General features: G+C 41.2%; 2 protein-coding genes across 7 annotated transcripts; both read right to left on the bottom strand.

Annotated features, from left to right (window-relative positions):
- Positions 1–1,276: 1,276 nt before the first annotated feature.
- LOC113019238 (uncharacterized) lies at positions 1,277–41,924 on the bottom strand. 5 transcript variants are annotated; one of them, XM_026162800.2, is made up of 3 exons: positions 41,635–41,920; positions 40,966–41,043; positions 1,277–3,392 (listed from the first exon to the last, which is right to left on the bottom strand). In XM_026162800.2, exon 3 carries the CDS (start codon positions 3,271–3,273, stop codon positions 1,630–1,632), a length of 1,644 nt encoding a protein of 547 aa, XP_026018585.1. In that variant the 5' UTR covers positions 3,274–3,392; positions 40,966–41,043; positions 41,635–41,920; the 3' UTR covers positions 1,277–1,629. The 5 variants fall into 5 exon arrangements, with proteins under 5 accessions (XP_026018585.1, XP_080148381.1, XP_026018586.1 ...); XM_080292255.1 differs by lacking the exon at positions 40,966–41,043 and adding an exon at positions 4,182–4,259; XM_026162801.2 differs by lacking the exons at positions 40,966–41,043; positions 41,635–41,920 and adding exons at positions 4,182–4,259; positions 4,833–5,232.
- A 6,913-nt stretch (positions 41,925–48,837) lies between these two features.
- Positions 48,838–55,966, bottom strand: LOC113014276 (uncharacterized). Of its 2 annotated transcripts, XM_080292277.1 has the most exons (4): positions 55,579–55,966; positions 55,277–55,388; positions 53,903–53,976; positions 48,838–50,244 (listed from the first exon to the last, which is right to left on the bottom strand). In XM_080292277.1, the coding sequence occupies exon 4, from the start codon at positions 50,123–50,125 to the stop codon at positions 48,986–48,988; it is 1,140 nt and encodes a 379-aa protein (XP_080148403.1). In that variant the 5' UTR covers positions 50,126–50,244; positions 53,903–53,976; positions 55,277–55,388; positions 55,579–55,966; the 3' UTR covers positions 48,838–48,985. The 2 variants fall into 2 exon arrangements, with proteins under 2 accessions (XP_080148403.1, XP_080148404.1); XM_080292278.1 differs by lacking the exon at positions 55,277–55,388.
- Positions 55,967–58,122: the final 2,156 nt, after the last annotated feature.

Genomic DNA, 58,122 nt, shown 5'->3' with positions numbered 1-58,122 from the left:
CGGCTCCCCTCAGGGCTGTGTTCTTTCTCCTCTGCTCTTCTCCCTGTACACCAACTGCTGCACCTCCACCCACCAGTCTGTCAAGCTAATCAAGTTTGCAGATGACACCACCGTTATTGGACTCATCTCGGACGGGGATGAGTCTGCCTACAGGAGGGAGGTTGAACGTCTGGTGTCCTGGTGCAGCCACAACAACCTGGTGCTGAATGCCCAGAAGACAGTGGAGATTATTGTGGACTTCAGGAAGCACACAGCCCCACTCCCCACCATCATCCTGACTGACACCCCCATCACCTCTGTGGACTCATTCCGCTTCCTGGGTACCACCATCACCCAGGACCTGAAGTGGGAGCCCACCATCACCTCCGTCATTAAGAAAGCCCAGCAGAGGATGTACTTCCTGAGGCAGCTGAAGAAATTCAACCTGCCAACACGGACGATGATGCAATTCTACACTGCAATCATCGAGTCCATCCTCACCTCCTCCATCACTGTGTGGTACGCTGGAGCCACTATCAGGGACAAACAGAGACTGCAGCGTGTTGTGCGCTCTGCTGAGAAGGTGATTGGCTGCAGACTCCCATCTCTGCAGGACCTGTACACCTCCAGGACACTGCGGCGTGCAGCTCGGATCTCAGCTGACCCTTCTCACCCTGGACACAGTCTGTTTGACCTGCTCCCCTCAGGCAGGAGGCTCCGGTCCATTCGCACCAGAACCTCTCGCCATAAGAACAGTTTCTTCCCCTCTGCTGTTGGACACATGAACAATAACCGTATGACTGTTCCCACCACTAACACATGACCCTACGCTGTGTTCACTGCATCATTCCATGTTTGGCACTGATCACCACCTGCACTCATGTATATATCATGTATATATCTATCTACTTAGCACTTTTAATTCTTATTTTTATTTTCATGTCTATTTAAGCGTAATTTATGACAGTATGTTTGCACTGAAGCACCGCAGCAATTTCCTAATGTTGCAAACCTGCTCAACATTTGGCAATAAAACCCTTTCTGATTCTGATTCAGAAATTAACCCTAGACAAAGTGAATCTGTGAACTAAGGTGTAGGTCTATTAAGTTATGTTGTGGTGATCCTCGAGGATGGGTGTTCATATTGGAGTACAAAAGTAAAACCAATGGAAGATGGACAAGAAAAGTTCAAAGCCATCAGGTCCTAAGTTTAGGAAAAAAGATTAAAGAAGAGGAGGAGAAACGAGCAAAAGAGACAAGTAAGCAGACTTGTCATTGGAAAATAGCAGGTCATGAATCCTGAAACAATCAGAATACTTTATTAATCCTTAAGGAAATTATATGGATTACAGTTATTCCAAGAGAAATTCTAATAATAGCAACAGTGACAGACTAAACTCCAAACAACACATTCTGTTACAGATTTTACACATTTAGGAAATAGCACTAATATATAAAGATCAATCAATTATAAATATCAAGGATTAAAAGAGTGGATAATAAATAAATATCAAGAAAATTGACAAGAATATTACAGAGTAGAAAAGAGCTTATGTAAAAAGGATGTAACTATTGCATATATATACACACACATATATATATATACACACATATACATATATGTATATGTATATATATATATAATTAATATTAATTAACTCCAGTGTGGATTAGTTGATGATTTTTGAATGCATCCATGCAACCAAAACCCTTTCCACACTGACAACAGACAAATGGTTTAATGCCAGTGTGGATGGCCTGATGTTCTTTCAAGGAACTCATGCAGCTAAAAGATTTTCCACACTGATCACAGGTGAATGGTTTAACTCCAATGTGGAGGAGCTGATGTTTTCTTAAGTTTCTACGCCGATTAAAAGATTTTCCACACTGATCACAGCTGAATGGTTTAATTCCAGTGTGGATGAGCTGATGTTCTTTTAAAGTTTTACTCTGAGTAAAAGCCTTTCCACAATGACCACAGACAAATGATTTAATTCCAGTGTGGATGAGAAGATGATCTTTTAAGCTTTTGCTGTGAGTAAAAGACTTTCCACACAGATCACAGGTGAATGGTTTATCTGTAGTATGGATGAGCTGATGTTCTTTTAACCAGTTACCATGAGCAAAAAACTTTCCACACAGATCACAGCTAAATGGTTTTAATCCAGTGTGGATGAGTTGATGTTTTTTTAAGTTGCCATTTTCAGTAAAAGACTTTCCACACTGATCACAGCTAAATGGTTTTAATCCAGTGTGTATGAGTTGATGTTTTTTTAAGCTGCTATTCTGTGTGAAAGTCCTTCCACACTGATCGCAGCTGAATGGTTTAATGCCAGTGTGGATGAGCTGATGTTGTTTTAACTTGCCATTCTCAGTGAAACACTTTCCACACTGAGCACAGAGGAATGGTTTATCTGCAGCATGGACGAGGTGATGTTCTTTTAAGCCATTACTCGGAGAAAAAGACTTTCCACACTGATCACAGCTAAATGCTTTTAATCCAGTGTGGATGAGCTGATGTTGTTTTAAGTTGCCATTTTCAGTAAAAGTCTTTCCACACTGATCACAGCTAAATGCTTTTAATCCAGTGTGGATGAGCTTATGTCTTTTTAAATGTCCATTTTCAGTAAAAGCCTTTCCACACTGATCACAGCTAAATGCTTTTAATCCAGTGTGGATGAGCTGATGTTTTTTTAAGCTGCCACTCTGAGTGAAAGTCTTTCCACACTGATCACAGCTGAATGGTTTAAATCCAGTGTGAGCGAGCTGATGTTTTTTTAAGCTGCCATTCTGAGTAAAAGCCATTCCACACTGATCACAGCTAAATGCTTTTAATCCAGTGTGAATGAGCAGATGTTTTTTTAAGCTGCCACTCTGAGTGAAAGTCTTTCCACACTGATCACAGCTGAATGGTTTAATGCCAGTGTGGACGAGCTGATGTCTTTTTAAGTTGCTATTCACAGTGAAAGTCTTTCCACACTGATCACAGCTGAATGGTTTTAATCCAGTGTGGAGAAGCTGGTGTTTTTTTAACTTGCTATTTTGGTTGAAAGCCTGTCCACACTGATCACAGCTGAATGGTTTAATACCAGTGTGGACGAGCTGATGTCTTTTTAAGTTGCTATTGTCAGAAAAAGACATTCCACACTGATCACAGCTGAATGGTTTAATGCCAGTGTGGAGAAGCTGGTGTTGTTTTAAGCTGCTATTATGAGTAAAAGCCTTTCCACACTGATTGCACGTGAAGCTTCTGTCTCCACTGTCAATGCGCTGGCGTCTTCTGGCCTTCTTCATAGTGATGAAAGTCTTCTCCACAGGGATCACAAGTCGTTCATCTGTACTTGCTGGTATTGGTTGGTTTTTGTTGAGGTCATAAATTTGGAGAGGTTTCAGCACACTTCCCCTTCTTTTGCCTATGATGACAAAGAACTAAAACAGTGACATGCACTTCACAAAACCTATTTAGTGTACATATACATACATATATCTATACATACATACATACATACATACATACATACATACAAAAACACACACACACCTAGTGTGAAAATTAGTAATTAATACAAGGGATGGCTATTTTAAAGAATCTATGCCCGACAATATTTTCACGGACCGGCCTTTAAGGTGTCGCGGATAAACGAGGGAGGGGCTAATAATCGGCTCAGTCATTTTTAATGATCGTTGCCCAGATCGTAATCGTGATTAAAATTCGATTAATTGAGCAGCCCTAGGTGTACTTATAAGTTCTTCCAGGGAGTCAAACTTCTCTGGTTTGTTGCCTTCATTTTCAGAGCAGCCAAAGTGTGCAGAGGATGTAATACTATTTACAAAATACGCTATCAGAGGGAATAAAGCACAACTGTGTATCAGCTGTGAAAAATGTATCATGTGCAACACTAGAACATATTAATAGATACTTTATTATACAACATGTAGAGTGTGTAAAGGTTACAAAAAATCCAGGACCAAAAACTGATCCTTGAGAAGCTTATTTTCGGGAGGGTTAAAAACGGCTAATTTCATCCATCCATTGATTTAATGTAAGCAGGTTGAGAACATTATTTTTCTTCAGCAGTGATTTGTCTCTCATTTGGGATAAACAGGCAAAATGTCACTGTGTACAGAATTAGATGTTATTATTATTAAAATAACAACCAATTAATGTCTGTAGAATAATGTTGGCGATTTTTCTTTGTCACCTTCAGTGAAGAACCAATGTTTCTGACTACAGGTGCTGAGATGCTCCTCCAGCAGACTCTTCGCCTGCTGCCAGTCACCTGTGACAGCAAAAAGATTTTTATATTTAAGCCAGTTAAATTTATTGTATTATTGTAGGGCACTACTGCAGACCATTGTATTGTGTAGCATTATTTTGCCTCGTAGGTTCAGCACCAATATCAGAATCAGAAAAACCTTATTAATCCCAGAGGAAAACTAAGTTGTCATAGCAGGAAATATACAACAAACAACATGCACTCGCAGGAACAAAAAGAAATTTGGGGGGGGGGGGGGGTGTTTACGAAGACAGCTGCTACGACAGCCTGCCGCTAGATCAGCGCCATCTTAAAAGACACATTACTGGTTGGTGATTCTTTTATTAAATGTTTTGTCTGTTGTATTCTATCCACCTCATCAAATCATAATACTCAGTACAACATCTTCATTTGAAGGAAAACAAATAGCTGAACACAAATGATTAAAAATATAAGGTCCTAAACTGCTGGAAGCTCCAAGCAGACAAAATGACAGGGGCTGAACAGAACGTACAGCCGTAAACAAAATTAGCTAAGAGAGAGAAACCCTGTAGACAGTTATTGATTTAGTAAGCTATATAATTATAATGTACTCACTCTGGATCTCCTCTCAGAATAACCCGAACTAAAGATCCCCCAGCGGAGGAGGCCGGTTTTGTAGTTGGACTAGGAGAGAGACCAAGCTGTCCGAGCTACGAGAGCCTATATCTTTCCAATCACGCATGAGAAACATAAACGTGATCTGCCGGAGACCAGAAGGGCAGCAGTAAGAAAGCTCAGCACAGTCACACTATATTTGTCACACCACAAAAGTCTCCGTCGTAGATAACAAGTATGATGACTGTGGCTATAATCATTACTCGGTAAGTCTACTTTCCGCTGTGTGCACGCGCAGTACTTCGTCTTCTTCTTTGTGGTTTGTCGGCGGTTGGCAATAACGACTCATTACCGCCACCAACTGGTAGTGATGTGTCCTGTGTGTCAAAGCTTCGAAGCGTGTGTCGGCTAATCTTGGGGGAGTTTTTGTAAAGCGCGTATCGAGGCTTTCTTTGATTACGTATGCAGTGACGTTCAAGGCCTCGCGGGCAGCCCGTACCATGTGACTGATTCAGGAACTGGCTCGCCAGTTCGCGCCAGATTCGAAATAAAATTGGCATCAAAACACAGCTGATTTCCCCCATCACATTGTGTTGTGGAATTAGATTACGTACGTGCTACATAGATACTTGAGCATTTCATCGTTGATAAAACCAGCAAGGTAGAGATTTTTTTAATCTCCTCTCTCCTTATCTCATCTGTTCTTATAAAGTATGCACACAGTAATACATATCCCAAATGATAAGTACCATAATATGAATAAACAACACTACAGATCCTATAATCTCATTTCTGTCTTTTAGTTTATTAAAAAGTGAAGCGCCACACGCTAGTTTGTCTCATTATCCAGAAGTACATAAGCATAATTATGCAGTTACACAATCATACCAAAACTCTGTCCTGATAGTTTCAATCAATCAATCAATCAATCAATCAATCAATCAATCAATCAATCAATCAATCAATCAATCAATCAATCAATCAATCAATCAATCTTTATTTATAAAGCACTTTTCATACAGAAAAAATGTAGCACAAAGTGCTTTACATAGTTAAAAGCAGCCCACCCCACCCTCCAACTCACTCCCCACACTCTCAATACACATATATCCCCCCACCCCCACCCACACACACATACACACACGCGCACACTTAAAGAGTAAAAATTGGGCTGGGCTCGCATGAGCCAAGTGAGGAAACATTATAACAGGGAGCCGTCTGCACCGGGAGCCGGTCACAGACCGTAGCCTCCAGGCTGGGCACACAGCCGGAGGGAGGCCAAGGAGCCCCCAACCAGGCTGAGAGGACCCCAGAGACCCAGCAGCCACGGTCAATAACAGCCCCGGTGCAGAGAGCGCCCTCCGAGGAAACACTGGAGATATGACGCAATACGATATATACAGGGTAAAATGATAAAATAAATAAGAACAGGATACAATATAAATATAAATATAAATAGAGTAAGAAGATTAAAAAATGAATAAGAATAAAATCAAAAAATATTAGGTAAATCCTAAATTAATAATAGAATAACAGGATAGAATAAATAAGCATAAAAAATAAATAAATGCTAAGTAAAAGCTAAATTAAAAAGGTGGGTCTTGAGCCTGTTCTTAAAAACATGTACGTTCTCTGCGGCCCTGAGCTCCTCCGGCAGGCTGTTCCACAGACGAGGACCATACCACTGAAAAGCTGCCTCTCCGTGAGTATGTGTCCTGACTTTAGGGACAATCAAAAGGCCAGTACCAGAGGACCTCAGGGTCCGCGAGGGTTCGTATGGTAAAAGCAGATCTGAGAGATAAGAAGGCCCAAGACCATTAAGACATTTAAAAACCAATAAAAGAACTTTAAAATCGATCCTGAAACACACGGGGAGCCAGTGCAGCGATTCTAAAACCGGTGTAATGTGGGCCCGCCCTCTCGTCTTCGTCAGCACACGAGCTGCCGAGTTTTGCAAGAGTTGTAAATTTGAAATATTCTTCTTAGGAAGACCAGAGAGCAGGGCATTACAGTAATCAATGCGACTGGTAATAAAAGCATGCATCAGCATCTCCGTGTTGGCCCGAGAGAGAATAGGGCGGACTCTGGCTATATTTTTTAGATGATAAAATCCAATTTTGGTTACATGTTTAACATGTGGGATAAAACCAAGCTCAGAGTCAAAAATAACACCCAGGTTTTTCACTTGTAGCGAAGGACATAGTGAAAATGCCTCTAATTTAGACAAGAGTTTCTCTCTCTGAGCCTCAGGACCGACGATTAAAACTTCAGTCTTGTCCTGGTTAAGCTGTAAAAAGTTTTCTGCCATCCAAGATCTTATATCCAAGATACAGTTAAAAAGGGCATCCATTGGTCTGGTGTCATCAGGAGACACGGAGATGTACAGCTGCGTGTCATCAGCGTAACTGTGGAAGTTCACTTCATGCCTCCTGATGACACTGCCGAGAGGCAGCATATACAATATATATACAATATATATATATATATATATATATATATATATTAGGGGTGCAACGATACACAAAATTCACGGTTCGGTTCGATACTTTGGTGTCACGGTTCAATATTTTTTCGATACAAAAAAAAATGTTCATGCCTTTTTAATTTGTCATTTATTAAAATTATAAATATATATTTTAACTCAAAAGTACAGTTTTTAAATTTAACCCTAACCCTTGTGCGTGTTTTTTATTTTGACAGCGAATGCGCACCTGCGGACCACTTATGTGCAGCCCTGGTTATTTAGCTCGTCATATTGCAGCCACAGAAATTATTTTGTCCATGAAACCATAAAGCTGCACTTTCTTTTTGCCTTATACTCTGATTTGTCATAACTTCTCCGTTTTGTGGTAAGCTTTTCTTTGGCTGTCACTTCTTCACCCTGACCTGTCTTATTTGGCTCAGCAGAACTAAAATATAAATCCTGCTACTTTTACATGCGCACTCACATAACGGTCAGCGATTCTCTGCGGGATCAACCTCTCACATGTTTAAGCTTGCTGCGGGAGATTTCACTTGTCATGTTTGCATAGTAAGCTAACGATTAATAAGACGATGTCAGAGGAATTGGTGCACAAATTATCATTACTCACAGATCAGTGCTGTCGCTCTCTATACACAGTTCGCACGATTGCAAAGTGAAAGCAAAAAAACAAACGCGATTTCAATATGTCACATATTGACAGTGGCTCACCGATGCCAATGACATAATTACCCAGCTACATTTCTGAAAGAATGCAAAAGCATTGACATATATTTTTCCTTCCTACAATAGCCCGACGGGCAGGGAAGAGATAGATTTTGGTAGCCCGACTGAAAAAATCGCTAGCCCCAGGACGTCGGGCTAGCGATATTGCGAGCCCTGTATCTGATTGAGGAATCACTCATCTTTGGAAAAGAGAGTTTATTACAGAGAAATGTCTCTTTCCAAAATAAAAGCTATACTATCCGCTTCTTCTGGGCTATATTCTCAGCAGCATAAGGAGAATCATGTGCTAACAGCTGTCTAAATGACTCGGCTAAAGTTAGTAGCATGCTTGTTGTTTTTGTCTTTGCACTAGGATGATGTCGGCGTAAATGTGCAGTCATATTCGTTGTGTTCCCACTAGTGCTTTCAGGTTAATCTCATTGAAATGACCTTAACGCCACAACACGGCAAATCTCCGTTAACGATCTACCGCCGATCGCCCCGTGCATGGGGCTAGACGGCCAACACGTTAACGAGCTAACTGCGCTAACACACTAGTTCCCACCCATGTAATTGAGCATTGCATGGCACATCCAACATACTGTTTTACTTTAGTCCATGACTCGCTTACCTTCAGGGTCATACGTCACATGAAAACCAAAATAATTCCAAACGCCAGATCTGAATGAGGGTGGGGAGGTCCATGTTGCAAGGAGAGCTTAACTTCTGTCTTGCTAGCTTGCCCTGCGATCTTCCTTCTGACTATGCTGTCTATGTTGAGCGCTCAGTGGATCTGCGCTGGACAGTGCAGCCTAGGCGGAGTAGTCGAACACAGATTCGAACAATACAATTTTTTTCAATTTTTTTTTTTTTTTTTGTGTCCCGTTTGGATCTATAGCCATCAGAATTGTTGTCTTGAGGCCAAGAAAGATGCCAAGAGGATTTATTTTAAGTGGATCATCATATTGGTCCATTTGATTGACCTTTATTATAATTATGAATTTATTTTATTTTCAGTTGCAAACGGGACAGACATGACTGTGGGATAGGACAGGGGGAAAGAATGAAAGAAAGAGGGGGAGAGAAAGAAAGAAAACCAAAGGGGAGAAAAAAAAAGAATAATACAAAATTTATTTTATCAACTTTCCTTCTGACGATGCTGTCTGTGTTGAGTGCTCAGTGAATCTGCATTTGACTACTCCGCCTAGGCTCGAGAGTGCAGCCTAGGCGGAGTAGTCGAACGCAGATTCACTGAGCACTCAACACAGACAGCATGGTCAGAAGGAAGAGCGCAGGGCAAGCTAGCGAGACAGAAGTGGACCTCCCCACCCTCATTCAGATCTGGCGTTTGGAATTATTTTGGTTTTCATGTGAGGTATGACCCTGAAGGTAAGCGAGTCATGGACTAAAGTAAAACAGTATGTTGGATGTGCCATGCAATGCTCAATTACATGGGTGGGAGCTAGTGTGTTAGCGCAGTTAGCTCGTTAACGTGGCCGTCTAGCCCCTCTGTATAGGGTAGCTCGTTAACGGAGATTTGCCGTGTTGTGGCGTTAAGGTTATTTCAACGAGATTAACCTGAAAGCACTAGTGGGAACACAACGAATATGACTGCACATTTACACCGACATCATCCTAGTGCAAAGACAAAAACAACCAGCATGCATGCTACAAACTTTAGCCGAGTCATTTAGACAGCTGTTAGCACAGGATTCTCCTTATGGAGACCTGATATGTTTAATATGCTGCTGAGAATATAGCCCAGAAGAAGCGGATAGTATAGCTTTTATTTTGGAAAGAGACATTTCTCTGTAATAAACTCTCTTTTCCAAAGATGAGTGATTCCTCAATCAGATACAGGGCTCGCAATATCGCTAGCCCGATGTCCCGGGGCTATCTCTGCCCTGCCTGTCGGGCTATTGTAGGAAGGAAAAATATAGGTCAATGCTTTTGCATTCTTTCAGAAATGTAGCTGGGTAATTATGTCATTGGGTGAGCCACTGTCAATATGTGACATATTGAAATCGTGTTTGAATTTGCGCTTGTTTTTTTGCTTTCACTTTGCAATCGCGCGAACTGTGTATAGAGAGCGACAGCACTGATCTGTGAGTGATGATAATTTGTGCACCAATTCCTCTGACATCGTCTTATTAATTGTTAGCTTACTATGCAAACATGACAAGTGAAATCTCCCGCAGCTTAAACATGTGAGAGGTTGATCGCGCAGAGAATCGCTGAGCTTATGTGAGTGCGGCAGGATATATATTTCACTACGATGACCTGGATGACTGAGAACCTTCACAGACAGATATATATTTTAGTTCTGCTGAGCCAAATAAGACAGGTCAGGGTGAAGAAGTGACAGCCAAAGAAAAGCTTACCACAAAACGGAGAAGTTATGACAAATCAGACTATAAGGCAAAAAGAAAGTGCAGCTTTATGGTTTCATGGACAAAATAATTTCTGTGGCTGCAATATGACGAGCTAAAAAACAACACGCACAAGGGTTAGGGTTAAATTTAAAAACTGTACTTTTGTGTTAAAATATATATTTATAATTTTAATAAATGACAAATTAAAAAGGCATGAACATTTTTTTTGTATCGAAAAAATATCGAACCGTGACACCAAAGTATCGAACCGAACCGAACCGTGAATTTTGTGTATCGTTGCACCCCTAATATATATATATATATATATATATATATATATATACATACTAGAGATGGCATGATACCACTTTTTTGTGTCCGATACCGATACCGATATCATAAATTTGGATATCTGCCGATACCGATATGAATCCGATAGTGTTTTTTAATCAACAAAACTGTTTTTTTTTAATATCTTGCTGCATTTTGTATAAGTTCATACTCAAGTTTAAAACAACAACTACACTAAAGCTATTCTGTTATACCTGTATGCAAAAAAAAAAAAAAATTTCATAGTTCAGCAATACTGATCAATCTAATAAACTTAAACCTACACCATCCTCCCTATTCTGGTATTTTAAAGAGTACTTAGCGTAAATATTAAGCAACCTAACTAATAGGGTACCAACTCCCAGCAACAACAAAAATAAATAAATAAAAAATAGGGAACCACCCCTCACGCTCCACCTCATGATGCTTAATCGACGTAATCAACCTTAATTTGATGCAGTGTGAAAAAAAAATGCACAGAAATCAATTATTTTTCAAGAAATATTAAATAGATTCAACATCTTTCTTCAACAAAATTGCAGACTGCACAGATGGTACCTTCCCAAAGGAAAAAGTACTATAGCTTACTAGGGTATATATTAGACTTAATAGTCACTATATACAGTAATTGACTTCTATTCATTTTACATCAAATTAAAACTTTGGGTGTCAGATAATTATTTATTAAAAGCTAGACATTTTAAATGAGAATAAGAAAGAAAAGTATGTCTTTGTGCCCCCTTTTCCAGTTAATGCCCTATCGGCCCCCCTGGCTAAACTTTGCTAGATCCGCCCCTGCACAGTTACCAGCGTCAGCTGCGTAGAAAAAGATCCTCGAGTAGAAAGTAATATTAAATAAATTCTAACAACAGCTGATCAAGCTTAAACGTGCTGCTGTTGTTCAGCTGCTGGTTTCCTCTTTCTGGTGCAAAGTGGGCCAAAAACAAACCAGAGATGGACTCGCGACAGAAAAGCCGATCAGCTGATCATTAAGCAGTTTCATGATTGAAGTAGCAGCAAGAAGAGGCAGTCGCTTGTTAAGCTTAACGCAGGAATGCTTTACAAACATTCAGAGATGGACTTACACACTTGCTTTACTTCTCTTGGGGATAACTTTGTCGGAGATGAAATGCCGGGTTGCTAGCGAAGCTCCAAATGCTATCCAGACCACCGACAGGTCCCGCATGTGTGTGTATATATATATATATATATATATATATATATATACATATATATATATAAAACACCCAGCACGCCCCTGCGGGCGGTTTATCCTTCAAGCTCGGGTCCTCTACCAGAGGCCTGGGAGCTTGAGGGTCCTGCGCAGTATCTTAGCTGTTCCCAGGACTGCGCTCTTCTGGACAGAGATCTCCGATGTTGTTCCCGGGATCTGCTGGAGCCACTCGCCTATCTTGGGAGTCACCGCACCTAGTGCTCCGATTACCACGGGGACCACCGTTACCTTCACCCTCCACATCCTCTCGAGCTCTTCTCTGAGCCCTTGGTATTTCTCCAGCTTCTCGTGTTCCTTCTTCCTGATATTGCTGTCATTCGGAACCGCTACATCGATCACTACGGCCGTCTTCTTCTGTTTGTCTACCACCACTATGTCCGGTTGGTTAGCCACCACCATTTTGTCCGTCTGTATCTGGAAGTCCCACAGGATCTTAGCTCGGTCATTCTCCACCACCCTTGGGGGCATCTCCCATTTTGACCTCGGGACTTCCAGGTTATACTCGGCACAGATGTTCCTGTACACTATGCCGGCCACTTGGTTATGGCGTTCCATGTATGCCTTGCCTGCTAGCATCTTGCACCCTGCTGTTATGTGCTGGATTGTCTCTGGGGCATCTTTACACAGCCTGCACCTGGGGTCTTGCCTGGTGTGATAGACCCCAGCCTCTATGGATCTTGTGCTCAGAGCTTGTTCTTGTGCTGCCATGATTAGTGCCTCTGTGCTGTCTTTCAGTCCAGCTTTGTCCAGCCACTGGTAGGATTTCTGGATATCAGCCACCTCCTCTATCTGCCGGTGGTACATACCGTGCAGGGCTCTGTCCTTCCATGATGGTTCCTCGTCTCCCTCCTCTTTCTTGGGTTTCTGCTGCCTGAGGTATTCACTGAGCACTCGGTCAGTTGGGGCCATCTTCCCAATGTATTCTTGGATGTTCCTTGTCTCATCCTGGACTGTGGTGCTGACACTCACCAGTCCCCGGCCCCCTTCCTTCCGCTTAGCGTACAGCCTCAGGGTGCTGGACTTGGGGTGAAACCCTCCATGCATGGTAAGGAGCTTTCTTGTCTTTATGTCAGTGGCTTCTATCTCCTCCTTTGGCCAGCCTATTACCCCAGCAGGGTACCTGATCACGGGCAGGGCGTACGTGTTGATGGCCCGGATCTTGTTCTTACCATTCAGCTGACTCCTCAGGACTTGCCTGACCCTCTGCAGGTACTTGGTGGTTGCAGCTTTTCTAGCGGCCTCTTCATGGTTCCCATTCGCCTGCGGGATCCCCAAGTACTTGTAACTGTCCTCTATGTCTGCAATGTTGCCTTCTGGTAGTTCAATCCCCTCAGTTCTGACTACCTTCCCTCTCTTTGTTACCATCCGACTACACTTCTCCAGTCCGAACGACATTCCAATGTCATTGCTGTATAGCCTGGTAGTGTGGATCAGTGAATCGATGTCTCGTTCACTCTTGGCATACAGCTTGATGTCATCCATGTACAGGAGGTGGCTGACAACTGCTCCGTTCCGTAGTCGGTATCCGTAGCCAGTCTTGTTAATGATCTCACTGAGGGGGTTCAGGCCTATGCAGAACAGCAGTGGGGACAGAGCATTTCCTTGGTAGATCCCGCACTTGATGGTGACTTGTGCTATGGGCTTGGAGTTGGCCTCTAGTGTTGTACGCCACATCCCCATTGAGTTCCTGATGAAGGCTCTTAGGGTCCCATTGATCTTGTACAATTCTAGGCATTCCAGTATCCAGCTGTGGGGCATTGAGTCATAGGCCTTCTTGTAATCAATCCAGGCAGTGCACAGGTTGCTCAGTCTGGTCTTGCAGTCTCGGCTGATTGTTCTGTCTATCAGTAGCTGGTGTTTTGCGCCTCTGGTATTCTTGCCAATTCCTTTCTGTGTCCCGCTCATGTATTGACCCATGTGCCTGTTCATCTTAGCCGATATGATGCCTGACAGGAGCTTCCATGTAGTACTGAGGCAGGTTATTGGTCGGTAGTTGGAGGGGACCGGTCCCTTCTTGGGGTCCTTGGGGATCAGGACCGTCCGGCCTTCGGTTAGCCATTCCAGGTGTCTCTCGTTAACTAGCAGCTGGTTCATTTGTGCTGCCAGACGCTCGTGGAGTGCAGTCAGCTTCTTCAGCCAGTAGGCGTGAACCATGTCGGGCCCTGGTGCTGTCCAACTCTTCATACTGGAGACCCTTTCTTGGATATCTGCCACTGTGATGTTTACTTGACCCTGTTCAGGGAGGTCGCTGTGGTCTGCCCTCAGATCCTCTAGCCACTGAGCATTGCCGTTATGGGTTGCGTCCTTCTCCCATATGCTCTTCCAGTATTGCTCCATCTCCAGCCTTGGTGGTGCTGTTCTCTTATTATTATTATTGTTTCCTTGCCACTGAGAGTACACCTTTGCTGGTTCTGTGGAGAACAGCTGGTCTCCTGCCTTCTATCTCTCTGGTGTACCTCCTCAAGCGGCTGGCCAAGGCTGTGTGTCTTTGCTTGGCAGTTTACAAGGCCTCAGGTATGGACAGCTTGCTGTATTTCTTAGGCACCTTATTTGTCGCACCTTTCTGCAACTCCGTTAGTTGGCTAACCTCCCTCCGTGCTACTTTGATCTTGCCCTCTAGCCTCCTTCTCCATGGAGGGTACTGCCCCTTGTGGCTGTTCAACTTGTAGCCAAGCATCTCACTGATCACTGCTGCCGTATTGTAGATCAGCTTGTTAGTGTCGGTAATCGTGGTTGTAGGTATTGCCCGTAGTGCTGCATTAACATCATCTAGCAGACCTTCTGAGGGTACTTCACGTAATCTTGGTAACCGGCTACGGGGGACACCGTACGCAGACAGCATCAGATCTCAAAATGGTGGAGCATTGATAGGGATGGGTATCGAAAACCGGTTCTTGTTGAGAACCGGTTCCCACTGTTTCAATTCCTTGGAATCGTTTGCCACTTTTAAAAACGATTCCCTTATTGATTCCAGTCGCCCCGAATGACGTCATCACGTTGAGTAGCGTCTTTTACCCAGTAGGAAACACGGCGCCTGAGCGGCACAAACGCTCAAAAGTTTGGTTACACTTTATGAGAAAGGATGACAACAGGGCAACGTGCAATACTTGCAAAGTAGAGATTTCATCAGAGGGAGGAAACACTACGAACATGCAAAAGCATTTGCTCAAAAAACACGCGATTGCTTTCAACGAATGTCGTGTTTTTGATCCGCTCCAGACTAGCGAAGCTCAACCCAGCAGCAGCGGTAGCGTTTCCACGTCCTCTCCCGTTAATACTGCAGGTAACTAATCAATTAGCATTGCATATTATGTTAGCGCGATTTACCTTATTACAAAACCTGCTATTACTGTGCGTTGCATTTAGTGACCATGATGAGACAGACAGAGTCTGGCTCAGATGCTGGCAGTTCTCGCTGCAGTCTACCGGTAGCGTCTCCTTTCAGGCCTGGATAGACGAATGTCACCGAGCAGTGACTAAGTTTGTGGTCAAAGGCTTGCACCCATTTGCCACAGCAGATGCCCCCAATTTCACTTTGGTAAGTGAATGTGTTTAATTGTAGGCAGGACATTACTGGATATTCTTGTGTAATTGCTACAGAATAATTTATGTTAAACTTTGTTATTGCTACAGGAGAATATTTATTTTATTATTTTACATATACATTTTTTTTCCTGGGGACCCTGTGACACCCCATTGAAGAGCCGTAGGGGGTTAGAGCCATGTTATTCCTAAATTTCTATCTTGTTCAAAGAGAAGATATAAAACACAGTTCTAAGCTAATCGACTTTAGTGTTCTCCTTTTTAAAAAAAAAAAGAATCGATAAGAGAATCGATAAAGGATCGAATCGTTAAACAGAATCGAAAATGGAATCGGAATCGTTAAAATCTTATCAATACCCATCCCTAAGCATTGATCAAACTCTTATAGCCTCTAGTGGCCCCCACCTTATCATAAAAGCCTAAACATTCACATTTTTTCTCTCACACAGCGCCTAAGCTACGACCTTGGCTCACTGTTTATCTGCTCCTGCTGAGATGGGGCAGAAAACTCCAGTATGTTCTGTTCTCTTCTAATCAGACAAATAAGGCGATGACTTTCTGCGAACAGTATTTCTTATAACTCAGCAGTATAATGCATCATAAAACAATATCATTCATTCACAATAAATCAGCAGTCTAATATAATGCAAATCAGTTTAACAAATGCAATAGTTATCACCTTCTTCTAATTCAGGAGAATAATGCAAACTAAAACTACATAATAATTCACAATCTTTAATTAGGGATCTAACATGGCATAAAATAATATTATAATCCCACACTCCCCCTGATGAGCTCTTTAGAATAAAGAGCTCACCTACACCCTGTAATCCAGTGTGGCCAGGTTCATCTCTTCTCACTCCTGAGGCCCTTTGTCCCCCTGTTGGGTGAACCATATGTGAGATGACCTCTGAGTTTGCGCAGTTCAGATGCAAGAAAAACTATTATTACAACAATAGCAGGTACAGATGACACTCCCCAGTCCTCCCACAGCTTTATTTTGGTGCTACCTTATACTCTTCAGACGTACTCAGACTAGAACCTCTGTCCAAGGAGCTTTTAGCCTTTATTTTATTGCTGCAGCTACCAGTGTCTTCCAGTTGGGTGATCCTCTGCTCTTCTTTCTTCAACCTCAGGGGTTAGACAACCCTTCAGTCGTTGCACAGATCAGGGGATTATTCTGCCCCGATTTCAAACAACGATCTGTGTATCCTCGGGTCCTGTGTGTCCTGTGTATCCCCCAGAAAAAGAAACAGGAAAGTGTCCCCCTTTTGCCCAAGAGCCTCTCGAACCTCATTGGTCTGGTGTTCCTGGATTTCCGCCAACCCCTTCATGGTTATTGCTGTGTTTATGGGATCCATCCTTTTGAGGTAACTAATCGGAGCCCAAACGCCATGACACTTGAACCCAGTTGGTGTCTCGGCAGTCACTGTGTCTGTCTCTGTTGCGAAGGATCCTCGTATATTTGTGACCTCGTCTGGTGTCTGTTCCTTTCTCTGTAAGAGACAGAAAACCAAAACTCTATACCTAGCTCTAATAATCTAATGTTGTTATCTACTGATCTTCTGGTGATTCAGAATTGGTTTAGAATATTCAGAATGTCCCAGGGACTTATTCTAATCATATCCTATGTGTGTGTAAGCGTGTTTGCATTTAGCCCTCTGTACTCAAGGCATTTCCTACACTTTATCAGTCCGGACCATCACGCCGAACGAAGCTTATGACCTTCAAAAGACCGAGTGCCAACTCATTATAAGCACATTTGCAGTGTGTGTGTGACAAAGTGGGTGAGAAGACCATTTGTCTACATTCTTAGTTAACATTCTTGTTTTGATTTAACCATATTTCACATGTAATCTGCAATAGGCAAACATCTATTATCCCGGGTTTGTTTATGTTCTGCACTTTTACAGATTATATAATATAACATCTTGGTTTAAATCAATTCATACAAGTTTGTTAAGTTAACATGTTATTTCTTTCAACTGTTAATTTGTATTGTTTTGAACTTACCTTTACCTACCTGTCTTCCAGAAGGAAAAGGAGGAAATGTAGTTCTACTTCCTGCTTTATACCTTCTGGGTTCATCTGAGGTCACAGGAAGGGACCAAGTGCAGGAGGGGAAGAATTCTTATAATTTAATAAAGTTGATTTTAAAGGGTTTATAAAGAAATAGAGTTAATGTTGTGATATGTATTGATTACACCAGAGTTTATGTTGCCAGTCAAGAGGAGTAGTAGAGGATGAATATAATCATGTTCATCTCACCTACCTACTGAATGGAATAGTCCAGAGGAGAAAGTGTTTGATTAAGGGGACTATTTAAGCAGACGAACTCAGGTGTTTCGGAAGAATGGTTCAGGTCAGTGTAGCTGTGTGCAGTTTGACCTTAATTTCCGTTGATTTAAGTTCAGTTATGTTTATTTGAATTGAGTTAATTATAGAGTTGAGTTTCTTATTTGTTTCTTTGTAAATATTGTTGGGCCACAGAATGGTGAATAAATCACTTGCTACACTGGACAGCATCAGTCTCCTGCACTTCTTTGACCGCTTAAGTCGAGTCCTACCACAGTGTGCCTGAAAATTATTATTAAAACCACTCATTTTAACAAAAGACATCAAAAACAAATTAGCCATTTTTAATTCTAACATTTGCCCCCCAAAAATCATGTGTTTGCTTCCGCCTACTGTCCCACGGTTTCCTCTCCAGTGTGGTACTCAGCTTCTCATGAACACAGGCATTTTATCATCTAAATGCTATTCAGTTCATTTCAATGATTAATGCATAAACATGGAAATAATGATTTATGCTTCTCACTGGATCTCTAAAAAGTCCGGAAACCACTATTAGCTTAAGCTTTACCATACCTAAGTTATTAAAACACAAATGAAGTCATAAAAATGTTCATATAATCCTTGTTTGATGTTAAAACTCAACTTCCCCCCCTTTTTTGACACATTCCCATGTGTCAAATCAACGGAGCTAGAAAATCAAAAGAAAAGGTTAGTGACCTCCTATCTTAGAAGGTATGAGACCTCCTCCTATCCAGTGTCTTTGCTCCAGTCCTGTCAGCCTGTGCCAGGAAATGAAACCAATTTAATTGTCATGTTAGATCTATTCAACTCCTGGCTCCGCCCAGAGCCTGCGTCTGCAGAATTGCCAAGAAACAAAACCTGTAATGATATGAACTTCACTTGAATATGAACTTGTTGACTACTTTTGACACAGCAAAGGAAGATTCTCTCCTCCTCGAGGACAGGCACTGACTCCCACTTATCTCCTGGAGCCAACTGTCCCTTATAGAGACACAATATTGCAGCTACAAGGTTTTGCAGATTGTTAAGTTGATCTGTGTGTAATGCTCTGAATCAGGTATGTAATATTAAATGAATGTCGTTTAATTAACTGCCCCTACTTAAAACTTAGCAAAAGATATAACTGAATAAAAGATCACCAAGAAAAACATGATATCAGTGTTATGTAAGCGCGTGCGGCCTTCTATGCTCGAAGTCACTCCAGTCCATAGATCAGCCAAACATCGCGTTGACCGTAGCTTTTAACCCTTATTAACTTGAGCACAACTCTATAATGAGCAACAAACTGCAATATGTATAAAAATGATCATGGTTACACCTGCAATGAAAGATCATATGATTATCCTGACACCTGTAAATAGAAGATTAACCTGAGGTTATAACAATCACTGTAATACAAATGTTAATGTATAACAATGTAATGTAACAATGCTTGTTATATGATTCTGATGTAACAATAATGCTGATGCTAAAATAACAGTAAAACACCCCCTTTTATCCCGTTTATAAACTTGACACATAAACGTTTATAAATGCCTCTTTTAAATTTTACTTCCCCCTGCTTTTCCCTTACTGACCACAGCAGGGGAATCTTTGTCTTGATTCAGCCATGAATCCAGCTCACCTGATTCATCACTGAGCCCCACCGTGACTGGCATCTGACAGGGTGGCGCTGCATACTCTTCCTTTAATGTCTCTATGTTCAATCTGTTAATTAGAGTGCTTAAACATGAAGTAGACTACGTCATGAATGCTTTAAAATGCTTTAAAAGCATCAACATCAGCTCTTCTCTGACAGCATGGTGGAAGTTTCTAAAATTGACGGCGTCTTCATTAATCCCATGCAAACGTACACCTATCTGGAACAACCCTGACATATTACAAAACAATAATATGATAAACTTTTCAGATTGGAGTGGTAAAGGAATCAAATATTTAGAACATATACTAGAAGGAACAGAATTTATTTCATTTGACGGACTAGTTACAAAATATGGGATCAACAAGAAAAGATTTTTAGAATATCAACAAATTAAATCCATAGTAAAAAAGAAATTTAAACCGGGTCAAGTTGAACTACAAACACCACCAAGTGTGGTTCAATTTCTTACTCTTAAAACCCCCAAATTACTTTCCAAAATATACAGAATGCTTTCTAAAACAGATGAATCAATATCACTTCCTATTGCAAAATGGGAAGCGGATTTATCAGTTAACTTAGACCTAAACTTCTGGTCTCAGATTTGCTTAAAAACCTTTCATCTAGAGCTGGGCGATAGAACGATAACGATATGTATCGCGATATAACTTTTACTCGATAGAGAAATTAAGCTATCGCGATAGACCTCGCCGCTCTTGTTCTCTTAAAAAAAAAAAAAAAAAAAAAAAAAAAAAGGTCAGCCGATCCAAATTCAGTAGCGCAGAGCCGAACCAATCACAGCCGCAGCGTCACGTCGCGTGACTTGTTACGTACAGCACAAGTGCCAAGCCGCACGTGTGTTTGTTTGGGAAGCAGCCAGCGGGTAATGGAGGAAATGAGTGTGCCGACTAGAAAAATCAACCGATTGTGACCGAAGAGAAAACAGATGATGGTTCCAATGCCGGAGAGATTGTCGAACGGAAGAGCCATAGAAGTTCCGTAGTGTGAAGGTATTTCAGCTATTTCAAGTCTGACAAAAAACAGAGTAGCGTGCACTGTAAATTGTGCCGAAAGCAAGTCTGGAAATACAATAAACTGGTGCATGCGTCACACTGTGCGCCACGTTATTGTTTCGGTGAAATGAATTTCTACAATACTGTTACTGTTAATTCTACTCTCTGCAGTGTTTAAATGCTTACATATACACACAGTTACTGTCCGTCCACACATACGACTCGGTTCTGCTTCTATGCCCCAGCTTTGTTTACTTTTTCCCACCGAGGCTTCTAGACTTCTGATTGGCCAACATTTCGGCACGGTTAGGAATCTAGCGCCACCTGCTGCTTTGGCATGTTCATAGCAGGGTTTTCCTTCATTTCTGCCTTTATGTGTGGACGGGATTATTTTTTAAAACGAAAACGGAAAATCTCCGTTTTCAAAAATACCCGTGTACGTGTGGACGTAGCCTTAGTCTCTGACTGGAAGCGCTAATTCGTCATTCGGCTTTTGTCAGACTAAAGTAACTGTTAAAACTGTTTGAAAAGCTAAGCTATACAACAAGGAGAGATTGAGAATTCCCTTTTAGTTCTCAGTTTATTTGATATTGACAAAAGTTAGTCAGTTTTGTCTGTTCTTCTGTAAAACAAACTAAGATTTATTTTTAGAATTAATATTTTGTTTCTAAGTGGAATTGACAATTTAGTCTGTTTCGTTTGTTCTATTTTGAAACTTAGACGCTTTAGCGGCTGCCTTTTGTGTAGTTTGCAATATTTGCCTTTATTTATCTGAAAAAGTCTCATGTTCCTTAAGTACATCTACCCTGTTGAACTTATTATGGGAAATAAATATTTAAATCAAAACAAGCTGCTGATTATTTCACATTTTACTTGTGAGCAACGGCACATTTAAATCTTACAAATAGTTATTTGGCTTATATCGTGATGGATATCGTTATCGCCTGAAATGAAAAAAACATATCGTGATATGAAAAAATCTCATATCGCCCAGCTCTACTTTCATCTAATTAGAAATCCCAGTCTTCAATTAATTCAATACAAAATATTACATAGAGTGCACTATACAGGTCATCGGATGTTCAAGATGGGCTTTACGTCTACCAACAACTGCTCACACTGCCAAACCAATTCACCGGACAATTATATCCACGCTCTTTGGTTCTGTCCACCAGTTCAGAAGTTTTGGCGCGAGATATGTGAAGACTTATCGAAGTGTCTGAAATGTAACATTCCAACTTCCCCCTTAGTGTGTTTGTTGGGCAGCTTAGATAATGTCACTTCAGAAAAGAATATAGCCCATATGGTTTTCACTGCCCTATGCATAGCCAAGAAAACAGTCCTCATGAACTGGAAATATAAAAATAATCTTAATTCTAACCAATATAGAAATTATCTATTAGATTACATTAGCCTTGATACAGCCTCTGCCACCACATCAGATCAATTGCTCTGGGCTCCTTTGATCAGCTCCATCACCTAGTGGGGGTGGGGGGTCATAGTTTGGTCCCGCCTTCACTGTTGTGATTGGTGTGGGAGTAGGGACAGGCTTAGGGCGTCGGGGGGTTCCCCGGAGGCATCTTCCTTGGGGGGGCTCAACCCGGGGTAGCGGTCATGTCCGGTTAGGGGCTCTGTTGGCTCTCAGGTGACTGTTTCCTCGCGGCTGCGTGCAGCGGGGCTAGGGGAGGGTCTGTGCTGACGGACGTGGGTTACTGACCTGGTAGCCTGGCTGCCCCTGGGTGGGTCCGGGATGAGCGTGAGGTTCTGGGGGCGCTCCGTCTCTGGGCTGGGACCCGGACCGGGCCTCGGGGGCTTGGGTCCTGGTTGGTGTGTTGCCGGGGTTGTGGGCGGGTGGGTGAATGGGGGCCCAGCCCTGGAGCAGGGTGCCGCCGGTGCATCGAGCCACCTGGGGGGCTCTTCAACTGGTGGGGGAGATTGTCACATCTTGCAGGAGCTTTCCTCTCCTCAGGAGCTCCCTCTGCAGGAGGGGGAGATACAGGAGAGGTGGAGGAAGATCTCAGCCTGGGTGTTTATTGTCTTATGTAGTCTGGAAGATGAGTGGATGGTGGGGTGGGTGCAGTTTTCTCTGTGGTGGGGTTGGGTGGACTGTCCCGGGCTCTGTGGGGCCGGGAGGCGCTGCTGCACTGGGCCCCGGTCTGGATGGGCCTGGGCCCCCTTTCCCTGGCGGGTCGCGGAGTATGGGGGTGCCTACTGGGGTCAGCGGGGGAGCTGGCCCCAGGGAGGGGTCACTTGCCCCTCCCTTCCTTCCCTCCCCATCTCCAGCTGCCTCCCTCTTCCCGCTCCACCACAACCACCCACACATGCAGGACCTTGGAGTAGGGGTATGTCACCAGGGTGCAGAGGAGGCTACCCCCCCCCCCGTCCCCTTCTGGCTGCCTCTGCCTCAATTTTATCCCACAACTTAGACATTCACATTACTCACACTCTCATTACACATACATATAGGATCTTGGGGGTGGGCACGATACACGGAATCCAAAGTACCATCAGGGTGTACACCCCACCCCTGGCGTCGTTGCCCACCTCTCAATTTTAAATACACATAGACATTGAGGGCTAGCAGGAGGGACCATGCGCTTACCTGCTGCTCTCTGGCAGGCAGCTCCATGCCCTCCTGGGTTTTAAATGCACCTTAGAACACACATGCATCAACACTACAATGAGCGAGTGGAGGGAGGTTTGGAGTCTTCTCTCACCCCCGTTCTCTGCGACCTGCTGGAGCGGGGGGGGGGGGGCTAGGAGGAGGAGTTGGCCGTCCGACTGCGGTCTGGAGTGTGGGGCCTTCCTGCTGCTGCGGAGTCGGGGCGGTCTGCCTCCCCCCACCGCAGGGAAAAGGGCAACACCACCTGGGTCTGGGTGCAGTTCCCACCTCCAGGGGCAAGGGTACCTAGACCCGGTTTGTAGAGTACGCTTGGGGAGTGTGATCGTGTGTACAGCGTCTCTTTATGTCTGTCTCCACGGTGGTTGAGTGTGGAGTAAGTGCATATGAGAGCATGAGGGTGGGAATGGATGTTTGTATCTGTGTGTGCCTGTATGTCTGTGTCTATATGTCAGGTTGGGTGTCAGGCGCCACCTCTCTGGGGACATCTCAGGCCCTCCAAGGTTTGGAGGCCTATCTCCCCCTACCACCACTTCCCCTGCCAGTGGCGGACCCCCTCAGACATCGGTGCGTTGGTGGCTCTCTGTGTCCGGGGATGGGCATCCAGGTACACACCGGCTCACTCCTTGGCGGCCGCCCATCGGGGCCTGGAGCCTGGGGCTCGCTCGGGCCACCTCGGAGGTGGGGTGCCCCCGGCCTCTCGGCCTGGGGCTCGGTCACTCAGGCGCGGCTGGCTGCCGGCGGAGCTCACGGGCGCGTCACTGCAACTCCCCCTGGCTGAGTGAGCCCTCATCTGGGACTCTCCTCAGCTCTTTCTGGGACAGTGGCGCGGCTGCCCCTCTGTTGGTCTTCCTTGGTCTCTTGTGTTCTGGGGGCCTCTGGATGTCTGGAGTTTTGATCTCCTCCATACCTGCTTCATGCCCTGGAGGACGGGGCTGTGGCCCCCCCACACCCTCTAGCAGATTATTACAAGAAGGAACCTTTTAAAAAACAAAAAACAAGCGCGTCCATGCTCACAGGTGTACACACGGGTGATCACACCCACAAACTGCACCCTTTTTGGCTCCTACCTCAGGGCACACTGTGTTCTGTTGGTCTTGTGTGCTGCACAGTGGTGTTTAGTGTTTGGTATTTGCTGTCGTATTCCCATGTATCATTGTGGTGTTGTTTGTTCTGTTGCTCTTGTTCTCTTCTGCTTGTTTTCTTTTTTCTTTCTCAGCAGGTGATCCAGGTGATTGATATATGCATTTTTTTTCTCTGCCCGGTCTTTTGCCCTTCTCCCCCGTCCCTCTTCTCAGCTGTTTCTCTTTCCCTCTTTCTTTCTCCCCTTCTTTCCCCCAGTCAAGTCTGTCCCGTATTCAGTAAGTGAAAATAAAATAAACAATAAAAGGTGAATCAAATGGACCATTACGGCAAGGCTGGGATGGTCAATTTGGTAAAGTAAATCCGTTGGGCATCTTTCTTTGCCTTTAGACAACAATTCTGATGGCAAAAGAGCCAAACGGGACAGGCAAAAAAAAAAGAAGAAAAAAAAAAGAAAAAAAGAAACAACTCAAGTTTATTCCACCTGGTCTAATTTTTCAAACCTGGGAATTGCCACTTGGCAGTGCGTAATGATAATTTTTGTCATTAATTAATTGCTTGAGTAATGTCTGTCAGGAAACTGCTTACATTTTGTGTCTAAGATCACACCTTCTAATTGCTCATTTGGCCATGAACACAGCTGAAAACTGGAACATAATTCATTTTCAAAGATATAACAAATGGTGACAATTAACACTGAACTTAGCATTAAATAATTAAATATTTTCTATAGTCAAAAAAAAGAAAAAAAAAAGAAAAAGAAAAAAAGAAGTAGACTACGTCCACAACAAGTCAATACAGCTGTAAATGTGGCCAATTATCAATCTATTACCAATCAATAACAAAAAATAGCTTTTATTTTATGCATGCTTTTAGTCAACCACTCACCCAGAGGATTTCCAATCCCAGAAAATTCCTTCTCCTCATTTAATGAGTCCGTCCTCCTTCCATGCCCTGGTAACTGGTCCATCCAGAGCCATATCATCTTGAAATATACATACAACAAGCCAAACCACACCTTGGTCACACCAACCCTTTTCTGCCCTGAAGATGTCCAACGCCATCTTAGTCTGGACCAGGGTTTTAATAGTTTTGCAATTTTCATTAGTTTTTATTTTTATTTAGCTTCGACTTCAGATTTTCAATTTTATATCAGTTGTAATTAGTTTTTACCAATTGTTTGCTAGTTTAGTCTAGTTTTTATTTTTTGAAAATCCTTAGTTTCAGTTTAGTCTAGTTTTGATTAGTTTCTGTTTAGTTTTGGTTGTGTTTGCGATAATTAAGTGCAACAAAATCCCAGTTTCATCATATCAGTCATGCTCTTGTGCTTATCCTTGGGTATTGAGACTATTAACTCTTGCAGCACCAGGTGTTTGTAATTTTGGTTCAAGTGAATTGATAATATTTTTGAAGGCAATTGACTTACACAGTTATGTAGATGTCCCCGTCCTGTTGTCTTGGGATGCATCACGCTGCCTTGCCTGGGGTTAGCTTCTGTTTTCTGGGGATGAGGGTTGAGTGTGCTCCCTTACCTTTTCAAGGTAAGCTAGGTTAGCCTTCTTGTGTGAGCTTTTCAAGTGCACTTTAAGGTTTGTGGGATTTTTTTGTTTTATACTGTAAATGTCCCTCATAATTTGTCTCTTTCCACTACAAGACACTTGCTTTATCCAAAACACAGTCATATTCAAAGTAATCCCAAATTGGACTCTGGTGCTTTCTCCCGACTTTTCCTAACATGATTCTGCGCATGGACGGAGCAGCAACACAGACGACTCGACTAACGTACTGCCACCTGCTGGCATAATTAGACAGCAAGCAAAAAATCTGGAAACTAAACTTCATTTTCACCCTTGACTATTGTAGGACACGCACACATCAATAACGAAAATGTTTTTTCACTTCTAATTTTCGTTATTTCATTTGTTTTCGTTAATAATAATAATAACCTTGCTCTGCACACTGGAAAGGTAAATGGTAAATGGCCTGTATTTATATAGCGCTTTTCTAGTCCCTAAGGACCCCAAAGCGCTTTACATATCCAGTCATCCACCCATTCACGCACACATTCACACACTGGTGATGGCAAGCTACATTGTAGCCACAGCCACCCTGGGGCGCACTGATAGAGGCGAGGCTGCCGGACACTGGCGCCACCGGGCCCTCTGACCACCACCAGTAGGCAACGGGTGAAGTGTCTTGCCCAAGGACACAACGACCGAGACTGTCCAAGCCGGGGCTCGAAACGGCAACCTTCCGATTACAAGGCGAACGCCCAACTCTTGAGCCACGATCGCCCCTTCATAAACATAATCAACATGATCAACATTTTACTGCGTGTTATTTCACCATCTTATCGATTCAAATGCTCCATCCTCCATCCATAATGTGACATTATGTTTATCCACTCTGTCTCTAAATGTTTGAAGAATTTTCCATGTTTGGGGTCAAATTTTGAGAATTTGACTATAAGTGAAAGTTTTGGTGTTATCACCCCCTTCGGGGCTTACCTTTCCCAGTGTTGATGATATTCCTCCCTATTCTTTGCAAGTACCCCCTTTTGGTGGTGAGAAACTGTTGGTGTGGTCAAGTGGGTGCTGTAAAAACAAACGCTCAGGACAGAACAGTTATCAGTCATGTACTTACATACAAAATTAGCATATATTGAATTTCATATTGATCATCTGAGTGGAATGGTACATTTTAATTTTAATTTATCAAAGCTAAACACAATAATTTTTCTTTATTTTGCTCTTGTTCTTGTGCAGCACCACCTCTCAGCACATGCCCCTGTCGGTTCTATCCTACTTTTAAATTGCTGACTATTTCAAGAAAGCATCTAAAAGACGGGGACCAGTGTTTATCATTACATATCTCCATTTTGAGTGTGACAAGTCTATCATTCCCCTGTTATTCATAGACCTCAATAGAGGGTTTTTGGCTTTTTTTTATTTTATTTTATTTTTATCTCTCTAAAAGTTAATTGACTCTTTACAGTGGCCCGCTATGGTTAATAATAACATGTTCAGTCATGAGTGAAATCAAACCTTTTCTTCACTTTAGCATTTAACATTCCCAACGATATAATGTGGTACATTAATCGAAACACGGCTACTAAAACACAATTTTCTTAATGCAAACATCAGTAACTCAAAATTAGCAACCAAAGGGTTAAGTCTGCAGTTCACACTCATGTGACGTTACAGCCTCCCCCTTTAGTCTCTGTCATCCTTCTGTTCTTGCAAAAACAAAACAAAGCAAGACAAAACATCCACCCTTCTTTTACAGGCTGGGTGAATTGTTTGTGGACATTTACTAATCCTAAAGTCGGTACCGTTTTTGTCTCAGTATCAAGTCAGTTTTAGTCGTCAGTCCATCACAGTCCAGTCACATGCATACATCCACACACATTCATACCAGATAATGCTGATAATGGAGTCTCACGCGCAACTTATTCGAGCCTCCATCACCAGCAAGATGACGTCATCATTTTAAAGGAAAACCGTTCCTTGTTTTTTTGGACTGGATTGACTCGCTGCAATCCTTTTAGGCTCAGGACTTCTCATGTGATCAGTGTCCCATATAAGTGAATTTCTCCCAAGCCCATTATGATCATGGAGAAAAATACGTTGCGACTGTTTCCAGTAAGAATATTTTATAGCGCTTTAAAGTTCAATCTCTCAGGCCTGGATTAAAGAGCTGATTTGTTAAATCAGGAACTCACAAAATACCAAAATATCACCACCGGTGGATCACACCTCTCAGATGTTCTTATTTCAGTGCACTGTAACAAAAGCAAAAACAAACGTAACCAATAAAATACTCATATAATAACAAATACTGGGGCCCATTGCAAACATGTCCAAGCATAAAACCATCTTTCTCTCTCTTAGAGAAAGAAAACAATCCAAACCTCACTAATAAAATCAACCTAGTGTCAAGCAAAACCCAAAAATCAACCAAAACTTCACCAGAAAGTTTTTCTCCCTCCCGGGACAATATTGTGCAGGAATACAGGTACCGTAACTCCTTTTTGCACTGACAAAAACATGTTGGATTTACTTGATTCAATAGTGGACACTGGTTGCACACAAATGTTTTGCTTTGGCAGAAACTTAAACAACCGAGTTAAATCAACACAACCTTTTCATATTCAGTAAACCTGTGCATTTTGTGTTCATAAAACACGATTGAAACATGTTCAGATGGAGTAAGTTGAGCTCCTGGAATATTTTAATCCTTCCCAATTCTGTCAGTTTATTTCAACACTATTCAGAAACTTTTATCCAAATACTACTTGGTCACTTAAATACTACATGTTGTCTTCATATTGCATGCGGTTCAACAAAGTCTAGATCATGGTTACCATAAAAATTGAAGGGGTCTACAACAACTACCACCCTCCTATCTTTATCCTGGCTACAGCAGGGCCGGGAAATAACCCTGAAGTGATAGGTTACCAGGCAGGGTACACCCCGGACAGGTGACCAGTCTATCAGATAGAAACAAACAGCCATTTACACTTACATTCATGGATAATTTAGAATCATCAATTAACCTAGCTCTAATAACTGCATGACTTTTTCTCTCACACTGGAAATCAGAATTTCGTACAGATCTTTAAAGCCTGAGGCAATTGTGTCAAATACACGCGAGATGCTTACGTAAATCCAAGGGCTGGCCCCTTTTTTTTTTCAGTGTGTTCCTCCTTCAATTAAATCTCACTCACAACAATGTGGCGCTCCGAAATAAGGCTCACACCGTTAATTCATCATTTTTACTCTGTACCACTGCTCCTTATCAGGCCGTGTGAAGCACAGTAAACAATTCAGTGGAGGCCTTAAGCCATAAACAGACATCACGCACAGACATTGTTTTCATAACCAAACTGCCTTAGACCTTGTCCCCTAAATCTACACAAATGCCCTCTGGGTGACATGAACTGCATTTAACCAATAAACAATCAATGGCTTCTTGTTGTTGTAACAGATTCTGTATTTGGATGTTTGTGTGCAGCATTTGTTAGTAAAGCATTCTTCATTGCATCAGCGTGTGTGTGTATCACTCTTCATTGCACAAGCGTGTGCAATGTGTGTGTGTGTGGATCATTTCTCACTCAATCAACGAGTGCATATGTGTTCATTCTGAGTCTGTGTGTATTTGTGTTCATCACTTTCCTGTTCTGGTGTTCTGGATAAACCACGGCCTGAAGCGTGCCCTCCTCCATTTCAGTCTGTTTGCATCCATTGGTGCTGCTGCTCAAAGTTCTGTCCATACTGGTTCTGGCCCCAATTGAGGCAGTCCTTTTCTCCAGTGTCCTGCATCTTCTCCTTGTTCCGCTCCTCCTTAACTTGACCCTTTTGCTTCTGTAGCTCCTTCAAGGCTTGCTCCTGCTGTTGGAGCTTTTTCGTCAGGTTTGGCGACCTCCTGCTCCAGCAAGCTCCGGCCTGATTTCAAGTCCTGTGTCTGGGACTCCAAGCCTGACTGATGGGTTCGATTATCAGCCAGCTCCTCCTGAGCCATGCTCAGTTTCTGCTCTGATGCCTTGAGCTCTTACTGAGGGCAGAAACCTCAGAGTCTTTTCCGTACACGTCAGGTTGAAGTCCATTGATGTTTCCCTTGCTTTGCTCCACGGCCTTCTGCAGCTCTGCTGTTCGGCTCTTCTCAGAGGTCAACTCCTGGCCGAGCCCCAACACCTGTGCCTTCAGCTTATTTTCTTCTTGTGGTTTTGTCCATTCTGAGGTGCCTCCTGACCTCAGTTACTCCTCCTGTCTCTGGCACGCCCTTTTTGCTGCCCGATCATCTGTGTTGGTCCGTCACTGTCCTGCACAGTTTTAATGCAGAGTGGTTAAGGTCAGCATTCTTTTGCTCGCCCTCACTTTTCATCTGGGCTTAATGGGCATCTCGTCACAGCTCTGTCAGCTGAAGCTGTCTGGAAATCTCCCCCGTGTAGTGAAACGGGCCTTGGATTTAACGCTCTCCGTCTCTGCTGCATGAGATCGTTTTCCTGCAGCAGTGTTGACGTTTTCAGGTTGTTGTTGTGGGTCCAGCTGCTGTAGCATTTGGTCAGGGTCACATCAAAGATGGTAGAGGAGAGAGCAAAGATGGTAGAGGGGAGAGCAGGAGTCCAGGTCAGCCTCGGCTTTCCGGGCCGACAAAGCAGCCTGTAATCAAGCATAAAGAGAAAAAACAAAACAAAAACGGACGAACAGGAAAATTATGTTGTTTTGGCTGTGTTATTCAGAGAGGGGAGAAACACCGGGGCCAGGCCCTGTGTCAGCCTTCTCTCCCCCTTTTTTTGTTTTTTCTCACCATATAATCAACTCATAACCCACCAAGCTGACAGGACAACACAGGTACATGTTAAAATTCTTAAGATCATGTTTAAAACCCCAAAAATGGAATTTTCTTTGATTTAGTAATCACTTGTATTAATCAATCAGCAGAAAACATGTCACAATTTGATTCTTTTAACCACTAAATTTGTCGTGTCTTCACTGGTTGGTCAGACCAGTGTCTTTTTTTTTGAAGTTAAGTTGTTGTCCTGCAACCCAGAGAGTTTATTTGTTAGTAGTGGATAAACTTTATCATTTAACAACAGGTGTATGTTAAGTTTCGCTACTTTAACCTTGCTGGAAAATCTTCACATGTTCATGAATGTAAGCTGTTTCTTCATTGCATGTGTGTGTGCGTTTGTAGGTGGGTTAATTAAACTTTTTTTCTCAAACAAGGCATTTCTCTAACACGTGCCTTTCTCTCACATTTCTCTGCTTGTGTGTGTTTTTGTTTCACCTTTTGTTGTGATGCTCCGGACGCCTTCCCAACCTCCACAAGTCTGTTGGCCCCAATTTTATGTGTTAAAAACTTCTCTTATTTTCTCCTCTAATTCTCTGCTAGCTGCTGTCTTTTCCACAGCTGCTGATTCTTGCTGAGTGTGGTTTCCATTACTATAATTTTGCTTCGGCCGCTGTGCTTGTGGGGGGCAGTTGGTCCAGGCCCGTAGCCACCTGTATTAACACACTAAGAGATTTATTTAATATCATTTTCATCACTGTTAAATAGACCAGCAGGCAACACGCCCACCTTTACAGTGCAGACTACATGCCAGTCTCCCAACACACTCCTCTCTCTACTTCTCAATAATTCTTCACTCTCCCTTTATTTCTCCTTTCTCTACATCAGTTTTAAAACCCAACATATTTCACACCACAAAACTGAAACAAATCACAGCTGTATTTATCACACAATCTTACTCTGCCGACTGAAGTGCCGGTCTAAATCATGCACGATTTGTCTCTTCTATATCAAAACCCAGCCAAGCATCAAACATTCACCCTCATTCAAAACTTTATTTGTAATATTATAATCAGCAAAATCAGCGTCTTATTTACAGGCATGTATCATTGCTTGCAAATCATAATTATAAAACTCAAAAACACGCTAAACAGGAAGCAAAAGTCCTCTGTGCGCTTCACAGCAGCCACCTCATTTGCATGTTCACACACCGTCTAAAAATAGCTCGCAGCGCTGCAGCGCGCTGTCGTCACACACGGCCTCGTCTCACACACAGCTCTATTACTTTATATTACACAGACGTCTTATATTTACAATCACTGTAAGGCCTGACAGATTTAGCGCCTACACAATTTTGACAAATTTAAGTTAATGGGTCCAACCGAAGAAAGTCCAACTTTTTTGTAATCAATTAACCAGTATCAGACTCTAACTGTATCTGGCCTAATCTCTAAAGTCCCTAACGCAATTTAACAGTGTCCAAAAGAGCGCAGATACCATTACAGACTCTAACTCCTAGCTTATTCCGGAGTGCCCCAAGCTCCACAGTCAAGCCAAACTGAACTAACCCTGTTTGCCGACAGGTCAAGGTCGCGCGTCCATGGCCAGGAGGGAGCGTAACCTCCGGGCTATGCGCTTCTTAGCAGACTCTAACTGCCGTCCTATAATAATTTATAACACTTTGAAACAAGAGTCAGCACCCCAAAACAAGAGTCTGACTGAGGCAAGTGCAACCTAGAGGTCAATGGAGACTCTAACTCACAAAATGACCACTCAGGTCCACTCTTATAACCAATTTGGACTCTAACCAACAAAATGACCAATTCCCTACCAAACTACTTGAGACTCTAACTCAATTTCTTGGGACTCTAACCCAGTATTTAAACTTTTCTTAGCAGACTCTAACTGCTTTACCTTCTTCTTAGCAGACTCTAACTGCTTTAACTCATGAGATTTTTCATCAAAACAGACATCCACCAGTAATTTCAGCGAGTAGACTTTAATTTTATCATGTCCAATTTGGCACACTTTGGAAATAGATTCAACAGGTAGTGCCTTACCTTTGTATAAGCCGGCTTATGCCCACTCACGTCAGACCACTGGCTTGTGCCTGTCCGTTGGACAACCTCGGACCGTCCAAACCTCCAACTTCCACCCCAATACCACAGGACGAGCCCCCAAGCTGTTACGAGTTCAAATATTGGGGATGGATACAAGAGGAAAAACCACAATAACAACACTGGTCCGGCCGGGTTGAGTCAAACGATGATTTTAATGATCACACGCATGGGAGATGGACACCGTACGCAGACAGCATCTTATCTCAAAATGGTGGAGCATTGATCAAACTCTTATAGCCTCTAGTGGCCTCCACCTTATCATCAAAGCCTAAACATTCACATGCTTTCTCTCACACGGCGCCTAAGCTACGACCTTGGCTCCCTGTTTATCTGCTCCTGCTGAGATGGGGCAGAAAACTCCAGTATGTTCTGTTCTCTTCTAATCAGACAAATAAGGCGATGACTTTCTGCGAACAGTATTTCTTATAACTCAGCAGTATAATGCATCATAAAACAATATCATTCATTCACAATAAATCAGCAGTCTAATGTAATGCAAATCAGTTTAACAAATGTAATAGTTATCACCTTCTAATTCAGGAGAATAATGCAAACTAAAACTACATAATAATTCACAATCTTTAATTAGGGATCTAACATGGCATAAAATAATATTATAATCCCACAATACATATACATATATATATATATATACACATACATACACACACATATACATACACACACACATACATATAAATATACATACACACACACATATAAATATACATACACACATGTGTGTATGTATGTGCGTGTGTGTTTATCTGACTAAATTCAGTATGGTTCCAACAACAGTTTTTACAGTAAAATATGCTTTATATGCATGTACAATCCTTAACATACATATATTTTATCTGTGGGTGTGGGGCAGAGTGGGTGTTCGCCCAGGGAACCAAGCAGGCTAGGATTGCCACTGCTGACAAAACACAGAATGTGAAAAAGAGGGGAGGTATGATAACGGAACCTAAAGACTAGAAATTACAAATATTACATCAAGCAGAAAAACAATTAAAAGAATATAAATAGAAATAAACATTAAATATTACAATATTCAATCAAATGGAATGCTAATGTCAAAAAGCACAAAACACTGGGTCAAAGACCCAGTACAATGACAGGTATAGAAGTCTGCAATCGGTAGAGCCTCTTCAAACTTAATATGTCCAAAAGAACTTTGTCAGAGTAATGTCACATTGGTCTGCCAGTTTTGTCATAGCACGACATATGTTGTGGATTTGCTGATGCCTCAGTAACATTTGTTATAAATGAAAGTTTCCACAAATTTCATAATTACCACAATTAAATACACGCTATAATTGCAGTGTGAACAATCTGATTTTTTAAAACGTTTACATAGAATTGGCCGCATTTCAGCACTGACCAATAAAAATTAATTAACTCCAGTGTGGATTAGTTGATGATTTTTGAATGCATCCATGCAACCAAAACCCTTTCCACACTGACAACAGACAAATGGTTTAATGCCAGTGTGGATGGCCTGATGTTCTTTCAAGGAACTCATGCAGCTAAAAGACTTTCCACACTGATCACAGGTGAATGGTTTAACACCAATGTGGAGGAGATGATGTTTTTTTAAGTTTCTACGCCGAGTAAAAGATTTTCCACACTGATCACAGCTGAATGGTTTAATTCCAGTGTGGATGAGCTGATGTTCTTTTAAAGTTTTACTCTGAGTAAAACCCTTTCCACACTGACCACAGACAAATGGTTTAATGCCAGTGTGGATGGCCTGATGTTCTTTCAAGGAACTCATGCAGCTAAAAGACTTTCTACACTGATCACAGGTGAATGGTTTAACCCCAGTGTGGAGGAGTAAATGTTTTTTTAAAGTTGTACTCTGAGTAAAAGCTTTTCCACACTGACCACAGATAAATGGTTTAATTCCAGTGTGGATGAGTAAATGTTTTTTTAAAGTTGTACTCTGAGTAAAAGCTTTTCCACACTGACCACAGACAAATGATTTAATGCCAGTGTGGATGAGAAGATGATCTTTTAAGCTTTTACTATAAGTAAAAGACTTTCCACACAGATCACAGGTGAATGGTTTATCTGTAGTATGGATGAGCTGATGTTCTTTTAAGCCGTTACTCTGAGAAAAAGACTTTCCACACTGATCACAGCTAAACGATTTTAATCCAGTGTGGATGAGCTGATGTTTTTTTAAGTTGCCATTTTCAGTAAAAGACTTTCCACACTGATCACAGCTAAATGCTTTTAATCCAGTGTGGATAAGTTGATGTTTTTTTAAGGTGCTATTCTGAGTGAAAGTCCTTCCACACTGATCGCAGCTGAATGGTTTAATGCCAGTGTGGACAAGCTGATGTTTTTTTAAGTTGCCATTCTCAGTGAAACACTTTCCACACTGAGCACAGACAAATGGTTTATTTGCAGCATGGATGAGGTGATGTTCTTTTAAGCCATTACTCGGAGAAAAAGGCTTTCCACACTGATTGTAGCTAATTGCTTTTAATCCAGTGTGGATGAGCTGATGTTTTTTTAAGCTGCCACTCTGAGTGAAAGTCTTTCCACACTGATCACAGCTGAATGGTTTTACTCCAGTGTGAGCGAGCTGATGTCTTTTTAAGTTGCCATTCTCAGTGAAAGTCTTTCCACACTGATCACAGCTGAATGGTTTTAATCCAGTGTGGATAAGCTGGTGTTTTTTTAACTTGCTATTATGTATGAAAGCCTGTCCACAAAGATCACAGCTAAATGGTTTAATGCCAGTGTGAACGACCTGATGTCTTTTTAAGCTGCCATTGTGATTGAAACACTTTCCACACTGATCACAACTAAATGCTTTTAATCCAGTGTGGACAAGGCGATGCTTTTTTAAGCTGCTAACATAATTGAAACACTTTCCACACTGATCACAGCTGAATGGTTTAACTCTAGTGTGGATGAGCTGATGTTGTTTTAAGCTGCCTTTTTGATTGAAACACTTTCCACATTGATCACAGGTGAATGGTTTAACTCCAGTGTGGATGAGTTGATGTTGTTTTAAGCTGCCATTGTGATTGAAATGTCTTCCACATTGATCACAGCTGAATGGTTTAATGCCAGTGTGGATGAGCTTATGTTGTTTTAAGCTGCTATTACGAGTAAAAGCCTTTCCACACTGATCACACATGAAGCTTCTGTCTCCACTGTCAATGCGCTGGCGTCTTCTGGCCTTCTTCATAGTGATGAAAGTCTTGTCCACAGGGATTACAACTCGTTCATCTTTACTTGCTGGCATTGGTTGGTCAAAAATTTGGAGAGGTTTCAGCACGCTTCCCCTTCTTTTGCCTATGACAAAGATGACAAAGAACTAAAACAGTGAAATGCACTAATGGAATAATAAAACCTATAAAGTGTACATATTAGAGCTGGGCGATAGATTTTTTCATATCACAATGTTTTTTTTTTTTTCATTTCCGGCGATAACGATATCTATCACGATATAAGCCAAATAACTATATTTGTAAGATTTAAATGTGCCGTTGCTCACAAGTAAATTGTGAAATAATCAGCAGCTTGTTTTGATTTAAATATTTATTTCCCATAATAAGTAGAGATGGACCGATCCGATATTACGTATCGGTATCGGTCCGATACTGACCTAAATTACTGGATCGGATATCGGAGAAAAATAAAAAATGTAATCCGATCCATTAAATATCACGAAAGCACCTCGCAAAACTTGCAACACGCCGTAACTCGCCTCAGAACGTTAGCACGTCGGAGCAGTATGCATCACGTGATAGAGCGGCTGTGGCATGCGGGACCTGTCGGTGGTCTGGATAGCATGTGGAGCTTCGCTAGCAACCCGGCATTTCATCTCCGACAAAGTTATCCCCGAGAGAAGTAAAGCAAGTGTGTAAGTCCATCTCTTAATGTTTGTAAAGCATTCCTGCGTTAAGCTTAACAAGCGATATATGGAGCGACTGCCTCTTCTGGCTGCTACTTCAATCATGAAACTGCTTAATGATCAGCTGATCGGCTTTTCTGTCGGGACTCCGTCTCAGAATCAGAATCAGAATACTTTATTGATCCCTGGGGGAAATTATTTTTTGTTACAGTGCTCCATTTTAAACCAACATTAAGACAAGACAGACAATACGCTAACTAACTAAGAATAGTCTCTCTTCTTTGTTTTTGGCCCACTTTGCACCAGAAAGAGGAAACCAGCGGCTGAACAACAGCAGCACGTTTAAGCTTGATCAGCTGTTGTTAGAATGTATTTAATATTACTTTCTACTCGAGGATCTTTTTCTACGCAGCTGACGCTGGTAACTGTGCAGGGGCGGATCTAGCAAAGTTTAGCCAGGGGGGCCGATAGGGCATTAACTGGAAAAGGGGGCACAAAGACATACTTTTCTTTCTTATTCTCATTTAAAATGTCTGGCTGTTATTAAATAATTATCTGAATCTTACACCCAAAGTTTTAATCTGATGTAAAATGTATAGAAGTCCATTACTGTATATAGTAATTGTTAAGTCTAATATACCCTAGTAAGCTATAGTACATTTTCCTTTGGGAAGGTACCATCTGTGCAGTCTGCAATTCTGTTGAAGAAAGATGTTGAATCTATTTAATATTTCTTGAAAAATAATTGATTTCTGTGCATTTTTTTTTCACACTGCATCAAATTAAGGTTGATTACGTCGATTAAGCATCATGAGGTGGAGCGTGAGGGTGGTTCCCTATTTTTTATTTATTTATTTTTGTTGTTGCTGGGAGTTGGAACCCTATTAGTTAGGTTGCTTAATATTTACGCTAAGTACTCTTTAAAATACCAGAATAGGGAGGATGGTGTAGGTTTAAGTTTATTAGATTGATCAGTATTGCTGAACTATGAAATATTTTTTTTTGCATACAGGTATAACAGAATAGCTTTAGTGTAGTTGTTCTTTTAAACTTGAGTATGAACTTATACAAAATGCAGCAAGATATTTAAAAAAAAAACAATTTTGTTGATTAAAAAACACTATATCGGATTCATATCGGTATCGGCAGATATCCAAATTTATGATATCGGAATCGGTATCGGACATAAAAAAGTGGTATCGTGCCATCTCTAATAATAAGTTCAACAGGGTACATGTACTTAAGGAACATGAGACTTTTTCAGATAAATAAAGGCAAATATTGCAAACTACACAAAAGGCAGCCGCTAAAGCGTTTAAGTTTCAAAATAGAACAAACAAAACACACTACTAAATTGTCAATTCCACTTAGAAACAAAATATTAATTCTAAAAATAAATCTTAGTTTGTTTTACAGAAGAACAGACAAAATTGACTAACTTTTGTCAATATCAAATAAACTGAGAACTAAAAGGAAATTCTCAATCTCTCCTTGTTGTATAGCTTAGCTTTTCAAACAGTTTTAACAGTTACTTTAGTCTGACAAAAGCCGAATGACGAATTAGCGCTTTCAGTCAGAGATTGAGCATACACCGGTTTATTGTATTTCCAGACTTGCTTTCGGCACAATTTACAGTGCACGCTACTCTGTTTTTTGTCAGACTTGAAATAGCCGAAATACCTTCACACTACGGAACTTCTGCGGCTCTTCCGTTCGACAATCTCTCCGACATTGGAACCATCATCCGTTTTCTCTTCGGTAACCTTCGGTCACGCTCTCGGTTGATTTTTCTCTAGTCGGCACACTAATTTCCTCCATTACCCAGGCGGCACGGCCACTGGCTGCTTCCCAAACAAATACACATGTGCAGCTTGGCACTTGTGCTGTACGTCAGCGGTCCCCAACCTTTTTTGCGCCATGGACTGGTTTATGCCCGACAATATTTTCATAGACCGGCCTTTAAGGTGTCGCGGATAAATACAACAAAATAAAACTAGTACCAGTACCGAAAAAAAGAAAATTTATTCATAACACGCGTGAAAAGACCAAGGAAAACCGAGTAAACGATTAAAACGATAACAAAATAACGCTGAAAACCGATAAAAACCCTGAAAACTATACATTTCACACCTGAGCCTCAACTCTCGCGACAGGGTACCAAACGACTCACGGACCGGTACCGGTCCGAGGCCGGGGGGTTGGGGACCTCTGCTGTACGTAACAAGTCACGTGACGTGATGCTGCGGCTGTGATTGGTTCGGCTCTGCGCTACTTAATTTGGATTGGCTGTTCTTTTTTTTTTTTTTTTAAGAGGACAAGAGAGATGAGGCCTATCGCAATCCGGTTGTTCAGTCTGACGTCACTAGCCGTGTCTGGGCCTAAACTCCGCTGCAGGTCCATATATCAAACGATCACTATGGCATTACTGAGAGTTGAAAAACTGTCTAAAGTCTTTCATCTTTAATAAAATGATCAGCGTTCTGCTCTACCAGGTGTAACAATTGAGTTTAACATCCAGGCATCCATGAAAACGGAATTTATGACATTTAACGGAGTTAGAAGTTAGCAGGAAGTTAGCTCGCTAGCTTCTATCTAAATACAATATAGCATGTCCTGACTGCAGGGTTTTGGAAACAAATTAAAACGTACAGCTCTGTTATTACTTCCAGCATAAATGAAGACAGAAAACTAAACAGCAGTGACGTTTGTAGGGTTACTGAAGTTTGGCTAGCTGGTATATAATGATGTGCTACGTGACCGCTAGCGACACAGCTATGTTAGCATAATATAAACAAGCTAACTTTTTTTTCCACTCGATAAAAGTTAACGTGAGTGTTCTCGGTGGTCAGGAACAAATGTAATCGCATGGCAGGATGCTGTAAAAGGACCAAACTTCAGCCAGGAGAACAACTGAGATAATCCATCCACAATACAAGGTTAGTCATTCATATACTGCTGCATGGGCTGGGCTGTAGTTACATCCTAAGGTTTTAAAAACTGAGCTTAAATAAATGATTAGCGGTAATAAAAGCCGAGGGAGGTCAACAGTGATCACTGACTGTTTTAGGAGCTTTTTGAGATCAAATAGAAGAAAATACATAACATTAAACATGTTAACAACACAAAAGCCATATTAAACGCAGACTACTTTAGACCCGGAAGTAGGATTCGTCGCATCATCACTGAACAACCGGATAGTTTAACTTTTCTATCGAGAAAAAGTTATTTCGCAATACATATCGTTATCGTTCTATCGCCCAGCTCTAGTACATATACATACATATATCTACACACACACACACACACACACACACACAGTGAGAAAAGTAGTAATCAAGACAACTGACTATTTTAAAGAATCTGAATTTTTTTTTTAAGAATCTAAAATATGAATATGTTTATTTAACAGTTTTTTGTCTCTTAATTCCATGAGTGTTCATTTGGAGATTGATCCTTTAAATTAGTAGCTAAAATGTAAAAAGCCATTATAAAATAGAAAAATTATGAGAAGGTAGTAAAGTAAGTAGGGCTGTTCGACATAATATGTATCGGATGACGATGTGAAAACATCTATTGTTTCATTTTACGCTATCGTTTGTTTCGTGGTGTCGCAAAATAAACTGTTTACGGCAATATTTTTTCATCGTTTTGATGGTCACTGTAGTGGCTACAGTATATTACTTTCTGCATCGTTTCATGCATCGGTTAAAACACTCGACTCCAGGTACACGACGCCCAGCTGGAAACACTTCATACAAGTCGAGCTGCCCGAGATTCACAGAATTTACAGAAAATGTTACATTTTTGTGATTTATAGTGTTATCAGGATAGATGTCTTATATCGGGATATGAGATTTTGGTCATATCGCACAGCCCTATGAGAAGGTGTGTCCAAACATTAGACCGGTGGCTTAGTCAGCCTGGCTACAGAGCTGTTCCTGTTTTCCTCATTTACTAAGATTTCATAACTTTATAGAGGGCTTTTTCTTGTCCAGGTCAAAAGGGGTTCTCCTAAATTAGTCTTCAGTGTAGGTGTACTTATAAGTTCTTCCAGGGAGTCAAACTTCTCTGGTTTGTTGCCTTCATTTTCAGAGCAGCCAAAGTGTGCAGAGGATGTAATACTATTTACAAAATACACTATCAGAGATTATCAGAGGGAATAAAGCACAACTGTGTATCAGCTGTGAAAAATGTATCATGTGCAAAACTAGAACATATCATCAGATACTTTATGATAGCAACATGTAGAGTGTGTAAAGGTTACAAAAAATCCAGGACCAAAAACTGATCCTTGAGAAGCTTATTTTCAGGAGGGTTAAAAACGGCTAACTTCATCCATCCATTGATTTAATGTAAGCAGGTTGAGAACATTATTTTTCTTCAGCAGTGATTTGTCTCTCATTTGGGATAAACAAGCAAAATGTCACTGTGTACAGAATTAGATGTTATTATTATTAAAATAACAACCAATTAATGTCTGTAGAATAATGTTGGCGATTTTTCTTTGTCACCTTCGATGAAGAACCAATGTTTCTGACTACAGGTGCTGAGATGCTCCTCCTGCAGACTCTTCGCCTGCTGCCAGTCACCTGTGACAGAAAAAAGATTTTTATATTTAATCCAGTTAAATTTATTGTATTATTGTAGGGCACTACTGCAGACCATTGTATTGTGTAGCATTATTTTGCCTCGTAGGTTCAGCACCAATATCAGAATCAGAAAAACCTTATTAATCCCAGAGGAAAACTAAGTTGTCATAGCAGGAAATATACGACAAACAACATGCACTCACTGAGTGCAGAAACAGAGTTATGATGGATAAATATTATATAAAAAGATAAATATTGAGCTAAAGGTATCAAAATAATTTAAAAAAAATAGTAAGAACAAAAAGAAAGAAGACAGGGAGCTGCTACAACAGCCTGCGCCATCTTAAAAGACATATTACGGGTCGGTGATTCTGTTATTGTGGAATCTGTTGTATTTTTAGCTACCTCATGAAATCACAATACTCAGTACAACATCTTCATATGAAGAAAAACAACTAGCAGAACACAAATGATTAAAACAAAATAAGGCCCTCAATCCCCTCTCAGAATAACCCGAAATAAAGATCCCCCAGCGGAGAAGGCCGGCTTTGTAGTTGAACTAGGACTAGTAAAGACAGCTGGCTCACTCACCTCCCTGTATGTTAATGGCTATCTTGCAGAGAGACCAAGCTTCCGAGCTACGAAACGTATATCTTTCCAATTACGCATGAGAAACAGAAACGTGATATGCCGGAGACCAGAGGGGCAGCAGTAAGGAAGCTCAGTACAGTCACACTATATTTCCCTTAGACGGATTAAAAATACAAACAAAGAAAAAAAACTAAAAGTCCCCGTGGAGGATAAAAAGTATGATGACTGTGGTTACACTGTTTCTTCTGAAAGCCTACTTTGTGCTCTGGGCGGGCACGGGCACTACGTCTTCTTCGTCTTTGTGGTTTGTCGGCGGTTGGCAACAAACGTTGGCAAACAACGATGTGGTGCAATACCGCCACCAACTGGTTGGGAGTCTGTTCATGATTCGCTCATCAGAATAGAATAGAATAGCATAGAATAGAGTAGAATTCAGCTTTATTGTCACTTGCATCCATCCAGAAGTGCTTTAGCCATGATAACGATATATTACAAATATATATTAGCAATAATATAGATATGTAAATATATTACAGAAATGGGTCTATTATGGTATGTTATAATGTACACGGTATGAAGGTATGTTATAAATGTGAAAAACTATACAGACATATGAAATAAAAAAAAACTATACAGAAATATGAGATATACAGCTATACAGAAATGGGAACTATGCAAGTTATAAACAGTTGTAGAATTAAAATTATCGTATTGTACAGAATGATTATTTACACAGAATTATACAGTATTTCAGTTAAGATAAGTGAGATATGTGGATAATTTCTACAGAGGCTATATAAAATGCTAGTGGTTGTGAATGGTGGTTCAGTCCATGTTATTATTGTGTGTATGAGGGTAAGTTGTCCATTGTGTGTGTGTAGGTGGTTGTGGCTGTTTGTATCTCCAGTCCATGGCTTTGTCCCAATTCAGGGTCTGCACGCTTGAAGTACGCACACTACGCATACTACGTACGGTGTGTACTATAAGTACGAGCAGTGCGGAGGTGAGAGGCTTGTGAAATGGGACGGTCTAGCCTTCGTCGCCCTCTTCAGGTTGCCTAGCAACCATGATACTAACTGCGAGAAACGTTACATACAGCATTGTTTGACAGAAATGAAGGAGAAAAAATTTTTGTTGGTCATTCATTTTTGTCATGACATCACTTTGATTAGCTGAGTATCTGAGGCTGAGACCACAGGACTGTAAAACATGATTGTTGGGCTTCATTTCTGTACTGAACAGTCATTTCAAGAGTAGTTAGTAATAACAATTAGCTAATGCTGTTCATGAGACTAAAATCATCTCACTGCGGTAATGTAAATATAATATGGCCAATATATTGCTGTTCTCTCTTTGGCTCTCGGTGAAGGCAGTTGCACTTTTCTCCTCTCCTCCTTCCCCTTATCTTCCCTGCTTAGCCTCTTGTGTCCTTGTCCTGTCTCGTGTGTATTACTTTACCTGGAACAGTCTCTCACAGTCGTTCTCTAAAACCTAAAAGAGAATTATGGATTTGATCAACTAGACCAGTTGATCAAATCTCTGAATGCTATTGACACCCTTTTCTCAATGAGAAGTCCTGGCTCGGGAGAGCCCAAGTGCCCTACAGGGACTTTCCCTGCCGGATACACGATGGATGGGTGGCAGAAATGGAGGATCGTGTGCCTGGCGGGACTGTCGATCGAGGACGCTGAAGATATCTACCTATTCGGAACCATGATAACAGGGTTCTTGCTGATAGGAGCTGGCTTGGCCCTGGCTTATTGGAGAATTAAGACAGCGTCTTAATTTGCTGTAAATCTGTGGCTGCGATTAATCACTTTACTGGAAACTTTATTAACTAGTAACTTCATCAGTCATGACAGAAGCTAATATTTCTGTCCTAACATCGTTTAAACAGCAACAGCTTTACTACAATATAAGCTAACGTTTACACCGCAACTTTAAGCTAGCACCATAAAGACGGTAAAACACGTAATAATATCTACGTTTAGGGAGCTCTATAGTATTCAATGAGAGGACCCTGCACGTCAATCCTCGATGCAAGGGGGGTAACCTGTGCGTTGATAAGTGAAGCAGAGGTAGCCTGACCATGCGTCACACATTTGACAAGTTGGGAGTGAGAACGTGTTACCGAAACACCCGATGAATCCAAGGTCCACTACTGACGATGTGTCCCATACAATAATCTAGATCAGATCTCTAATCCCCTCCCCCCCAATAAAAAATAAAAAAAAATGTCAGACTAGCAAGGCAGGAGAGCTAGGATTAAATATAAAACATTACCACTTCCTAAAGAAGAGGGATGTTGAGCCTTACCAAACCTTAGCCTTCCTATGCGGCTCAAATCAAGCCTCTTGTTTATTTCTGAGAATCAAAATTCCACGCTAGATGGAAGGACAACAAGCTCTCAATAATTAAAGACCTACCAATACAAGCAATCTTCAAAGTCCATGGATCAAAGCTCAGTGGAAAATATGGGATAAAGTAAAAGGAGAATACAAGTTATAATAATAAATAATAAAATTCAGATACTTTAATGGTAGCAGCATTACAGCAGATGGCCGCCCCTCCCTGAGCCTGGTTCTGCCGGAGGTTTCTTCCTGTTAAAAAGGGAGTTTTGTCTTCCCAATGGCGCCAAAGTGCTTGCTTATAGGGGGTCATATGATTGTTGGGTTTTTCTCTGTATCTATTATTGTACGATCTACTGTACAATATACAGCGCCTTGAGGCAACTTTTGTCGCCTCAAGGCGACAACAGTTCAAAACTTTGAACATTTGAAGATGTTTTACCAGCCTAATAATGTAAACTATTTTAGATACATCAAACTGAGGAACTACTTCTCACCAAAACCGACCTACAGTAGATGATGCAATCGAATAATTTTTGTGAGGGCTGATGAAAACACCCTAGTTAAAGGTGTGATTGGTAAATTTTACAAGGGGTTATTGACCAGGAAGCCTCGCTTCCTTTCTGTACTGAACAGTCATTTGACACAATTGAAAGGTACAAATGTGCATGACACGAATTCAAACGTGGTGCAGATGTGTGTCACAAGTTGATCTGGCTGTAGGCTGTGGCACTTGGCCAGAGGTGGCGCTGGTTGACTCGAGTCCATGTTAGTGCACAAAGTAAACTACACACTGTAGTTGTGAAGCAAAAACGCTGAATTCGGAGAAATAAACCGTGCGAGGGGAACGATAACGACGACAAGAGTCTCCCGATCGTTTACTCTTGCTGTCCTGTGAACAACATCGGCGTGGTGTTAATTTTTTGCTGTTTTCGTGATCGCGTCACGCATGAGGATATCACCAGGTAAACTCGCCACATTTTTAAACATTTTGTTGTTCAACAGCATCAAGACTGACAGAGTGTGTTTGAGATAACCTCACAAGTGTCACAGGTAACACATTTGGCGTTTTTTTGCTGGTTTGTCGGTAGCAGCTCCTGAAACGCAAGACTGTCACACATCTGTTCGACTAACGCCAGTTGATCTAAACGCCAGTAGATCTAAACGCCAGTAGATCTGGAACACCGGTATGCAAACTGCAGCGGATCCAGTGAGCAGGGGAGGTTGCTCTTCACATGTGCCATGACAAGTCTCATGACGCACTTCATGATGATGGGGCTCAAGGCAATGGGACGATAGTCATTTAGGCAGGATACTGAGGATTTCTTTGGCACTGCGATGATGGTGGTGGACTTGAAGTACACGGGGACGATCATTTGCCTCAGTGAAGAGTTGAAGATGTCTGTGAAGACTAGGGATGGGTATCGTTTAGGTTTTATCCGATACCGGTGCCAAATCAGTACTTTTGAAATGGTGCCGGTGCTTAAACCGGTGCTTAAAGAATGGAGAACACAAAATTGGTCCAAAAACCTCTCATGTTCAGCTGTTTTTTGTAAAAAGATAACAATGTTAGCCTTTTCTGCAGCTATGGGGCATATATGGTATCACTCTTGGCTGGAAGCAGTGCTTAAACAATGGAAAAAACAAACTTTGTCCTAAACCTCTCATGTTTAGCTGTTTTCCACTTTTTCTTTGGTCATTTTAGCCTTTTTGGCCAGGGTGAAGGGAGTATCTGCCATCAAACAAGAGGACAGCCGCATGTAGCTATGATGATGTTTGCTATTTCACCTTACATGCATTAATGTAATAACGTGGTTAGCCTACTCAACGTAAATTACACACGAACAACATTAATAAGTTACTCACGCAGAAAAGAACGGCTGCTGCTGCATCATCATCCTCATCATTTCTGCTACACTGGCAGGGCTAGGGGCCAGGACTCTCCTCTTCGGGTTTTTGGGGGATGTTGCATAACAGGCAACCCACCCGCAGTAGATGTGCTCGGTGTGAGGTCTCGCAGCAAGCTATCAAATACGGCGCATTTATATACATATATACATATATATATAAACACACCCAGCACGCCCCTGCGGGCGGTTTATCCTTCAAGCTCGGGTCCTCTACCAGAGGCCTGGGAGCTTGAGGGTCAAGCGCAGTATCTTAGCTGTTCCCAGGACTGCGCTCTTCTGGACAGAGATCTCCGATGTTGTTCCCGGGATCTGCTGGAGCCACTCGCCTAGCTTGGGAGTCACCGCACCTAGTGCTCCGATTACCACGGGGACCACCGTTACCTTCACCCTCCACATCCTCTCGAGCTCTTCTCTGAGCCCTTGGTATTTCTCCAGCTTCTCGTGTTCCTTCTTCCTGATATTGCTGTCATTCGGAACCGCTACATCGATCACTACGGCCGTCTGCTTCTGTTTGTCTACCACCACTATATCCGGTTGGTTAGCCACCACCATTTTGTCCGTCTGTATCTGGAAGTCCCACAGGATCTTAGCTCGGTCATTCTCCACCACCCTTGGGGGCATCTCCCATTTTGACCTCGGGACTTCCAGGTTATACTCGGCACAGATGTTCCTGTACACTATGCCGGCCACTTGGTTATGGCGTTCCATGTATGCCTTGCCTGCTAGCATCTTGCACCCTGCTGTTATGTGCTGGATTGTCTCTGGGGCATCTTTACACACATCTCTCTCTCTCTCTCTCTCTCTCTCTCTCTCTCTCTATATATATATATATATATATATATATAACCACACTGAAGAATAACCACACTGATCCGGCCGGGTGAAGTCAAACGATGACTTTAATACACGCGTGGGAAGACCACTCTGTACGCAGACAGGGATTGATCTTCGACTTAATCAAAGCATACACAGATTTTTATAGCATCAGGGTTTGAATTAATGACGCCCCTTCATACGTCACAGACATAATATATACATACATCAAATCAAAACCACAATGACTTTTAACACGGTTTAAAAGAACATTGTCTTCTATCTTCATGGCCGGTACTTCCTGTCACTGCCGGATGCTCGCTTGTCATCTTGACACCTCAGCAGCAGTTCTGCGACAAACTGCTCTTTTTGCAACCCCAAGCAAAACATGATTAAACTTCCACCTATAAATGATTCTCTCTAACTGAGTGTGTGTGTGTGTGTGTGTCGTCCTCAAATGCTCTCTCAATTCACCCGTTGCACTTCTGACCTTTTACCAGACCAGAGGCTCATCCTTATGTGTAATAACCTAACTGAAACTATATGTACTATGTTGAATAAATGTTTTAATCAAGAACTTCTACTAAAAGCTTAGTAAAAGAATATAAAAGTATAACAGACAATTTGAATAACCTAGTAATTCAAATAGCCTCGTCTAACCTGCTCCTCAGAATAACTTAGACTTTGCTTTCACTTCTGCAAACTCTCTGCAACTTCCTGTCAACTCCTGCAACTTAGTCTTTCTGAAAGACACACACACACACTGTTTAAACCTCTGAATGCAATATCAATACTGCAGATTATATTATTAATGCAATGGTAATGATGATTATTTACCAATAGCAGTAAAATAATTTCCCTGCTCCACAATACATACATACATACATACATACACACACACATAAATATATATTGTAGGGGTGCAACGGTATTCGTATCGATATTGAACCGTTCGATACAGTGCTTTCGGTTCGGTGCCAGGATTGTGAGTGATTGCTGAAAATGTTGAAATGTACTCACTCACTTTTTATTATCATTTGTAAATATGTGTACAAATGGTTGGTTTTTTGTACTGTTTTTATCAATAAATCTCAGCAACAAAGGAAATAAACCCATGTGTGTTGATTTCTCCCTAAGATCGCAAACTGAAACACTCCGAGTTGGTGACTTTTGGAGATTTATTTCCCTGGATGATTGAGAATGCATCAAGCTCCCCCACCCCCCTCATTCACACACCCCCACTCCCCTCCAGAATTCCCAGATAACAACCTAATTTACATATGAATGACTAGACAATTTAGCTTCCACTTGGCTGAAGCTAAAGCCTAGCTAAAAGCCTACCAGCCATTTGGCTGGAAGGCGGGTTTTAAAGGTAGAAAGGTAGAAGGCTGGGCACTGCTGCTCTCGGGGGACTCAACGTGTTAATCGTGCAGCCCTACCATTGACCAACAACCACTGACCAAAACCTTGATCAGTGGTCTTTGATCAGTGGGTTATTGATAACAATGTCATCTGCAAACATGATAATCCAAAGAGACTGTTAACTTATCTTGCATGTCAGCCTGTCCATCACAACTGGTAGCAAGAAGGGGCTCAGAATTGGATGTAATCCCACCCCCACCTTCAATCAATCTGTTACCACACATTTCACCATTCTGTTTTCATGTCCTGCACCACCAGATCCACAAAGACATAGTGAAGATCTGACAGTCTCCATCAAACCCTCAAAGCAAACATCACATCTGTGAATCTCTTTCCATTTACTTGCTCATTTTACCTAGTCCTAAGTCTTTCTAATACTTAGCTTGCTCAATGCTGTCAAAGTTTATCCACACTCGCTTTCACCAGAGAGCATGTAGAAGGTCTTAACTGATATAACGGACTTTCTCGCAGTAGCATTGAACAGGAGATTAAAGCTGAATTCTGTCAGGCCTGATCAAGTTTTTAAGTTTGACCAGGCACACAGAAGATTTGTTCAGATCAGCTGTGTTTCTCACTCTGTCCAAAAGAACTCTGTCAGAGTACTGTCACGACGGTCTGCCAGTTTTGTTACAGAGGGACACTTTGTCAGTTGAACAAGTTTGTGTTATGGATATAAAACTTTCCACCCCATTCACGTTTCAGTGTTTTAATTTTAAGATGGTTGATATCTTTATTTTTTTAGATGATTAAACTAGACTTTCCACACTGACCACAAATGCTTTAATTCCAGTGTGAATGATCTGGTGCTTTTTAAATGTGTCTATATAAGTAAAAGCCTCCACAGTGATCACAAAACAATTATTTGACTCCAGTGTGGATGAGTTGATGTTTTCTTAAATTACTAATATGAGTAAAAGATTTTCCACACTGGCCACAGACAAAAGCTTTAACTCCAGTGTGGATGAGCTGATGTTTTCTTAAATTACTAATATGAGTAAAAGATTTTCCACACTGGCCACAGACAAATGATTTAACTCCAGCATGGATTAGCTGATGATCTTTTAAGTGACTTCTATGAGTAAAAGACTTTCCACACTGATCACAGGTGAATGCTTTAACTCCAGCATGGATGAGCAGATGTTGTTTTAAGTGACTATTGCGATTAAAAGCCTTTCCACACTGATTGCAGCTGAATGGTTTAATTCCAGCATGGATGAGCTGATGTTGTTTCAAGTGACTTTTGTGAGTAAAACAGTTTCCACACTGATCACACCTAAAAGGTTTTACTCCAGCATGGATAAGCTGATGTTCTTTTAAGTGACTTTTGTGAGTAAAACAGTTTCCACACTGATCACACCTAAAAGGTTTAACTCCAGCATGGAGGAGCTGATGTCCTTTTAAGTGACTTTTGCGAGTAAAAGACTTTCCACACTGATCACAGCTGAACGGTTTAACCCCAGCATGGATAAACTGATGTTCTTTAAAGTTCCTTTTGTGAGTAAAAGCCTTTCCACACTGATTACAGCTAAATGGTTTAACACCAGAGTGGATAAGCTGATGTTTTTTTAAGCTTCCATCCTGAGTAAAAGCCTTCCCACACTGTTCACAGCTGAATGGTTTAAATCCAGTGTGGATGAGCTGATGTGCTGTTAAGTTACTTTTGGAAGTGAAAGACTTTCCACACTGGTCGCAGCTGAATGGTTTAACTCCAGTGTGGATGACCTGATGTCCTTTTAAGTTACTTTTGGAAGTGAAAGACTTTCCACACTGTTCACAGCTGAATGGTTTAAATCCAGTGTGGATGAGCTGATGTTTTTTTAAACTGTGATGCTGAGAAAAAGACTTTCCACACCGATCACAGCTAAAGGGTTTAACTTCAGCATGGATGAGCTGATGTCTTTTTAAGCTGCTATTATGAGTAAAAGACTTTCCACAACGATCACATCTAAAGCTTCTGTCCCCACTATCGGTGCGCTGGTGTCTTCTGGCTTGCTTCATAGTGGTAAAAGTCTTTTCCACAGGGATCACAACTGGTTTATCTGTACTTGTTGGCCTTGGGTGGGTTATTTTTAGGTCATCGGTGTGCAGAGGTTTTGGCTTGCTTTTCCTTCTTTTGCCTATGATGACAAAGAATCAAAATAGTGACACGCAGTTATGGAACAACAAAACCTACAAAAAAAAAAAAAGAAAAAAGAAAAAAGAATATAGTTTTTTTTCTTCTTTTTTTTTTTTTACACCGTGTAAGAATATTCAACACTGCTATCAATACATTTTTCAAAAATTGTCTCTGTGCAAGATGGGTTTAAAAACACAAACAACTGTGGGATACTGTTTGTCCATGATTGCACCAAATTGGCACAGCACTGATCCTGTGACAAGGTAGGTATCACCAACTAAATTTGTGCCCCCTGCATTGTGAGCATTCACTGGGCACTGTTAGATTTGTATTGTTGATTGTCATTTATGCTTAGAAGTATCTACTCATAATCAATGTCATGTTGGTAGAGGTTTGATCTTTCTGTGTGCCTCCCAGAGCACTCTGGCATGCACATACAACTTAAGGTCAGGAGAGAGGTCATATCTGCTCTTACTGATTTATGGTATAGAAGGACACCTACTCTGTATCTGGTTAAGTATAAGAGCCTTTTGTTTAGATGGACCGCCAGACTCCTGGCACCAGCTTTGGGGAGTCTTCACAGGGTCACATCTTGACCCCCCCCCCCCCCCACACACACACACACAAGGTATTCTTTGTCCACATGTATACCTATATGAAACGTCATATGTTAATGAACCTATGCATATTCATGCAACCACAATAAAAGGAGTGCTATTGGGAAACTGGCTGAGAGTCTGACGGAGGTCAAGTCGGTGGAACGACACTTGGCTCCAGGCAGGTAACACAAAGAACTTTGCCTACTCGTGTCTTGCTTTTGCTGTGTAGTATATTCTCTTGAACGTTCCAGCGAATAGGTTTAAGCTAGAAACCTATCAGGCACGGACTGCGGATCCAGTTTGCTCTGCCTCCATTACAAACGATTAGACGTGGAAGTAGTAATGTTTGAGTTTTGTGATGAAGCAAAAAATGAGTGGATTACATTACCATTCAGTTTGAGGGTTACAACTGAAAATTATATATTTATTGTTCTCACGAGGTACCGGACGGGATTATTTTAACAAACAAAGAACATTTTTTCTCCTGTAACTTTACTGTATGAAGAGCTAAAACCTCCAACATTTCAGGAGTAGTTAGTGATCATTTTCTAGTCATTGGCTTGGAAGGAAGTTGGTTTGGAAGCATATTTGGCAATGCATCAACGTCTGCTTTGCGTTTGTGTGCAACCCCATTAAAAAAAAAAACCTTCTATTATTCTAGCGTTATTATTATTATTATTCTAGTGTGACAAAGTGGCTAGGACTGAATTCATTTACCATTTGTATATATTGTTATTTTAAGGTCTGTTATCTTATAGTCAAGATCCATCAGGTGCTCCACCAGTTGCAAAACCAATAGACTAAAAACCACCTTCTTCCCGTGGGCTGTCAGAACTTTTAATGCAAACTAAGAATGTGAACAGACTTCTTCCATACAATAACTCTCTTGCTGCTGTTCATTGACTATGTTGCTGCCATCCCATGTGCAATATCTTAGTCTTTCCTTGTTCTGTGCAATATTTTGGTCATCTCTTTTTTTGGTGCTATGTTTTAACCCCTGTGCTATATTTAGGTCTCTGTAAAAAAAAGTCCTGGCTTTTATAGCAGATAACCCCCTGAAAATATTCTCCAGTAAATCCAAAAAGGAAGAAAACCACGAATCGACATATGAACATTACCTGATGCTGCTGAACTAAAGTAGAGCAATGTTGAAGAGGTTTTATTAGAGAAATGGCTACGCATTTTACAATTTGGCATCGTTTGTAAAAGTTTAAATTTCTTCAGTAGAAATGAGCAGAAATTAAGCTTTCTGGTCAGATGGCACTTTAAAAAAAACAAACTAACAAAAACAATGGGCAGCAACACTGTACACATCGGTAGACTGATGCATGATAAGCAAGCAAATAATGCAAAAAACTGATTTTTTTTTTATAATGGCAAACTAGTCTTGAACTACACTGAGAGAGCTGTAGAGCAAGTGTGATTAGTGGTGGAAGCAAGACAGCAAATGCAAGAGGGAGTTCATGACAATATTTATCAAACATGAAGCATAATTTTGATGCTCTTTTGCTTCTGGTTCAGTGAATTTAGTCAGACAGTGATACAACCTGTAGTTTCAGAATCTGTGAGATGTCGACTTTCAGCACCAGACGGCAGGTCAGCGCGTTATATTTAAATATTTTGGCGGAATCTGTTTGCCTGCTCTTTAATCATTATTGTGTTATTCAAACTACAATACATTTCAATCAGGGAAATTTATTTTTTCAAACCACCCATCATCAAGCCTTGAAACCTGGTGCGACTAACTCCTACAAGTGTTCCAACCTTTCTGAATTACTTACAAACTGCTCTGTCTGCATAAAAGCAGTGTTGGAACACACTGTGGTAAGATATCCTTATGAGCATCAGTTGAACATTATTGTACTGCAGAAAGTGATGTTTTGCCACAAAAAAGGTGAGGAACAAGGCAGTTAACTCTAGAAGAGAGAAATAGCAAAGAAAGTCAAGGGGTCAATGAATACATTTTCCTTCACCATTCAAAAGCCCTCAGAAACTGGGACAACTCTGACAGGAAGAGGTCTGGCAGACCCAAAGCCACAACTGAATACCAGGACAGGTTTCTGAGAGTTGACAGGTTGTGTAACAGCTGAGTCACAGGACAAAAGCTTCAAGCACATAAATAGTGGTCATAGTAATCAAGTGTCAGTTGCAACAGTGAATAGAAGACTTCAAGCTGCAGGTTTGATAGGATGAGTTGCAGCAAGAAAGCCAATGCTGAGACATCAGAATAAGAAGAATCAGTATAAGAGGTTTCCCTGAGCCATGAAACACTGCCATTGAACTACGGAAGACTGGAAGGTATAATGAATCAAAATTTGAAATCTTTGGTTCATCACGCAGAACTTGTGCAGCACATATGGAAAGAACTTTTTGAAGAATATAAAGAATAAAACAGGTATGTTCAGCTGTTTTATCTGCCAGGCCTATAAATTGATTCCATGATTTCTTTGTTTAACTCCAACTCATTATTTATACTATGGTTTCGTTTCAGAGTGCAATGAAACACTAAGCTACATAATTTTCAATTGAAAAAAATTCAGAAATTAGGGTGTTCTACCACTTTTGACCGGTAGGGTACGCTTCCACTCAAAAGTTGGACACACACGCTCATTTAATGGTTTTTACTTTTACTAATTTATTTTACTAATTTCTACTTTATAGCTATATACGTCAAATATATGAAGCGAGATAAAAGGAATTATTTGGCAAAGAAAACAATAATGAATAACTGTAAAATATATTATGTCTTATATTTTAGACTCAAAGTGACATCAAATAGATATTCATTTTTCCATTCAGTGTGGGTATGTACCACAAATATATATTTTTTAAACAGAAGCAATGTTTTCGAAGTATTTCGGTGACAAAAGAAAGATTAGAAACATTAAGGAATACTAGTTGCTTTACATTATTTTTCTTTAGCAATGATTTGTCCCACATTTGGTATAAACTGGCAAGATGCCAGTGTGTGCAGGATAAATGTTATTATTACTAACAATAATCATAATAACAGCAGCTTAATGTCTGTAGGATAATGGTGGTGATTTTTATTTTTGTCACCTTTTATGAAGAACAGATCTCACTGCAGTGGCTGAGCTGCTCCTCCATCAGACTCTCCTCCTCCCATCAGTCGCCTGTGTCATCAAACAGATCTTTATTTTTCTATTCAGTGATTTATTGTACGGCACTACCTAAGAGCATTGTATTGTATTAGGGCTGCACGATTTTGCATAAAATGAGAATCACGATTTTTTGGCTTAGAATTGAGATCACGATTCTCTCACGATTTTCTTTTCCAGTATAAATATTTATTGCACTTATTAACTGCACATCAACTTCGTAACAGTTGAAACTGCAAAATGTTGTACTGCTTGAAATTCCGTCTCCACCGTTGCTCGACGCTGCGTGTATAGAGCAGGTAGTGCAACAATAGAAAAATAGTTGCGGGACGGCACAGTGTAGTGTTTGTCTAGGGCGTTGATCATTTTCCTAAATCCCTCGTTTTGCACAGTGTTGATGGGAGCCATATCTTTGGTCAGGTGATAAGTGATAGCCTCCGTAATTTCTTTGTGCCTGCGGGAGTTCGACGGGTATAGGGAAGGTTCCCGTTATTGATGTTTGGGTGGTTGACCGGGACGGATTTTCTCCTGTCACTTTCTCGTCATCCCTGACGTGCTCTCCGTTGTTTTTTCCCTGCTAATTTTAGCATCACACGGCACAGCTTCTGTATCACGTGGTATAAGGCTCCGCCCTTGTCATTTGTTGAGCGGAAGAGTGAGCGCTTGTTTTCATGCAGATTACGTCCCGGATCAAAATGCGGTACAATCGTCGTCGTCGTCTTTTTTTTTTTTTTTTTTTTAAATCGTTGTAATTTGGAAATGAGATCGCACATAAGTATGAATCGAGATCGCGATTTTCTAACGATTAATCGTGCAGCCCTATATTGTATAGAATTATTCTTACTCATACATTCACTACCAACATTAGAATCAGATTCAGAGAAACTCTATTAATCGCAGAGTGAAACTGAGTTGTCATAGAAGCAAATATGCAACAAAGAACAAGCACTCATACAAATGAGCCTTATGATGGATTATGATGGATCAATATTAAGACAAATACAGAGATATATAAATAAAAAGCAAAATTATTGAAAGCAAAATAATTAAAACAAAATAGTAAGATTAAACAGAAAGAAAATGAAAAAGACAGAACCGCAAACGAAACTAAAGAACATTACGTAGACATGGAGCTGCTACAACAGGCTGCCACTAGAACAGTGCCAATTTAAAGACACATTACTGGTTGGTCCCTGAAAGTTTATTCTGGACGTTTTCAGCAGGAGAAACGTTTCGTCACTCATCCAAGTTGACGAAACGTTTCTCCCACTGAAGACGTCCAGATGAACACAATCAAATTTGGGGGTTTACTTACCTGGATAATTGAGCATGCATCAAGGCGTATTACTGATTGGTGATTCTGTTATTAATTGTGGATTATGCTGTATTTTATCCATCTCATATAATCGTAACTTTCAGTACACCACCTTCAAAAGAAGTAAAACAAATAGCTGAACTCAAATGATTAAACATTTAAGTCCTGAACTGCTGGAAGCTCCAGGCAGACAAACCGAGACGTTAAACACAAGGAACAAACGAAAAAAAAAATAGCTAAGAGAGAGAAACCCTGTAAACAGTTATAGAGTTAAGCAGCCAATGTAGTTATAATGTACTCACTCTGGATCCCCTCTCAGAATAACCCGACCTAAAGATCCACCAGCGGAGAAGGAGACACGTGGGCTTTGTAGTTGGAGTAGGACTAGTAGAGACAGTGGGCTATCTGACCTCCCAGCATGTTACTGGCTACCTTGCAGAAAGAACAAGCTGTGTGAGCTACGAGAGCGTATATCTTTCCAAACACGCATCAGAAACAGAAATGCGGTCTGCTGGAGACCAGAGGAGAAGCAGAAAGGAAGCTCAGCACAGCCACGCGATCTTTGCCATAGCCGGCTTGAAAATAAAACCTAAATTTCCCCTTGGAAGACAACACGTATGATGACTCTGGTTATACTCTTTATTCCTTAAGCGAACCTTCTGCTTTAAACGCGCCGGGAGCTGCTACTTCTTCTTCTTCTTCTTCTTCTTGTTTGCTGGCGGTTTGCGACCGAGGTTTCTGGAGCATTACCGCCACCAACTGGAACAGAAAAATAAAACATGTTCTATTGTCTCTTATTGAAAACAAGTCTTATTTCCATCTACCATGTTTCCCCAATTTACAGAATGTATTGTTAGTCAGATGTTTATTTCATCCTTACTTTCATTGAATATTATGAAGCCACTGGTCAGTTCTTTCTTCTTCGTACTGTTTCTGGCACTGACCTTTTTTTAGTTACTGATTTCATTTCTTTGCTCAGCTCACTCCACTCCCCACTCATTGCATAACATTTAAAACTGTTTAACATTTATCAATAATCAATTAAAAATGTACTGTCGACTGTCAATAGAGTTATTATATGGAGAAGTATGACTCTCTTCAGTCAATGAGTAACACAGCTAATGTTAAAATCTTTTGAAATCACACAAAGCAATTTTGCAGACTCTCCAGAGGGAAAAAAAAGTCCTGGCCAGCTGCTCTGCAACTGCTTTACTGGCCCGAATCACTTTGTCTTAGCAGTGCTCTTTGGTACGGTCCTTTTCTGTGGCCTCCACATTCACATGAGCTTCTTCTTTTTTCTTTTTTTTTTTTAAATTTATGAACTCACAAAGAGCCTCTTTTACTCTGCATTTGAATCTAATCCAGCACACCTGGGGAGAGCAGTGGCTGAATGAAATGTTTGATGGAAAAAAGAATTGAAGTGTTGTGCTGCTAAATTCTGAGGTTCAAAATCAAAAATATTTATATAAAAAAATGCCAAGAGGAGAACAGCAGTCCTGAGTCTGTATGCAAAACAAGAAATCTCCATAGCAGTGATACTTCCTCTTTCATATGTGCATTTATTCTTTGCTGTGGTACTTTGATGTTCCTTGATCCTGTCATCTCATTTGGCATACTCAGTTGATATCTTAGAGCTATTTCCAGGACCAAGATTCTGTCTCAAATCAAGTTGTGATCTTAAAGTCACTCTCATAGCACTGATCTCAGACTAATGTACAAAAGTGTCATTTACATATCCAAACTGATCTCCAGTAAGGCTTATGGTGAAATTGAAGTTGTTCTTTTGTGTCATTGCACACTGTCCATGAGAGGACTCCTTAGTGAGCTGTACAGCAGAAGTTTCAATTCAGTTTTATCTATACATCGCCAAATTACACCAACAGTCACCTGGAAGTGAAAATGTTGTTCACAAAAAGAAGGCAGAAAATAATTTTCCATGTAAGAATAAATCAAATTACCCAATTAACATATTTTGTTTTACTTATTATTACAGCTTTTTTTTGGTCCTCTTACATCAGTGACAAAGTGTTTATAGGTATCTGCAGGACCATAACTTCACTGTTAAGCTCTGTGTTTTTAGAGAGGAGTTTATAACTATTTTTCTTTTCTCAAAGAAAAGACAGAAAAATTCACAGGGAAACAGCACTCCTTGCAATATGTGGTTATGGCACAATTTCCCTAAATTTGCACTTCTCTTTTTCAGTCACAGTGCTTTTACAACATTCACACATTTTTGTAACGCGAAGGTCGCACAACATGTGCGACAGGTAGTACCAAAAGCGTGGACCTGCCACTCGTAGCTGGTCCAACTGGTGGCACCACATGCACTGGCTCCATTGGGGTAATGAGATGTGGACAACAGTAGAAAATCAGGACCACAAGCTAAAACTGACTTAATGCTGTCAGAGGCAACTGCCGTTCATATATCTTCACAGGGTGTCAGATATCTGGAAAATCCATGATCCAATATCGCATGTTGACAAAAGTTGTCTCACTGCGTCACATAGTGCTCAGAGTTGGAGCAGTAAGGACAATACACTTGTAGCTCCTTTGGTTGCTGCTCGATGGTGAAGGGAACTCCAGTGTGGTGACACCTCCTGGCAGATCAGCACCGTGGAGAATGATTGTGGAGTTATTTGGTCTTTCTGTGGGACCCTATCTGCTTTAACAGCATCTCCGAGGATTTAATACACAGATTTCTGTCCCCAGCTCATAGTCTAACAACTGTGCAAAATTCAACAGAGTGGGGATGTGAATACGTTGAGGGTATTGATGGGATTTATTTTTACATTTAAGGCTTATGTCTCATTATTAGCATCACATATTTGTATCTTGTCTTTTACTCT

The sequence above is a fragment of the Astatotilapia calliptera genome, chromosome 3 (assembly GCF_964374335.1).
Source record: "Astatotilapia calliptera chromosome 3, fAstCal68.1, whole genome shotgun sequence".
NCBI classification, from domain to species: domain Eukaryota; kingdom Metazoa; phylum Chordata; class Actinopteri; order Cichliformes; family Cichlidae; genus Astatotilapia; species Astatotilapia calliptera.
This window is presented reverse-complemented; position numbering and strand designations above follow the sequence as displayed.

Bases quoted from the DNA above. Each gene is read 5' to 3' on its own strand.
- LOC113019238 (XM_080292251.1), bottom strand. From the start codon at position 35,842: ATGCCAGCAAGTAAAGATGAACGAGTTGTAATCCCTGTGGACAAGACT.
- LOC113014276 (XM_080292277.1), bottom strand. From the start codon at position 50,125: ATGAAGCAAGCCAGAAGACACCAGCGCACCGATAGTGGGGACAGAAGC.